Consider the following 72,089-nt stretch of genomic DNA (forward strand, 5'->3'; position numbering starts at 1 on the left):
GATCTATTACAAGCTTTTAGAGCTGACATCAGGGATTGACAATCTCCCTCCAAAATAACAAAAGAAAGTTTCAATCTTATATCCAACAAGATTGCAACTTCAGCTCCAATCATCTCAGCCTGCTCTGGATCACTTGCAGAGAATCTTCTAATGGCAGCTCCCAAAATGACTCCCTCCGCATCTCGAGCAACAGCCCCTACAGCCACACTAAAATGAGATCTGTCAAAAGCAGCATCAAAAGTTAACTTTAAACCATGGAGAGGAAGGTGGAGACCAAGAGCGAATATTAAAAGATATAGGCATATCAGAATGGGATAAAGAGAAAAAAGCAGAGCTATTTCTTTCTTTCTTCATCTCAGACAAGTTCAAAATGGATTTCAAATCTATAGGCATGCATTCCATCCTAGCCTTATTTCTAGCTAGCCAAAGCTCATATAAGAGATAAAGACAAAGATAGCCTTTTCTGCAAATATCTTCATCTTTAGAGGAGCACCAGCAGATGAACTGATTTACCCAATCTTTAACTTCCCAATCAGGGCGAACATTTGTATCTAGCATAGCATTGGAGACATACTACATCATCTTAATCCATTTACAAGAGAAAAAAAACATGAGAAGCAGTTTCAATACATCTTTGGCAGAAGGAGCAAGTTATATCTCCTTTGAACTTGAACTTGTGTAGGACATCCCCCGTAGGAAGTCCACCAATATATAATTTCCAAATAAACAGCTAAGTAGCAACATCTAAATGAAACTTCCAAAGCTTTTTCACAGATAAGGGGTTGAAAAAGGAAGAAAAAGATATATTGTCTTGCTTGGTGAGAAAGATATAAGTTGATTTAATAGTGAGTTCACCATTCTTAGTGATAGGCCAAATAATATGATCAGGGGATCCTGATGGTTTAATCTGGATTCTGTTGATGAATTGGATGATTTGAAAGGGAAACAATTCTCCCAATCGATTTTGATTCCAGGACAGGAGAAAAGGGGAAAAAAGATAGCTAACTTTGAGGTCAAGAAGAGTTGGGCCAGAATCAAGCAAATTTTTGAGGATGATAGGTTTACCCAAAAAGGTGAGCCAAGGATCATTGTAGATAGAAATGGAAGAGCCAGCTCCAATATTCCATAAAAACCCCTCTTTGATCTCTTTTAAAGTTCTGATGATGCCTCTAAAGAAATAAGAGGTGTCCCTAGGAAGACTTCTCATATCAATCATATTCTGCCATTTTGGATAAGTTTTCTTAAATAACAGTGCCCATTTGGACAGCTCATCCTTAATCATCCTCCAGCAATGCTTGCTAATCAGAGTTTGATTCATATCTCTTGCTTTCCTAAACCCTAGACCTCCATTAGATTTACTTCTACATAATTTGTCCCAGCTGATGGTATGATAGGAATGAGAAGTTTCAGAGCCATTCCACCAAAAGTTTCTATTAAGCTGATCCAACTCATCTATGATCTTACAAGGAAGAAGATAGGTACTCATAACATAAATAGGCATTGCTTGGGCTACAACTTTAATAAGGGTAGTTCTGCCAGCAAGAGATAAAACTTTGGCTTTCCAACCAGTGATTTTCCTTTGTACCTTCTGAATCAAATATTCAAAATCCTCACTTTTCTTTTTCCCCAGCAAAATAGGAACTCCCAAGTAAACTTCCTTCTCATCAAATAATCTCATCTTCCATTGTTTCAAAATACTTTTCTGGGTTTGTATAGAAACATTTCCATTAAAAAAGGCTCTTGACTTTTCAAAATTCACTGCTTACCCAGAAGCTTCACAATAGGTTTTAATAAGATTCATCATACAGTCAGATTGTTTTGAATCAGCTTTCATCTTTCTCATATTATATAGAACTTCACTTGCCAGCCCAATATTATCTTCAATAGATCTACCTTTGACAAAGGCACCTTGAAGGGGGGAGATGAATTTGCGAAGGAGTGGTTTTAACCTGGTGGCCATGATCTTGAGATAATCTTATAAGAAAAGTTGTAGAGACTAATGGGTCTAAATTTGGTGATATGCTCAGGGTTTGAAACCTTGGGAATAAGAGTGATGAAAGTCTCATTTAGACAAGGAGCTAATTTAGAGAAAGTAAAGAAAGCTTTGATTGCTTCAGAAATCTCAAGATGAATAGTATCTCAGTACTTTTGGTAGAAAATACCCTGGAAACCATCAGGCCCAGGAGCTTTAAGGGCACCCATACTTTTGATGGTAGACCAGATCTCAGCATCAGAAGGTACTGTAGTTAACAAGATGTTTTCATTAGGAGTGATACAGGGATCAAATAAAGCTAAGACATCAGGGTTGGTATTAGGTTCATAAGAAGTAAAAATGTTCTTAAAATAAGCATTGATATTGTGCCCAACCTCCATTTTTTCTGTATCCCAGCCACCACTATCATTTCTGAGCTTTTCAATACTATTTTTCCTCATTCTATAAATAGTAGATAGATGAAAAAATCTAGTATTTCTACCTGCATCCTTGACCCAGTTTGTGGTTGATTTCTGTTTCCAAAAGCTTGCTTCCTTATCAAGTAAAACCTCCAATTCTTCTTGAAGAGATAGGAACTTGGAATAGTTTACAGCTACCTCCATATCTTGAGAGAGAATATTATCCAACTCCTTTCTAACAGTCTTAATCTTAAGAGAGACGTCCCCAAAGACCTCAACATTCCATTTTCTCAGATTTTTACTAGTATTTTTCAATCTATTATGAACAGACAAAGCAGGGGTACCAGAACAGTCTCCCCTAGAAGTATCTTCCCAAGACAAAGCAATCACATCTTTACAAGAAGACTCTTTAGTCCACATCTCATAAAATCTAAAAGGTTTTTTTTTGTTTTTTGGATGGAAGTATTGAGATTTATAGACAGGGAAAAATGGTCAGAAGAGGGGATGGAAATGTTTTGAATGAGAGAATGCGGGAAAAGTTCTAGTCAATCTGTGGTGGCTAGAGCTTTATCCAATCTTTCCAGGATATGATCTCCAAATAACCTTTTATTAGACCAGGTAAACCTTGATCCTTTAAACCCCAAATCCATAAGACCAAGATCATCATTAACCACATTCATGCTTCTATACTGAGTACCATTACCACCAACTTTCTCTAAAGAAGAAGAAATAGAGTTAAAATCACCAAAGAGGACCCAAAGACCAGGAATGAGTAAGGACATCTCACATAACTCATCCCAGACCCTCTTCCTCTTATAAGATATAGGCTCACCATATATATAAGAAAAAAACCAATCATAATTGGAAAAGTAATTAGAGAGTTTACCTATAATATGATTAGGTGTAGCTCCTAAAATTTCCAGCTGAATATTATCTTTCTAAAACATAGCTAATAATTTTCGCAACGGCAAAAAAGCGTTGCTAATAATTTTCGCAACGCTTTTTAAGCGTTGCAAATATGGTGTGGATAAAGTGTTGGAAATATTTGCAAAAAGCGTTGCAAACAGAAATTTCCAATGGTTATTAACCGTTGCAAACACAACTTTCCAACGCTTATTATAACTATTTCGTGCACAAATTTAAAACCTTTGCAACGGTTTTTTATTTCACAAACGCTTTTTAAGCGTTGGTAATTTGTTAAAATTTTTACCAACGGTTTGTAACCGTTGCAAAGTTGTTAGTTAATTTAAAAAAAAATCGTTTGTAACGGTTATAAACCGTTGCTGATGGGTTGCTAATAAAAAAAAATCTCATATTTTGTAGCAATACCAGCTAAATCTACAATAAACAATGAATACAAGAATACAATAAACAATGTATCATCGTTGCCAATTGAAATAACTGAGTCCACAACCATAGATGTGAAAAATTCTTTTTCACCACTAATCAACTTTGAAAAGAGTGAGGTAGCAGCACACTTTGTAACAAAATTTACACAGCCTGCATACATACAACATTTCCATCTTCCCAACTAAGCTACGTTCTATTAAGCGAAATATGATTCACTCCCACATAGTTTGTATATACAGGTTTTCACCTCACACATGGCTGCCAAGAGGTTTGAGAATAGATGCATTGAAAGAGAATCGAAGAAACTAGAAAGATTAAAGCAAAACACCACCAAGTAATAGGGGTAAACAAGTAGGTCCCTCATCAGACGATTTACTCCATCCATAAATTAACATTTTTTTATGGTAAGGATGATCAATGATAATCATCAACTTGACACATTATGAAACAAAAAGGAATAAGGTGGTTCGCAGTATCTTCAAAACCAAATTAATATGAATGGAAAACCAGGAAAAAAAAATATCAATCATTTACTTCCTAAGTTGCACTGCAATAAAAAAAGTAATATCAGAGAAGGTGTCCTTACCAGAGAGTTGATGTAGCTTGCCCCTTGCCCAAAAGATCCCTGATAAGTGAGATGTGAAATTCAATTACCCGTATTTACAACAACTCTTTAAATCCCAAAAGACCATTGAAATGTAATAATACCTGGGAACTTTGACCCGATTGAACTCCAGCAGCCTCTTTTCTACCATGACCACTCTCCTTTGCTATCACCCTGTCGAAATTGCAATTCCTCAGATAAATTAAATATCGTGTAGAAAATTAAGCTACAATTGACAAGTCACGAGAATGGATCAAGCTACTTTGTAGTGTCCTCTCCATTTTCAAGTAGAGAGAACGAGAGAGAGAGAGAGAGAGAGAGAGAGAGAGAGAGAGGGGGGTGGTTTGTTACCAAGTCCAACATTTTTTTTTGTATTATGTAAGACAACCTTGCAAGAAACCCAAAGAAAATGACGTAGCCGGCTTTGGAATATATGTTGTTTCATTTTTTTATGTTTCAAAAGAAAAGTAATCTGAGGGATAAATAACTTCCATAGTCTCTAACAAGTAGATAGATTCAAAAGAATAAAAAACACAAAATGTAATGAGAAATATTTGATTTTTCTATTTCTCCAGGATCAAGCTTATATGTTGAGAGCAATGAACCGCTTATAGGATCAACACAGTAAATGTTAGACGAACTAAAATAAGAACCCACCTACAATATTCTTTTATTCATCCATAAATCTATCAACCTCTATCCCAAACACCATTTCCAACATAGCACAATCACAAATCCATTACACACCAAGATGCTAGTAACCGGCGTAATATTATAAAAGAAAGCAAGAATAAGATATACTCATATATATATCTATCTTAATTAACACATTTGAACTACTAAGAATTGGCAATTTCCATTGAAGAAGTTCATAAAATGCAAGATGAGAACATAACTACATAACTTTAATGGTAGATTTACATACTAATTAGCCACCAATTACAGATGAACCATACATTGGAACATAAGAATCACCACTCGTGTTCTAGTTCCACATCTATTTCCTATAAAAAAAAAACAAAAAACAAAATATTACACTACAAAAAAAAAAAACAAAAAGGCTTTTGATATTGGAAGATTAAGATCAAGTTTGAAGACTTACTCTATTACTCCTCTTTTGTTGATTGCACAAGGATAAAATCCAACTCCAACTATCACTACACCATAATAGCCATTTTGTAACAGTGCAAATTTTCAATAGGTAACGGATATAATCATTCTCGATGCAAGAATGCTTATATCCGTCCTTTACTACAACAAGTGTTACTTAAAATCTTGAATTAAAATTTAATAATGTTTTTACGGTTATTTTGGGATATGCTAACATTTATATCCGTTAGAAAAGGAAACAAATATGCATAATAAATTGAAAAATAAAAAAAAATATCACAAGCGGGCAAATTTGGTAACGCGGTCACATTTCCCCCTTATTTTTTCTTATTTTTTTCGGCTAACAATTAGAAAAGGAATTATAATCTCGCCTCTTTTTTCGTACGGCAGGAAACAAAAAAAAACCACTCTCTCTCTCTCTCTGAAGAACCCTAGTTTCTATTCGCATCTTCTACGATTTCTCATTCTCGACGAACCAAGTCAATCTCTTCATAGATTCTTGATTTAAAAAGGTTAGTTCTTTGCTGACTCTCTCTCTCTCTACTCTTGGTTGTTTGTATAACTTATGGATGTAGTCCCAATTTCCAGTGATTATAGGATTTGTCTCAGAAACACATAATGCTCCGCTTTTACATACACGAAACGGACTTCATTAGGATCTGTTTTTCGTGAGGTCGTCACGTCGCTATCTGAGAGGGCATTCTCTGTCATCGTTATTTCATTCTTGGTGATGAAAAAATAGTTGTAGAGATTAAGATTTATATAGTTCTCGCTTTGCTTGCAAATAATGCGATAGTGATCGATGATTTCCGAAAGCATCCGCAACTCCAAAGTCTTGTTTTATTGATGGTCTCCTTGTTCTCCTGTGTTTGGTTATGGTTTGCTTCCCCTTTACTTGGAGACCCGAGTTTTGAGTTAGGGCCTTAGCTGGTATCTTTGATATTGTTCAGACGATTTAAACTTAATGCAAGCTTAAGTCAGAATTTATAAAAGCAATATGTTTGTTTGCAAATTGCAAACGTGGCATACTTTATTTGGTTAAATAGGAAATCAATCATTTACTCTCTAAGGAAGCCCATATGCATCCACACTCATTACAAACTGAAGCCTTAAAATCAATTATCCACCCCCTTCTTCCTCTACCTAACAATTGGGAGATCAGATCTGTTTGCTTTTCATTGATGACTCTTTCTCTTATGAAGATTTACCACCAGTTGTGAAGGCACTATAATCTGGAAATGGCTTTGATAAATTCTTTGAAGAGTATTATTCCTTAGTTCTATAATAAACATGTCTGTATTTAGGATTGAATGGACTTATTTACTTGTTTTTATTGAGTTTTTTATTTTACGCATGTAAAGTGTATATTATTTATATTTATGATGCCGCTTCTTTCTTGTTTTTTGTTTATACATAGTTGGAAAACTAGCTAATTGGTATTTATGTTGACTATTATTTTCCCTGGTTTCTAAATATAGTATAGAATGTCAGAACCAATAGACAAAGAATGGATGAGTGAAAACGAAAGAGGCGGCGTAGTCTATTCATTGGGAGTTGAGGTTTTTCTTAAATTTGCATTGTGGAAGTTGGGCGGGAAGAAGTGTCCTTGTCCGTGCAAGAAGAAGTGTCGGAATAGGTATTGGTTGACTTATAAAGAGGTTGGATACCATTTAATCTCAAAGGTATAGAGAAGTCCTATCGTGTATGGACTTTACACGGTGAGGACTTATCTAACGCTCTTGCTCATCCTCCATTGGTTGCAAATATTGGGGAAAAAACTCGGGTTGATGATGGGTTTGAGATGGGGACACCGAGGAAGAAACCATTGGGGAAGTCGGATTGGGATGGGAAATTTTGTTGACTCTGCTTTTAGATTACACGGTGATGCGGTGACAGGTGATGGCAGTTTGGGAATTGAATTTGATGAACCTTATGTTCCTGAACCAGACTTAGGAAAGAGGTATTACGATTATAAGAAAAAAGCAACTGAAAAATTGTATCCTACATGTGAGGGTCCTGAGACAACTCTCTCAGCACTTGTAGAACTTCATAATGTAAAGAAGGAATTTGGTTGGTCCGAACCGGTATGACAAGACTTTATCCTTGTTGAGGCGATGGTTGCCTAAAGGTAACACCCTCCCCGAAAATATCCGGTAATGAAGGAGATGTTGAAAGACTTAGGGATGAAGGCTACGCGGCATTCATGCGTGTGAGAACAATTGTATCTTATATTGGAAGACGAACAAAGATTTGATAGAATGTCCCGAGTGCCAAGCACCAAGGTTTAAAGTTAAGGAGGGGAGTAAAGGGAAGAAGAATTCCAAGGAGCCTAACAAGGTACTAAGACATTTTCCTTTAATTCCAAGACTCAAGCGGTTGTATACTATACCATGGATAGCGCATGAGATGACATGGCATGCACGAGCAGAGACTTCTACGGCTTATATGCGTCATCCAATTGATTCAGGTCAGTGGAAAATTTGTAAAGAAAAGTGGCCAAACTTTGCTAATGAGCAAATGCAAGAATGTTTGGCTTGCAATTGCAACCCGATGGGTTTAATCCGCGCGGGCATTCAGTCTACTAGTTATAGTTGTTGGCCTGTTATCACTGTGCCTTACAATCTCCCCCCTTCTATGTGCATGAAAGCAGAGTTTCAGATGTTGTCTTTACTTATACCCGGTCCAAAGGCACCAAAAGGAGACATCGATGTTTTTCTTGAACCATTGTACGATGAGTTGAAAGAGTTGTGGGAAGGAGTGCCGGCTTATGACATGAACAAAAGAGAAAACTTCAATTTGAAGGCTATGCTAATGTGGGGTATCCATGATTTGCCTGCATATGGAAACTTAGCGGGCTGCGTAACACATGGTTACAAAGCTTGTCCTGTTTGTGGTGACAATACTTCTTCCATATATTTGAAGTCTAGTAGGAAAAATGTATACTTAGATTACCGTATATTCCTTAAAGGTAATCACCCGCTCGAGAACGGCAAGTACTTGGGGACTAATGGGTAGCAAGAAAGAAGAGCGTAGAACTCCTCCTCAACGATTAAATGGTGATGTACTTTTGCAAACATTGAAGTTATGTGAAGTATAAACCTGGTCGGGAAGGAAGAGAGGTGGTCAAATTGTGGTTGACGACAATGAAGGTAATGAAGTTACATCGGCATGGTATAGAAAGTCCATATTATTTTTCTTGTTTATGGATCTATCACAAAGTTCGTCATGTTATTGATGTGATGCACATTGAAAAGAATGTTGCAGAGCACATACTAGACACAATCCTTAATAAGAAAGACAAATCGAAAAGATACAAATCCGGTGCACGAGAGGATATGAGGGAACTTGGCATACACCGGGATCGCTGGATGCAAACCGACCCGCGCAAGGGGAAACAAGTTAAACCCTACACAGACCGTTCTTCCTAGATAAGGCGAGAAGATGGATTTCCTTAAAACTTTGAAAACTTTGAGGCTCCCTTCAGGTTTTTCATCTAATCTGAGTAACATTGTCAGTCTTGATCCGCCTGGTTTGCTTGTAATGAAGTCACACGACTATCATGTGATTATGCAATATCTTTTGCCTGTGCTACTTCAACATGCTTTTCCAACTCATCCTGATTTGCGGAAAGCTCTTCATCAGATAAGCTTATTTTTTAACCTTTTGTGTTCGAAAGTTGTAATTCGGAAAGAAATCCAAGATGCCAAGTACATGGTTGCAGAGGCGTTGTGCGTGCTGGAAAAGTACTTTCCACCATCATTTTTTGATATTAGCATTCACCTTGTTGTGCATCTAGCTGATGAGGCATTGATGTGTGGACCAGCTCGAGATCGTTGGATGTATCCGTTTGAGCGGTAAATAATTCTTCTTTCAATCCCAATTTTTTTCCTTTGCTTTTAAATAAAATTAATAAATGCATTCATGGGTTTATCACTTAATTAGGTCAATGAAGGAGTGCAAAGATATACCCAGTAACAAACGATTTGTTGAAGGATCGATTGCAGAGTCGTATCTTGTCTCAGAGTCTGTTAGGTATGCAATGGAGTACATTCCAAATTCACAGCCCAAGAATCACAAAACCACTGGTCAAGTGTTTCTAGATGAAAATGATGAATATAGCGATGAGGGTTCTCGTGGCTTGAAGGTAAAGATGTAATTTTGTCGAAGGAGCAATTTGTACAAACCGTAGATGGCTACTTTTCCGCTTGGAAGTCGATGGACTTGATGATCACTACAGTGTTAGTTTTTGGCATGAATGTTTACTTCCCTATTAATAAATTCACACATATATACTAACTTCTTTGAATAAATTGTAGTGAGTATCGTGAGTCTTTGCAATCTAGTTCCCGAGGTAGCGTAGAAAAGGAATAGCAAAGACGTAAGAGATACAAACAGATTTTATCGACCGGTTATATAATAAGGTCTTTGTTAATTAGGATAGTAAGTTATGCTTTTATGTTATTTTCACTTTTGAATTGTGGTATGTTCTCTCGTAGTTGTTGGAGAATGGCTTACACTTCATCTGAATTGTGGTTCTTTGCTAGAGGGCCATTGTTCAAAGCTAAAACTTTTCGAAGTATCGCATCAATGGTTATGTATTTTCTACTAAGTCTCACGATGAAACCGTTCTTACGCTAAGACTGTGGTGTTTGCATGAGTGCAATTACTACATTTACATCAAGTAGGAGGAAAGATAAAAATCCTATCGATCGTCCGCTAGGTGGTATGGAGTCATCAAACAGATACTAGAGGTGAATTACACAAATTTCAAGGAAGTGGTGTTTTATTGTGGATCGGGTTAGGGTGGAAGATAAGACCAATGGATGTAAGCTATGCCCAGACTCTAACTTGGTGGTGGTAAATTTTAATCGGCTCAAGAGTTCCGACAAAATGTTAGATGAGCTGGCCATTTGTGCTAAAGAAGCCCATCAAGTGTTCTATTCAAGGGATTTGAAATATCCTGATTGGTGGGTGGTCATACATTCACCAAGGCGAATGACTAGCGAAGTGGACAAGCTAGAAGCACCAGAACCAGAAGACTTCCAATCTACTCTTGCAGAGCAACCTCATTTGAGATCACTGTTAGAACCACGTCGTTGATTGTAGTGTGCAATAATTTTGAAAATATGTTCAAATGCATGCCTTCCTTTTTTGATGATCATCTTAAGATTTTCTAGTAGTTTGGAAAATTAATTTTGGATATTATGGTTACTTTGATAGTGCATATTCTTTTATTTCTTTTCGCTCTTTTGAATAATTGATTATGTCATATTTTAAGTGTTATGAAATCCTTAATAATTTATTTTCAAATGTTGTTGGAAATTGTTAGGCTATTTTTAAATAATGGAATCAGGTGGTACAACTGCACACCCTAGTGCATCAGATGCCTCTTCTCCCACAGGTCAATGTACTTCTCCATCCAAGAAGACACAATTAATGGGTCCCTCCGGGAAAGTGCTTGTTGAGTTATGGCCTAATGGCCAAATTGTTGGACAAAATGCAAGCAAGTTCAAAACTGCAATAGGGAACGAAGTGAGGCTTAATATCCCTATCAACACCAAGGATTGGAGACTAGTGGATGATGGCTTTAAGGATGCAATTTGGAAAGCCTTGACGGTAATTATTTTTATTTATTTATTTAATGTGTTAATTAAATAATCAACTTTACCATTTAGCTATCTTCATATATTGTTTCTTATCAACTGTACTCATGATAGGAGGAATTTGAATTTAATGTCGAAAACTTTGAAGCTCGTCCGTTGGTCGAGACAAATTATTCTCAAAAACTTAGGACACAGAAAGCGACATATAGGTCAAAGTTTTTGGAGAAAGCTGAAAACATTGAAGCAGCTAAGGCAAACTGCCCACCTGCTATTAATCCAGCTCTTTGGGTAGATTTTGTCGACTATGAGCTTCAAACTAAAGTAAAAGAAAGGAATGCGAAAAATGCGGCAAATAGGGCCATGAATACTATTGGTAGTACTAATGGTAGGAGAACCTTCTCCCAAAGGCATAATGATCTGGTACGTATCATTTTCTAAATTATTAAGCCTTTTGATTATGTATATAGATATGAATACTATTGTTGTCCTTTTGAACCACTATTACTAAGCAATGATTATTTGCCTATAGCAACAACAAAACCCTCAAGCAAAAATAACTTCGAGTTGATGATTGGCTTAAGGGCCGTGGAACGCAGATGATGGAACAGCTTTTTGGAAAGTGCTCGGGAAAAATATGTGAGTAGAAGTTTTATCGCTATCTATTTGATAACTTCAGTTTTTTGATTGCTACCGGTATATTTTGGGCTATTTGATTGCCCTTTTTCAAAAAACAAATAAATGCGGGATCAAGTGAAAGCAGTTAAAGAAAGAAGACTAGCATCTGGAGAGACTGACACGGGAGACATTGACTCCGATGCATTGGCTGAAGTACTTGGCAAGGATAAGAAGAACCGTGTTCTTGGAGTTGGTTCTAATATCAGTAGGAAGCAGCTACAACATGCTGCTGTCGCAAGCGCTTTACTCAACCAAATGGCTACTACATCAGTTGCAAAGGTTGAGGCCGATGTGGCTACATTTAAATCGAAGGTCGAGACAGACATGTCTGAGGTCAAATCAATGCTCAAGGTCAGTTTTTTCTTGGCAATTACGGTTAATGGTTAGAGTTAGTAATATGTAATCCACACTTTAAAATTATCATGTCATCATCTATACCCACACGTGTTCTCGCTCAACAACAACTAGGCAATACTACAAAGAGGTAATAATGTGATGACCAATGCCGAACCACATATGGATGTGGCTACACCTTAACTGAAATTGGTTCTAGTTCCGCTCAACGCCATTCTCCAGCAACCCCTCAGAACTTGACTCCTGCTTTTGGGTCGCTTGAACAGCCTAGAGTCACATTACTATATAAGTTTGGTACAGAAGTTGCTAAAGGGTCTATTGATGTAAGTGCAAAAATTTGTCATGGCAGAATTCTGGTTGGTGGAGAGAGAAGAGTGTATATTGATGAAGTAATGGTTCCCGATGCTGCTGTTTATGATGGTCCACAAGATGGTAATGAAACTTTGAATGCTTGGCTTGAATGAGGGTATATAGCTTGGCTTGATGGGCGATTGAAGTATGATTGATATTTGTAGGATTGATGTTTGTAGGTTTTAGACCTTTTGTGGATTTCTCTACTTTTTGCTCTTCCTGCTTTAGTTTAAGCTCAAGACATATTTTTATGTCGTTGTGGTTGCCATGACTTGGAACTTTTTGGGTGCGTTGTCATGCCTTGAAATTTTTATGTGGTTAGTCTTGGGTAGTTGTAATAATATAACAAACTCTTTTAGTCTGTCAAATCTTTTTATTGGTTTTATGTAAGTGACTTGCCTTGTTGTAAACAAACCAAGGCCTTTTGTGTATTTAAGTTTAAGTGTGCGATGGCGGATGTCGAGATACTTGGAGCAATTAGTAGTCACCGGGGATGGATCGTAAAACCCCGGTTAGTTTTGTTTATTTTCTTCTTCTTCTTTCTATTAGCTATTTTAATATGAAGTTCTTATTTTCATTTATATCACTAATAAATGTGTAATTTTTTGATGCATCAGGGTTCATAATGTTGGAGAAATGCCGTTGAGTGTAAAAAGTAGGAACCGGGTTGCTTTTTTGCTTGGACTTTGGTTGCTTTGTGTTGTGGTTCTCATGGTTCACATATTTTGCATTCTCTTGGTATTCATATTGCCCACGGTATGAATTTCTTACTTTTTATCTGTTTATAGTGTAGTACTTGAAATGAAACAATGCCTAAAAATTTAATCTAATGCACATCGAGCTCAAAATGTTAAATGTTGAAAAAGATGCATCTTGAAGAAAAAATTGTTGAAGTACTTGATATGTAATAACATCATGTTTATCACAAGTTATGGAACTAATTGGAAACAACACGACTTTTATCTTTAATTACTTCGGTTAGTTATCCAATCTTTGATATGGAAGAATTGTAGGTTTTGTAAATGTGTTCTGATGTCTGCTTATCTGATTTGTTGGTGTAGGATCATTTTTCGATATATTGCATAACTCTTATGTGAAAGGTGGTCTTGCTTTGGGAGCTCTGTTGGGCCCAGGCCGAGGTTAGTTTTGGTGTGCTAATTAATTTACTAGTTACAATTTTTCAACAAGACTGGATTTAGGTGCTGAAATTTGAAAGTAACTGTGCTTAGATTGAGTCATTGACAGTTTTTGGTGGTTTCATTTGCTGCAGACTTGCTTTTTGATGGTCTCATTAGCATTTGGCAAGGGTTCACCAAATATGAACTCTCTTGTGGGATTTGGATCTATTGTTGCATTTCTTATAAGTCGCGGTAAGGTTTGGTCAAAAAGTAGATTGTTTCTTATATAAATAGTTTTTTTTGAGTGATTTGGTTTATCCGTTCCTTATAAGTTGTCTCTCCTAGTAGGTGTCATTGCTAAACCCTGGGCTTGGATGGGATGCATCATTCTTCGATGAACCGGTGACTTTTATAATCTTAATCTTTTAAACTCCTCGACCGGTTTCTTAATGTACTCATGTACTTGTTTGCATGCCCAATCTTAGTTAATCAACAAGAGTAACCTTAGAAGTATGAAAGTATTAGAGGCATGTTTTTTTTCCTTGGTTTCCATGGTCCACTCTTTTGTGATATAAAACACCTATAGAAATCTAGATATAAGAAGCTTTCTTGATCGGCAATCGTAGATGAGACAATCGCTTTTGTTCTTCAAGATATGCTATAGGAAGAGTGCATTACTAATATGCATCATATTATTAATCGATTGAACTCGTTCATCGCTAATTTCACTACATTGTAATACGTTCTCCTTGCTAATCCTTGGCAATCGTATACTTAACTTGTAGGTCTAATCTCAATGCCTGACTTAGATTTGAAGTAGTTACACTAAAATATATTGATAGGGAAAAGGTTTTGTTGAATATCACGAACAATATCAAAATATGTTCAAAACAATGAGACCGAAAAAAACTTTTTTGCAGCTCCCAAATGGACAAATTGTCAACTACTCATGGCAATATTATGTATGAAAAAGATGAACAAATGTATCCCTTGAATATAGTTCTCAAGATAAGTCGTGGTTTTTAGTATGCAGGTCATGCTTCTTGGTTTTGTTCTTCTTGGACGCTCTCTTGAAGAAAAAAGCGAGACTTAGTGCTTCTAGTGACATGAATGAACTCTTAGTAAGTGCAACTATTTTTCAGACTTTAATTAATAGCATTCTAATAAAAATATAGATTTCTCTATGTCGAAGTTTCAGAACTAACTCTGAATTTTCTGCAGATCACTAGTATCTTCTCAATCACGATTAGTGATTACCTCGGGTGAAGGTGACCTATCTGGCGATATCGTACTTTCGGTTCCGATTCAATTTGCATAGAAGTTCCTCTCCGATGATGTAATGCCACGGAGATTCAGTCTTAGTTTTACACCGGGAAACCATTCCCGTAGATGTGAGCCATTTAAGCAAGCTTTTACATTTCCTATGAGCTACGACCATTTCTTCGTTGACGGTGACTTGCTTATGTGTACTATAACCGTCTTTTGACTACCGACTCGGGGAAAGGTTATGGCAGCAGAGGTGTTGTTGATGAGTCTATGCTTACAGGGAAATCTCTTCCCCGTAAAGAAAAAAGGGCTTTGCGCTTCAAATTTGAACAATGAAATTGGGTATGCTTGCGTAAGCTTAGAGCTATCGACTTATTTACCACTACTAGGAATAGCTTCAATTTTCATGCAAAGTAATGCTTTGAAGTGGCCTAATACCAAATCGAGACCTAGTGTGCTTATTAAGTATTAACGCATGAGAAACTACTTTTATAGACCTTATCCGGTAGTCCGTTATTAAACTTGCTTTCCGGAGGATGGATTTTGACGTTGTTTGAAAGAAATGCAATTGTTTCTTCACGGGATGGTCCTCTACGGATTGAAGCCACTACAACCGGTTCAATGTCAACAATTTCAAAATTGTACGCATGGTAAGTCGCTTCTCAATCATTGATGTCCGAAGTTTGAACTACCTGCTTACTAAGTACTAGAGCATGCTATTCCCGTTAACTCATGGTTATGGATTCGTCAAGTTCGTAATGCTTAAATGTTTATGTATCCAGATTTATAATATCATGGTAAACCACATGATATGCTATACTTTGTTTCAGCACTTTCCGACTTGAAGACGCATGGGATAATTATTAAATATTTATCTACAAAATGGAAACCTCCGAGGGGGGAAGGGGGTGGGGCAGATGATAGTGGGTCTCTCCCCTGCAGTAAAATTATTAAATTAAGGGTTTAGAGAACAACATGCTAGATCTTAGACTTTGTGAATTATGAACATAAGAGGTGTAGAGGGAATTTTAGGACGATAGCATTCAATTTGAACTTTCATGCGCATAACAAGATTGGTTTTATGCATTTGGTTTAATTTGTATTTAAGCTTGAGCACACTTGATAGTGAGCTTCCATTCCTTTGCTTTCAGGTTGAAGATGCTCAAGGTCATGAAGCACCTATACAAATCGCTGGGCCATTTGTGTACACCATAATGACTTTATCAGCAACAACTTTTGGTTTCTGGTATGCAGTACATTGGAGTTGCCTGCCTCTTTTCCTAGCTATATAACAGATGATGTAATATGAAAATGTAATGTGATTGAACTTCAATGTGTTGTATGCTTAGTAATCAAGAAATAGAAACTTATAAAACTTTAGCGGTTTGAGACTAAGTTTTGGAAAAAGTCGTTTCAATCGTTTAACACCATACAACCATTGCAAGATAGCCCGAAATAGTAAAAACATCCATGATGAGGTATTTTATTGCTCATAATTATGGTACTTCTTCAACTTCTTTTCATGGATTGAAATGGCTGTTATCAGTTGCATCACTTCATTCAGGAGCTTATTTGTAATTAGGATTTTCATTCGAACGAGGAGTGTCCTTGAGCTAGGGATGAACAACAACATTGTCATGTTTGGTGTCTCATTGTCGGTTTTCTTTTTTTCCCTTCATCTTCCTTTCCCTCTCTCAATTTGTTTCACTCTCACCATCTCGCAAATCAGATTTTGTGATTTTCTTCTCTCCAAAGCTGACTAATTTCTTCTCTTCCTTCTCTTCTCTTCCCTCCTGCAAACCCCAATCCCTATTTTCAATTCCTTATCTCCAATCCCCGACAAGATTCCTGATATTGTCACCGTCACACGGTTACTAGTAAATAAAGTATGCACATGCTACTTCTCTTCCTTACACCTTTAGTGGTTGTTGTACATGTGTTTAGGTACTACATTGGAACTCATATATTTCCGCACGTATTGCTCAATGATATCTCGGACCTGATGGAAACCCATTGCTTTTGAGTATGAAGCTTGCAGTGGATGTCTTGGTGAGTATCTAGAGACTATATGTTAGCTTAATGATTTCTGGACCTGATGAGAACCCATTGCTTTTTTGAATAGCATACTAAGTATACAAATAAATGTAGTTGGCTTTATTTTTTGATTATTTAACTGTTTATTTATTTGTTTGTTTTTCTGTTGAAGGTGTAGTTATCTTCTTTAAACGAATTACTTTGACGTGTATCTAGTTTTCTAATCGAGTTCTCTTTGGCTTACGTGATAGTGTGAAAACAATTTAAACAAATTTAAGATAAAATGCGTTAGATGAAGACGAAAGAAATGATCTTGCATCATTTCTTTCTGGAACGTCAGGGACCTCCCAAAGTATTTCTGAATTTCTGAATCTCCTTTACAATTACCCTCCAGTTGAAGCCGTTCTGTTCAGCGGGTTCCACTTGGTTATCATTTTCAACTGGTCGATTTTCATTCTCTCCCTGATTCTCATCTCCAGGTTGTCCCTCAACTTCAGCAGCGTTTTCACCATCTGGCCTAGCAGCACCAAGAGCATTCTCAGCCCTAACAGGAGGTTGTGGTTGTGGAGGTGTCGCTGCCCTATGCATGCCTTGTGAAAGCCACTATATCAAAGGAGTGAGAGCTCCAGTCTGATAGAAATAAACCAGTGCTGCGAAAACTAGAAGCAGGGCAAGTCTCTGTTTTGATCCATCTTGGTTGAACACAAAAATGACAAAGACCAACTTCAATATCGGCCAGCAAAGTCAAGTTGGAATGCGGCGAAATCTCCTTACAACAACTTGTCTTTATGGTGCATGTTGTTGCCGCCCCTCTTATCCATGCTCGTCAGTCATCGCTCCACCCTCAGCAGTAGTTCTCCTTGTTGGTACAGTGTAGTTAAGAGGAATTAGTGTGTTGGAAGGAATTCCAGACATCGGAGGCATAAATGGGAAAGTGGGCAAGCAAAAAGAAAAGACCACCAAAGGTTAGTCTTTGTTCTTGATTTTGCATAGGAATTAAACTCGCACAAATGCAGGGCACATGATTGGAAACATCATTTTGATATCACCATTAGGAGATGTCGGGAAACCAGCTGGCACCTGAGACTGCTTCATTGATTTGGGTATTGAGGACGAAGAATTTGCTTCCATCAAATTACATTATTATTATTCTTTGATTCAATTGATGCTTACCATTTTTTCTGATTCAGTACTGGAGTTTCTGGGACACATTCCGTTGCTACAGAGACTCCCTAGTTCATCTCTCAAGAAGATGTTACTTCATATGGGATGGAGAGGTAACATGTTGTTGTTTATTGATGTAACTGTTCAAGTTTATTGATGTTGCTAAATCAATGATCTTGTAGGTATTGTAACTCCCCGCTCACGAAGGCGATGTAATTGTTTTGTCTAAGGTATTTACTTTCTTCAATACCAGTGTTATTATGTCAATTTTAGCATATTTACACCCCCCACCAACACATGCACACACTGAAAAGCAAGGACGAGATAGATTAGATTCTGATGCATTGTAATTTGATGATGGCAGCTCACCTGCTTGGTGCTGCCTAATAGATACAGTTCTTTAATGAAGCCAAAATCGATATGGAATGTTGATGATACACTATGCTCAATGTTGGAACATTTACTGCAGTTGGAGCCAATAGACGTAAGTTTCATTATTCGATTCTTTTACCATCTCGGTATTAGGAGAGGATACAAAAAAAACCACAATCTAATTAATTTTGGCAGAAACAAAGAGATCCTTAAAATAGAAGAAGAATACTATACAGATCTAGTAAACTATAGTGAGCCAGTAGTAGATTTAGTGATTCTTTGCATAAGGTGCACATGGCAGCGATAATTTCTCAAATGAATTTGCCTAAGTGATCAACGCTACCAATACATTAATATCTAGTTGATGTTTTATTAATAGATAGTTTTTTTCGCAGAATTCTTAATGCACTGTATCTCTAAAATGTTCAAAATGATTTGCGTGCCTTGGCTGCAATATCAAAGACTGTTGATTGCCTTAAGTTTGTCCATAGTTTGCGAGTCGTTTTCTTCTTCTTTGGGGATCTTAAAGGTGAGTGCATTTTCTATGTCTTAGATTAAATAGTCACCGGGACGCCGCCGTCACCACCGGTGAGATAGCATCGATGAGTCTGCTTATGATGGACCGTAGTATCTTATTGCTTTCCCGAGCCACGTTTTATAAGCAAAAATGACCTCATCATCAAGTGTGGTTTTTCAAGATATTGCTTTCAAAGACTATTATTGGAGCTACCAAAGTGCACCATTCAAATCGAGTACGTGCTTTCAGTGACAATAATGAGATTATAGGTCATAATCCCAGTGCAAAAAAATTGGTCGGCATAAGTAGGTGTCTACTTGTAACCCTTGTGTGGTTCATGAATAAACCTTTATTAATTTGTATCCTTAACATAATCTTGACTTATTTCTTTCACTTGCAGTCAAAATTGGACGGCCTGGCTACCGGGTAACTAAGCAATTTGATATGGAGACAAAGCAGCAGTCTCTTCTCTTCCAGGTGTTTATCTTTGTCTAATACTATCCGTTTAGTTAACTTCTATGACATTTTTTTACCAGTATTCTATCCTAATGCCTTTGTCAAAAAACATTTTACTAGAGCTAGTAAAGTCACAAAAACCATTGTGGGTCAGCTTGAAGTGATTTGTATGGGATTAAAGTATGCCTTCGTCCATAGAAATTAGTTGTTCTTATCCATAAGCTTTATTCAAATAGCGGTCTAATAGCTGAGGAAGTGCTACTGCAAGAGCTGACATTAGCCCACCACACTAACCTACTCATAGTTTCTTCAGTTCTCACAACCCGATGAAAAGTTTCTTAAGAAATTTTGTAATGTTTCTCTCACTTTTTTCAGTTCTTGCCAGGCTTTGTCAAATAAGTGGTGATATCGTGGGAGAAGTTATGGGAATTGCAAATGTGCACCCCTGAAACTGATGGGGGAACACTTGAGAGAGCAATAACAGGCGAGCAGTGACGACCAATACAATGGGATATTCTATGACGGCATATTAGACATCCCAAAATTAGGTTAGGTGAAGTCATTTCTATATAAGTTTGATTTGGATTGGTGTCTATTTTTATACTAATTAATGTTTAATTGATTAGTGGTTTTGTTTTTTGTTATTATATGTTGATTAAGTTTGTGGAATGTGATATCTCTATAAGATGGAATATTCATATGTGCTAGAGTTAGATGTGCAGGGTGAATTTTTTTAGACATTTTGATCTGCAAAATATAATAAATATATTTTTTTTACTAACAAAACTTTAGTAACAGATATATCCGTTACAAACATCGATATAAATAGCAAGTGGCACATATATTACTAACGGATATATCCGTTACAAATATCGATATAAATAGTAAGTTGCACATCTATTACTAACGGATATATCCGTTACACTAATCGATATTAATAGCAAGTGGCACATCTATTACTAACGGATATATCCGTGACATATAAAAATTGATTTCCCGCTAAAAAAGTAACTAAAGAAGCGCCAAACGTTACTAACACTTACATCCGTTAGAAATGAATAGATTTAACAATTGGCTATCCGTTACAAAGAATTATAGTAACGGATATAAGTGTTACTAAGATTACTTTAAGTAACGGTTATATCCGTTACTAAATTTAGCCTAAGTGACTGTAACACCCCAGAGCTAACAGATATAAGCGTTAGTAAAAATATAAGTAACGGATATAGCTGTTACAAAATGGCTATTATGGTGTAGTGTATATTCCAATTAATCTCAATGCTCTTCGACTCCCGTTTCTAGCCCGGTCTTTCCTCACATTCGCAAACCTTCTTCATAGATCATACAAAATATCAAAAACCCATGTTATTAAGTAGGCTTTACAACTAAAATTAATATAATCAAGACCAAGTCTCAAAATTATATCAAACTTTTCTATCCTGAGTCATAAATTTACAATCAATGACCAAGAAACAAAAATATACATCAAACTAAACTAATTCAGTCACACCAAACAAGTATTTGCCAACAAAGCTAGACCCACTAAGTGTATACGTACCAGCACCAATAAATTTGCTAATGTCCAAGAAATTATTTATCATCAATTCCTTGTCATATATGGTGTTATTAATACAAACATGGCTCAAACTAATCTAACTCTAGCCAAAAAGATGAACTGAGAAGTTCATGTTAATTGGCATAGTGACTTACAAAAGAATCACAACTTAATTAATTCATTTGCAGCAAGCAAGCTAAATGGACATAATTCTAAGGCATCAACTTCATACATTTCCAACTTTAATAAATTGGTTAAATAACTAGTGTTAGTTTAAAAGTAAACCTGCACATGGCCAGTAGCAGCCCATGATGCACATCCATGAAGATTTTGCTCCATTACTCATATGGCATTCACACAATCACATTCCCTTAATGTACGGCCATGCATTACTGTTGCAAAAAAAAAAAAAGGCAGATAAGAACAATGTGGTAATCTGTTTGATCGTCTGGCTCGTCAATCATAACATATACCAAATCAAACCTTAATAAGATAGCAGGAGGAAGAGCCACATTGTACTGGAAAGAAGAGATGCAGGTCATTTTTATTTCCACATTTCACAGATGATACACACTGACATAATCAGTTCTCTACTATATTGGTCTTAAAATCAACATAAAGGTGCAAACATTTCTCACCTTTAGTGGTTTTGACTTGTCATGCCGGGCCGCCCGAGGGGTTGGCGCAGCTAAAATTGATGTTCGAGCATTTAATGTCGCCTGTATTCCCGCTTTTGTGATACTATGGTCTGTTGTTCCATGGCTTCATGAATGGCAACCTTTAAAGAGATCAGACAGTTAGAGAAAACTTTCAGGTCCCTCGAAAGATGAAGTCTAAATAACAGATGGTTACCTGATCTCTAACATCCATTTTATCAAATTCATCTATGCAACAAATTCCATTATCAGCAAGCATTAGAGCACCAAGAGCAGTAGAGCAAGCATATTCCCTCGAAAGCATGTTCCATTATCAACAAGCATTATCCGCAAGCATTAGAGCAACATATTCCCTCAAAAGCTGAAGTCTAAATAATAGATGGTTACCTTATGGTTTGCACATCTTTTTTGTCACTCTTTGGTAATCAGACCAGCTTTCAATTCGAAACAACCAAAGTCCTACAATCACCTTAAAACAAGTAAACCTTTGATAACTTTGTAGGAGTACCAAGAGGAGCTGTAATATTGAGCAACTCGACCCGACTTACAGAGTATTTAGGCATAGCAACAGATTTTTAGCATAAATTTAATGTGTTTGTTGAAAAAGGAAGAAGTCTATATAGCATAACATTTCTAAGTAACCAAGAGCTCACCCTGAACTGTTGGCTACCATCATCCTCCCCATCCCTCTTGCTATTTCTTATATCGCTATCTCTTCGACCATCAGATATCTGATTAAGAGCATACAAAGGAAACAATTTAAATGAAAGACTACTACAAATACAAATAAATAAAATTATGAGCTAGGAACATAAAATGGGCAAAACCTTAACAGAGTTAGCAATGAACATAAGGCGATCTGAGAGGTCTCTCACTCCTAGTGCCCGAAAGCCTCTTACACCTTCATTTCCTTGAGGAAGATTTTTTGGTATTTGAGACCTCTCTCCTACATTCTCGCTCTTTCACCTGGTGAAGCAAGTGCCATTATGTCTAGTATTACAACCAACGCATCCCATGAAAATGACCGTGGAAGAAGAGAAGAATTGCCAATTATCCAATCACAATCAAAATTCTCTCACTCCCCAATCAATTATCATATAAATTAATAACTTCAAAGCCATAATAAACAAAACAAAGATCTTAACAATACTTAATTAGTTTTGTGTGTCCCATCGGATGGTAGAAAGATCTTGGTTTACCCGGATAAGTTGGGCCTTGCCGAGACAAAGTTGGTGGAAAGTTTCTTAGCATCGGTTGGAGCAGACCTATAAAACTTCAAGCACCAATTGTTGTAGGGAATGGATAACTTCGAGCTATTTTTCTCATAATTGATAATTGATGGTATCTATGAACTAAAAATTTTACAGACTCATGTGAAAGGTTGGTGGCTACGTTATATAAATAAGTTCGAATGTCGAACGGGTATATGACTAAAAAAACTTTCCTTCGTTGGGATCTCAAGGCAATGGACCTAATGCCATACTACATGATAATATGTTTCTTGGCTCTTTTCAACATACTGAGAACACCATTGTCTACTTGACATACAAAGAAAAGGGTATTGATATCTTACCACATTTGACTAAAAGCGGTATTTCATCAGATTATATATGCACCTATCACATTCTAATTGGTATACATCATCTACACTTTGTAATTTGCGTGTTTTTTTTCTTCTTTATTATCCCAAAGGCAGATTTTTGTAAAAGCAGTCAAAACCTATACTTTTGTTAACTAAATAAACTATTAACATGATCAAAGGCCTACACGGAAGGGGAGACAAAAGTCCAAGACATTTATGGTGTCCCGAAAAGTGCGAAACGCACCGTCATGTCCTTCGACTTCTTATGAACTTACCCTGGATTTTAGACAGAAGTTAAACAACAGTAACTCATCAATCACTACGCCTACGCCAAAAGAGAACAATATAAGAGAGATTAGTTATTCTAGTTTAGTCTGGAATAAGAAATAGTTCTTCCTGTGAATTATTATGTGGTATCCTCTTGTATATTCCAATTATCCCGCCTTAGGTTCTTTTCACTCCAAAGTGATTGATGCGAATATAACACATCTAACAAGTTCACATATTCTTTTTTGGTATTTCATTTCATAAATGAATTTCTAACTCTGTTTTCCAGTTGTTATGAACTACTCTTTCTCAACACAGATTAAGAAATATATCCAGTTAATATGACTCCCAAAAATGAATATCCTCTCTCAGTCAATCCATTAAAGTTTGGGCCAATGTTTTGTTTCATTACTTGAGATCCATATCTCTAGAAAACACCGCTAAAGTAATAGTTCTACATTGACTATTTCATTAGTAGTATACTTATTTATAACAACCCATGCACTCCTATGTTATGGACAGAAAATGTGTAACACATGAATTGTATGTGCCAATCCACTAATAGTGTAATAGATCGTAAAACAGTCAAGTCAACAGAATTATATAAGCTAAAAAAAATAATGTAATCTCTAAAAACAATTCATAGACGGGAAAAATAAAGTAACAAAATAACAGAAACGGTGGTATTACATGATAAGTTAAGCAATGAATATGCTGATAAAACATAAATAAATAAAATAATAAAATAATTATCTCAGCAATAATAAATTTTACCTTCTGCGAACACCTCTACCTAACTTCGGCATCGGTGTTATTCACATGAAGTCGCGGACACCTTTCGCCGAGGCGAAGCAATGGACAACAGTGCCTGGTGTGTGAGTGAGTTCACATCCCAAAGACTAATGGCCTCTGCTTCAGCTATAACAACCTTCCCTCTATTTCTCCAGTAAAAATTTAACAGATTTGCTATAGTAATTAGGTGCCCATAAATCAAAGGGAATGAAGCAACGTGAGCAGATACACAATACAACATGAGAACATTTAAACTAACTAAAATCTATCATATAAAAATGCAACCTTTGGCCATCGTTGACAAGTTATACCAATCTATTGTTAACACACACCCTGAAAATCTTATGTCAAGACAAACCCAAAAACTAATTCCTAAATTTTTGAAAAATGGAAACAATAGAAATTGTAAATAAAAGATGATTCACTATACAAAACGCTACCTTGGACAATGAAGAAGCTTTCTTGAGCAGATTGAGCAATTGATTATGCAAATCCAACTCCTTAGCCAAAACCCTAACTGTTACAAAGAAAGAAGAAGAGAAGATTAAGAGAATTGAAGGAAAGAGAAGAGAAAGGAGAAGATGACGACTTGACTCAGTGGGCCACACTAGCGGCAGCAGTACAGTAGCAGTAGCGGTTTTCTCCGATGCTTACCTCACTTTTCTCTTTTTTATTGAAAGGGTGTGAGAGATCAATTTTTCTTTTATTTTTTTTGGCAATAGGTCACACTTCCTATCCGTCACCTAATATTGGGTAAATGTTACTAAATAAACCAAATATTTGCCTACAAAATATGTAAAGGTTGTTACCATTTCCAACGGAAAGTATGTGTGACAAACATTGTAACGGATGAATAAGTGTTAGCAATCAATTTTACTAAATGTTGCAAAATCAGTGTTATGGTGTAGTGGAGAGACCGAGAGAATAGCGGGAATCCAATTTGAATGAGTTTCGTATTGTGTATTTTTTTTTTCACGTATTTGACTATTTGGCATAAAGTCATAAACCACAGTAGAAAGTGAAAAATTTATATACCACTGTTTATGTTTAAGGTAGTGGGGATGTAGAGTACTCTCATGCTGGAAAAAAAACTAACCATGGTATATGGCCCAACTTATCCCACGGTTTTCATGTAACTGTGGCATATACTAGTAAACCAATGACCAAAGAAATTTCCGCCGTGATATATAAATATTTCCTACAGTTTTTGGAAGAACCGTGGTATAAACGTTCTTATTGACCATGGTATATGTGTTATTCTGTAGTAGCGATAGATACAAAAACTCTCCTTAAAAAATTCAATAATTTTTCAACAATTCTCACACACGCATAGATAAAAACAAAATTCCAGACCCAAATTCACAATTAAAAAAAAAAAAAAATACCTATCAAATAAAATTTTACAATAATGTACGTACCTCGTGCTTTTCTCTGGATTCCAACTAAAACCAATGAACAACAACTAGTAAATTCCCAATAATCAACAAAACCCGATCTTGTTTCTGCAGGAATCAAGACAGAATATATACTGGATTGGTCTGTAAACAAGATTGGATCGAGATGATAATTAGATCGAGATGATAATATTAAACTGGATTGGGTTGAGACGATGATTTTGTGGAAAAAAAATTTCAATTTTAGGGCTCGCGGCGTGAGAGAGAGCGAGAGGAGAGAAAGAAAGTTATGTTTTATATTTAATAGAGCGCGATTTTTTTTGTTTCTCTCTTTCGTGAAATTTTCAAGTTTTTAATTTGTAACACTTCTCCAACGATTTTTAAACGTTGGCAATTAAATCCAGAAAATTCACCTAAATAAAGCAACGCTTTACAACATTGCCAACGCTTATTTAACATTGGTAACTTGCTAACGGTAAATAACCGTTGCAAAGCAAAAAAAGTGCATGTTGCAAATATCCTATTATGGTGTAGTGTCCATTTTTTTTTTTTTGATAATTAAATTTTTTTGATAGAAGAGAAGAGATTACACAAGCATTACTATAAGTAATGGTATGATGTGGTGAGATCGAGAGAGGGTCACCAGCAGCATAGTAATGATACATACAACCTCCTGAAACTCCAAACCCATACGTTACACTATGTTATTGATAATCTCATGCTAGTAGAGAATCAAGTCTCTGAACCTATAGGTATTCCTTTTCGGTGTTATCAAAGACCAATACCAATAAGACAATAATGCTTTGACCTCCACACAAACTCTTTCCACATTGAACACCTTGTTCTTGAAGATTCTGCTATTCCTAGATTTCCATAAAACCCAAAATACTACATAAGGCGTCAGTTTCCATAGCTTAGCACAAAGTCGTTCCCTTTGAGTTTTGGCCACGATGCCAACCAATCCTCCAAGGATTCAAACCTAGCTATCATTGGAAAAGAAGTACAGACCGGTTGCATAATAGTCGTCCATACTTCAATTGTAAAGGAGCAATAGAGAAACAAGTGGATAATGTCCTCATGAAAAATACCACACACAGAGCATTTGACCCTTATATTCCATGGCACCAATTTAACCGTCATTGGATACCTCATATTCCCCGCCACATTTGTTTCCTCAACCCCATCTACTACGACATCACCATTTCTTTCCTTATTATTCGCATGTAATTCCCCAAACAATTTTTCATTTTTTCCAGACCATTTCTTCCTCCCCGAGTAGATATACCCAAAGTTTCAACAAGAGGAACCACCATGAATCTAATCCAATCACTTACCTCATTTGGATGCTGACAACTATATATGCTACTAGCAACCGTGGCCACATTCCCCATACTTGAAGCACCGTCGAGAGCAAATGATGATAGATCGGCAACATGTTCAGAGTACCAAGAAACTTGATCAATATGAGTCATCGAAGGGGAAGAGAATAAATCATTAAGACTCAAAGATGGCCCTGGATCTATTCTCACAGGTTGCTTGTTGTGTTGGGCCCGAGTAACGCTTCTACCCCTACTCTTATAAGAGTTGAGAATACCCATTCTCCAATTGAACTTGTTGGCCATGGTAATAACCCTTTTGGACCCGCAAAAAGATATATCCTGCCCTTTGAAGTATGGTCCCCTTTTGGACCAAAAGAGTGGTGTCTCCTACCCCTAGTTCTATGGTCCAACTTCCAGGGGGCCGCAGTGCTGAGCATGTGCAAGGTGTGCGACCGTACAGGGCCCCAAATCTTGAGAGCCCCAAGGAGTTTACTCCCTTGACGGAACTACACCTAAAAGAACAACGCTAAAGATGAACTCTACCCAGCAAGAAAACGGCTACGCGTTTATTAATCCGAAATTCTCACGGCGATTATTCTCTAAACTAAAAAAATTCATGTATTCTCTCCATTAAAATCAGAATGGAAATATTTATCTAACTAATTAATTAAGTTATGTTTCCAAATTAAAACTTAATTCTACAATCAATTAATGTAGAAATCGGCTTACGGCTATAAGAAAACCAAGAAGGAGGGGAAAAAACTATCCGTCTTATTCTTTGTTTTTTTTTTTCTTTCAATCTAAAAAAATAATAATAGTATGTATGTATATATCAGTTTATGATTTCTTTTTCTATAACGTGGACAAAAAAAAATGGTTATTGTTGTGGTTACTTTGCTTTTATGGTTGAGGGCCCTATTTCAATGTTATGCACAGGACACTGTTAATCTCAGAGCCACCCTTGCCAACTTCTTTCTACAAGAAATGAGCCTCAGCCCCCTCGTTCTATTATGGTTGTATAAAAACACCCTCCCATCGGCACTTACCTCTTAACCTCCCTGTTTTATAATATCTCATCAAATAACCTCCCCGTTTTTTCAGTTGAGAAAAAATCACGGTTGTTTTTTATTTTCCCAAATTTTTTTGCTTTCTTTTTTACCCTTTTAGATAAACATCACATATTCATCGCTATTTCAAAGGAAAAACACTTATTCAACTTCAATAACATGATTCAAACATTGATTCAATTCGATAACACGATTCAACTTGGAAATTAAGGGAATAAGGTTCGATAATGAGGAAATCAAGTTCGACGATGAAGAAATCAGGTTCGACAATGAAGAAATCAGGTTCAAACAATGAAGAAACAAAGTTTCATGATGAATAAATGAAATAATCACTTATTCCCTTGTTAGTCGTGTCTCTGGTATTTGTTTTATTTATTCTTCTTCTTCTCCTTCTTCGATCTATTTTGAACATTTTCCATCACTATGTAAATTGTTTTTTGTATACAAATTTTAGTATGCAAATTTTTTTTTTTACATAATGATGTTTCTTTGCAAATCCCATCAATATGTAAATATGTTTTGCATAGAAATTTCACTATGCAATTTTATTTTTACGTGAGTGATTTTCTATGAAAATTTATTTTACATATTGATTTTTCTATTTTTCTTCTTCATCTATTCTCGAACAAATTGGCTCCGTCACTATGTAAAATTGTTTTTACATTACAAATTTGAGTATGCAAATTTATTTTTACATAGTGATTTTTCCATGCAAATCCAATCACTATGTAATTTTGTTTTTGCATATAAATTTCACTATGCAAATTTATTTTTACATAATTGTTTTCTATTAAATTTTGTTTTACAAAGTGTTTTTTGAAAGTCTATTTTATCTTTTTGATATATGAATTTTTGCATTTCAAATCACGACTTGAACAAGTTTTTCAAATGATATCATCTTCAAATGGTTTTCGATCCCAAAATCGTCTCGTAAAAACCGGATCTACAACTTTCATGAGACAGCTACCACTTTTGTAATTTATTTTTGTCATGAAATGAATGATGTTAATATTTTTGCATTTTGTGTTATTTTGAAGTAATTTCTCTGCCAAACGCAAAAACTGGAATTCTCATGTTGAAAATTGAAAAGAGAGGAAAGAAGAAGACATTATAGGGGTATTTTTGTCTTTATCATGTTTTTTCTGAAAACAGGGTGGTTTCATGGGTTGGTTCGTTTTGAAGGGTGTTTTATTGAACCATTTACCTGGCAGGGAGATTTTTCTTAAAACCTGCTTCTTTCTAATATGAGCTGGACAAAGGGCCTGCTGTTCTAGTGGAATAGATGGACATGTGTCTAGATCAACCATAGTAGGTTCTGCTATCTGTTCACCGTCGTGAGACACTAGCTTTAGAACTCTTAAAAAGTTAAGTACTTCCCAACTCAACTCATTCTCTCTCGTCACTGACTCTGTTTGAAAGTGATCTATGTGTTCTTGACAGACAGCAAGTGGTTGCGTACCACCACTTTGTATGACCAAAGGCAGCTCCCCGACCTCGACTGTACATCAATTTCAAATTTTGAATTTTGAATATCTCCCACCAAAACCCTTTCAAAACCAAGAGGTCTAGACTCATATCTGACGTGGCCACCATTTGACTGACAGCTGGGCTACTTGACTGACACCTGTCACCTTGACCATGATCCACTGCTCCTTGTCCGACTTCGTTTTCCCCCACCACAGATTCACCACTCACCATCTCCGGCCAAGTAGGGATAACGTCCTCCCTTTCTCCATCAAAATTCACCTCAACCCAAACCAGGAACACATACCCTCTCTCCTCCATACTAATTATTCTAGGAACCAAACCCACATCTCCTACCTTTGATTTAACCCGAATCTTCTTACTACAACAGTTCAGAGAAGTTTCGTCTAACTCGGCAGATCTTTGGTTTTCAAGTGAAGAGGAACCCCTGAAAAAGAGAGCCATACTTACTTCAACTTCAAGCTGTTATAGTTGATACTCCCTATTTCAGGATTCCATACTTAACCTAGTATCATATCCATATCCACCTTCGCTGTTGTCTTTGACTAGTTGGCATTCAAAATAATTGTTTCTAACAATGAGAGATCACCAGCTTTGTATATTGGTAGACTGTTGTTAGAACATTCCCAATGCAAGTAATTTTGAGGGGAAATAGCAACTTGTCATCCTTGTTAAGCAAAAAACAATGGCCCAATGCAAAAGTGACAATGAGAATAGTTTTTCACTGAGTAACAATAGGGGTAGCACTTGCTACTGAGGTGTGAGTTTCAGACATAACTTTTTATTCCGTTTTGTGTGTTCTTTTTGAAATTTTGAGTGTTTTTTTTTCCAGGTTCCGTCCCACATGTTTTTTCGATTGTTGTTTTGTCCCATATGTTTTTTCGACTTTTTTCGATTGTTGTTTTTACGATATTTTTTCGTTTTTAATATTTAGACGGAATGAAGCATTCTGTCTGAAGTTTAAAATCACTTCTGCAACCCTTGATAGTTTTTCACCAGCAAAGTAGCCATGAAGAGAAATAGTCCTTTGTGGCTCCTATGTGGAGATAGCAAGCCGCTGTTAAAAGCTGCTTGCAGGAATGCTCTTAAAGCCATATCTAGACGCATTATTGCACAATAATTGCAAATGACATAGACACATAAACCATCGGTACATTTTTAAGCCATTCTCAGAATCTCAGTCACGTTTTTTATGTAGGACAAAACGTCCAAAATACGGTCCCCTCTCAACTTTACTTATGATTGTGATATTACGAAGAGTAACATTTTCCAGCTTAGCTATTCAATTGTGTCCGGGTATGGAATGCAACATTTAGACTAAAGTGGCTATACTGCAAACCTGCGCTCTTGAACCTTGAACATGATTTACCAAATTACCTTTAGCTTGAGTTATTTTTTGTAGATGAGGAGAATACATATAAACATTACATCTAACAAGGACAAACAAATCAAGTGCATTCTTACCTACTTCACTACAAAAAACCAAACAGCATATAGCCATATACTCTTAAATACGTTTAAGTGGAAATTAAACATAATACACAAAGGGTCTTCCTCGTTGTACAATGAGCTCATCCCAAGCCGACATTGTGCACAGGTCAAGCAAATGTGAGCTGCTGATCTCTGAAGTTGACCTTACAAAGAATTGAAGCAAGGGTTCCTTGCCTCATATATTTATAATTGGTATATAATCATCGAGAAATTGGAGCAGTTCTGGCCGCTTGCTCTGAAGCTGTAGCAAGGCCCTGCAACATTCGGACTATCTCCATTGTGTCTTCCAAATAATACTTCGCTTTGCTCGGTTTCTGACCAACTGTGCAAGCAAACACTTCAGCTACAGGGGAAAGAACAGGACCTGCTGCGGCAGTGGTGATGACCTCAAACATATCCTCATCTGATCGATCATCACCAACGCATAGCACAAAGTCTGGAAGCATACCCTTATCTCGCATTGTTTTTAGAAGGCGTTCAGCCACCAAGCCCTTACTGACACCCTGTCAAATACGCGCTTACAATCAGATAAAATTGGAGTTGGAAGAATGAAAGCTCAATGAGCAACGCAGAATGTTAGCAGAAGCAGTTGCAGGTCACAAAAAAAGGAGGGCCATAATGAGCATTAGGAAACCTAGGGGGCAAAAAAACAGAGGAAAGAGGAACATACCGAGCGTTAATGAAAATAAAGTTCCAAAAACAAATGTAACTAAATGGTTTCTTATCAACCCATGATAGATTGCCCATCAACTGAAACTGGAGATAAGGCTCCGGGAAGATCTCAACAAGGAAAATATATGGAGGCTTTTGTTTCACCTACAATGTACACATTTGTCTAATGGCTCATCAGAAGAACTTTCCATGATTCTTTTAAAGAATATAAGTTGTAGAACCCATAACATGATATAAATCTAGACTTCCTGTTCTTACACACATGCTTCCTGTTATGAGGAGAGCAGACCCATTTGGGAAAATTGCCTCAAGTGCCTCTAGTATTGAATTATCTACCTGAACAATTCATAAATTTCAATAGGCCTTCATCACATAAAGTATGTCAAGAAAGATTTCTTCCTTGTGTAGTATGGAATCTGCTGCATTGCTGGACTGTTGACAAGAGAGGACCCAAAAATTTGCAGTATCAACACATAGACTACTTGTGCATTCATGCATGAAAGCTTGATTATTTTTCAAATATTTATTATGAAAATTGTAAATGCTTGAATCACCATTCAAGAAATAGGTGTTCCTTATATTCGGATATATCTAAGTTGAGAACCATATAATGGTGGAGCCTGGACCACCATATACGTTCCATATACATCATATGACATTTACAGAGAAGTAATTTTTCCCACGGAGCTAATAATTCACCACATTTGGGAAGAATGTAGGTAATTGACAGTCATTATCCAATAAATTGTAGTATGGAGAAAATGAAATGTTGAAAGATAAGAATCCAAATGAAACCAGTATCAATATTTTTTGAAAAAAAGGATGTTACGTAATGGTTTTTTATTTTTTTAAGGAGTGATTGACTAACCTGAGGCTTAACTTCGACAATGTGTTGGCCACTCTTAACAGAGACCGGATCGTTGGCAAGTACACTTTCAAGGTGGTCAAGAAGTTCCTTAGCCTGGCATGAACCAAAATCTGGATCAGCATATTGGTAATGCCAAACAAGTGCACTCTCTTTTGTTTCAATGGTAGAACCATCAGTTGTTTCAGTGTACAGCTTCATCACAGGCTCCACAGTCTGCTTCCAATCAAACTCTGCTACAGGAACACAAGTTTCCCATTCCTCATCATGACTCTGCCTGAAGAGGACGGCATACATGTTTTACACCACAAGCAGAGAAACAAATTAGTCAATGTCAGAGGAAAAGAATCTAAGAGGTAAGTGTAGCATGCATAAGGTTATTATCGAAAAACAGTAAAATTCATATGTGAGAGTTTCCAACTGATGACGAGACCAACAAATTAGATTGTTAACACCAAAAAGAAGCCTATGTCCAAAATATATAACCATAAACAGATTCGAACATATTTCTCACAACACCATTTGCAAAAAGTTCGGAAGAAGAAAGAAATTGCATGACTATGATGTCTGAGTGTCTGACCTTGCCGATGCTTAGCTTAAGAAACTCATGATTGAACCCTAAGATGGTTAGTTCCATATTGTTCGTCAAACTTCTACATTTATGCCTTAAACCAAGTGGTGAAATGGGCATTTTAACATACCATTCGTATAATGTGAAAGTTGACAAATGAAAACAAACAATTCTGGAAACTGTAGGCCACATACCAACAGTCCAACACTATAGAAGACAATGAGTAGACCATAATTTATGACTTAAGTCCATATTCTCTTTCTATCACTCTCATACTTCTCTTACTCACGACTCATTCCCTTATCACGAATGTAAGTGGACACCATCAATGTTAGTATATTACTTGATATGTTGGGGCTTCAAATCATTTTAGTGCACAAGCAAGTTACTGAATGTAAGTGGACACCATCAGGTATTGGAACGGTTAAACTAAATGCAGATGGATCAATGGAGTAAGGTAGATGGGGATATGGAGGTATGATCAGAAATGCACAAGGTGATGTTTTATTAGCATACACAGGGTCAAAGAGCAGAAATCAGTGCTAGCGCAAGAACTCAAAGGGATTCAAGCAGGGTTGCAAAGTTGTATGATAATGAAGTTTTCTCAGGTGGAAGTAGAGTCTGATTCTATGAGGTCTATCATGGCTATCAAAGGGATTGAGAAACCTCCTTGGTTTTGTACCAATTTAGTAGCTAGTATCAGGTTTATGGCCTTGAGCTTTGTAAGCATTAGTTTCAAGTATGTGTATAGGGAGTCTAGTAGGTGTGCAGATCTGTTAGCATCTCTACCTTCTAGTAATGAGTCATGTAATCTCTTTATACCTCCTCTAGACAGGCGATTGCAAACATATGTTGAGGATAAAATAGGACATATCATTGAGAGGAATTAACAAGTGGGGTCTATGCCTAACCCCATTAACTTTTTTCAAAAAAGAAAAATGACATGATAATATTCTAGCAACAGCACAGGCCTTCAGCTAGTGTACCTTGAGAAAATAATTACCAATTATATCTCACCTAAACACTGAAACTATCAAAGCTTTGTCATACTGTTCATAATTAGAATCTTCTCAAGGACATTAAGTCTAGATGACCATGAGTACCAATGTGCCATTGGAAATCCTGAGGGACATAGAAAATGCAAACAAATTCAGGGGCAACTAAAATAAGTGCATACCTCATGAAGTAACCATGTTCTGCAGCAAGTCCAAGACCTTCACACGATGAAAACCACTCGGTAAGAGTCTTTTTGTCTCTCCCACTAACGAGGAAGACAACATTCTTTGGGTCCCTACACAAGCTGTTTAAGAAACCGATGACCTCAGGATTTGGTGTTTTGTCGATAACTGAAGGTGCCATCATAGTACCATCGTAATCTAAGAGAATTGCTCGATTCTTGGTTCTCTTGTAAGCAGAGACAATATGGTCCAGCAAGAGCTTCCTGAAATTAGGATCAAGGGCAATGACCCTAAAACCCAAACCAAAACCAATACCCCAGCACCTTCTCCTCATATGGTCCCTACACGCCCTTTCAAGATCCTGTAAAAAGCTATGCGCCCAGTACCCAACATCATGTGTAGTTACATACCTATAATGCTTTTCGTGCCGGAATTGTTTCTCTGACTCTGGGATTACTAAAGCAGAATCCATAGCTTCAGCTACAGCATCAATGTTCCATGGATTGACACGGATGGCTCCACTAAGTGATGGAGAGCAGCCGATGAACTCGGACACTACCAACATGCTCTTCTTAGACACAGAAGGATCAAGTTGCAGAGTCTCATCTAGCTTCTTGTTTCCTTGTCGGCATATTATGTATTCGTAAGGTATGAGATTCATCCCATCTCTCACTGCCGTAACTAGACAGCACTCCGCAATCATGTAATAGGCAATCCTCTCATAGAATTGAAGTGGGGTATCAATCAAAACCACAGGTTCATAGCCTGGCCTCCCAAAAGTTTGATTAATCCTCTTCACTGTGGAATAAGTCTCAGACTGAACCTCTTGTACATCTCTACCCCGTCCTCTTGCTGGGTTTGCAATCTGAACCAACACAACTTTTCCCCTCCAATCAGGATGCTGTATGAGCAACTGCTCCATAGCCAACAGCTTCAGGCTGATCCCTTTGAAGATGTCCATGTCGTCCACCCCAAGCAACACTGTACAACCACTAAACTGATCCCTTAGCTCTGCAACACGGGATTCAGTCTCAGGAAGATTCATGACAGACTTAAGCTGGCCCATGTGAATTCCAACAGGAAGGATCTTTATGCTGACAGTGCGACCATAATACTCAAGACCTATGTATCCCCTTTTAGACTGATAACCAAGGCCTAGCATTCTACTACAACAAGAGAGGAAGTGCCTAGCATAGTCAAATGTATGAAAACCAATGAGGTCAGAGTTGAGTAGGGCACGCAGGAGCTCGTCTCTAACAGGAAGTGTCCGATAAATCTCAGATGAAGGGAAGGGGCTGTGAAGGAAGAAGCCAAGCTTGACCCTATTAAATCGTTTTCTCAAAAAGGTCGGTAGCACCATTAAATGGTAGTCATGAACCCACACAAAGTCGTCATCAGGATTGATCACTTCCATCACCTTGTCTGCAAATATCTTGTTGACAGAAACATATGCTTGCCACAAGGAGCGATCAAACCGTCCACCAAGATCTGGTGAGAGAGGAAGCATATAGTGAAACAAAGGCCAAAGGTGCTGCTTACAGAACCCAAGGTAAAATTTGTTGAAGAGATCCGGAGGGAGGAATGCTGGGACACATTTGAAGGTCTCTAGCAATGTCTGGGCCACATCATCCTGTTCACTTGGATCAATCTCCTCCTTCAGGCAACCAATGTAAATGACTTCCACATCTTCTCCAAGACCATCTTTTAATTGCAAAAGAAGGGAATCCTCATCCCAGCTGAAGTACCACCCTCCATCACCATCAGATCTTCGGTGGGCACGTAGTGGAAGCTGATTTCCCACAATGATCATACGCTCCTGAGATACTGAAGAAGGAACATCAGAGTTGACACTATTGCTGTTCTCATCATCAAGTTCAGAGATAATTCCAGCCACGGTCATCACTCTAGGGAGTCTCTTCCCAACTCGACCGAAATTCAAAGTATCACCAGAGGCAAGATCCAACAAGTTGGAATAAGACCTTGAAACCATTGTAGAGTACAAACTGACGTCCAGGTATTCAAAAATGATAACGAGAGTCTGATGATGCCACTTTTGTCAAATTTCTACAATCAACGTACTCCTACAAAAAGAAATTATTGACAAATTGAAATCAGTAAAGGAGACATAAGAGTACTCTTGAAACCTCAAAGTTAAAAACATATTATGCAACCAAATATAGGATATGACCAGTGTGTCAGACAGTTCACGCGAGATTTGAAATTCATAACATGAGCTTCAAGTCCAAACTCAGACTCCAAAGTCCTAAACTGTCAAGTATTGTTGACAAAGGGACGGGAATACCCCAAAGTAGAAAATGAAAAAGTGCTCAAACTTTAGAAAACGTTTGGAGATACTACTGAACACTGGATTTGCTGCAAATAAGTGAAGACATTGAGTCCACCAAATAATAATTTAAGTGATTGACAACAGAAATCAAAATCTTGATCCCTCCACACAAAAAAATAAATTCATGCAGAAGCCGGAAATTAAGAAAAAAACAAAGCCTTACCACCACACAAAATCACAAATGATATTAGCTTCAAACTTATGCAGCAAACAGCAAAGCTCTCTGACAGACAAAGATCCAACCAAACACGAACACTTGTATCTCAAATTGGAACATAACCCAGAAAAAAACTAGGAAAATTAGGGGATGGCTGGGACTTCTAGTAGCTTAAAGCCCAATGATTTCATGGTGAACATCAAATCCTCATGAACACAAAACTTCATACTCTAAGGAAGCAGCTATTAACCAAGCAAAAACGAAAAAGGAAGCAGCTATTCAAAAATTAAAACGAAAAATAGTTTCACCGCGAGAAAGAAACACTCATCTATGACAGTAGTTGTGTATGATTACAACTTTCAAGAATCCCCAAAGAACCTAAATGGCTCGACTACCAAGTCTTCACAATAACGGTTCACAATGACAACCCAAGGACAGAGATTGAGCACAAAAAAAGGAGAAATGATTGCGGAGTATTTACATTCTCGACTTAAAACTCACAAGATAAATTAAGTTGACATGAAAAGATTCTAATAAATCAACTCCACCATAATAAAGATTATTCCTCACAATAAATTTATTATTCTTTTACTTTATTTTTATCTGATACAATGTTCCAAAATATAAATTAAGACAATCACAATCTAACACAGTCAAAGGTGCACATGATGAGTATCCTAGGAATAGTTGGCATTCGAAATTAAGAAAAATTTAGTTTATTATAAAATGGGCATCTAATCCTCAACTGACTGAAAAGTATGTATAAACAACAACATCCAGAAATAAAACAGAGAAACCCACTCAGATCAGTTATTTGAGCAGAACTTAGAGACATATAGTCTGAGAATTCTCTCAAGTTAAGTGAGACTTTTGAGGAATCCCCACAAGAAGAAACTGAGACAAGAACTACCTTCCTAGTTCATACTTCATACCAAAAACATAATCCTTAATTAAGAAAAAAAAAAAAACATTTTAACAAACACACCAACCCAACAAAGAAAAATCTGAAGAAATTTGGACTTATTCAGATTTCAGACTTTTAAGCAAAACCACCAAAAGCTACACTCCTTCACACAACAGATCCTTTCAGACACAGCTCAAGATCACTAAATGCTTATATGTTGACAGCCCAAAGTAGTAATGAAAACAAACACCTACCAATTCAAGTAGTAACTGAGCAGAACTAGCAGAAAGTAAGTACTTATTATACTAAAAAAGTAAAACATGGATAATAATAATAGGAAGAAGCTTAAAACAGAAGAAAGAAAGTAAGAAAGAACTGACCTTTCAAGCAGACATGAATGAAAGGAGAGAATCTTATTAGTATTTTTTCTCTCTCTCTTTTTGACAGTGGTTGCAACTTACTTACGTACTAAATATACATATATAGAGAATTAGATTCTTTGTATCTTTTTTTCTCTCCACTCACTCTCATTCTCTCATTACAAAAAACAGTCTCAGTCTCAAGTGTGCTGACGAGCTGTACAAGAAACTGAAGAAAGCACAGTGTCTTTCTCTGTTATTAATCATTCTTAACTTTTTGTGCATATTGTCTTTGTTTTGCAACCGTCAAATGTGCCACCATGTCACATACACCACTCAGTTAAATTACCTTTTTTTTATTGGGTACATTGACCAGTTTCAGTGGTAAGGTCAACTGGTTAACACTTAATTGGTTAAAAAACAAAAGTCTGATTTTGACTTCATTTGTTAAGTATAGTTTTTGAGATACACGGTACAGTCGAATGTTTCTCATCATGACTAGTGGAATTTAAGAAATGGGCCTCAGCCCCTCGTGTCCGTTCAGTTACATCTAATTATGGGTGATAATCTCGCGCTCCGGCTCTAAACAATGTGTCAAAACCCTCAAAAGTTGGCCCTCACAGCACCCTCATGCTTGTTAGGGGTAGGCTAGGGTCTAGATTCTAGAGCATGGACCCGGCCCTCATTTGGCCCTCACTCATATGGGATATTTTGTAATTTGGTCCTCTGTCAAATATAAAAAGAAAAGTGAACCCTAAATCCCTAAATGAGTGACGCCATGGATAAGAATCTGACTTCCACCATCCCACACTCTTTCTTAAAGGTGAGAACTAGACTTCCACCACATTTTGGAATTTGCTATAATATTATGTGGTTTCTTTCAAGCTTTAACTGTATTTTATTAGTTTTTTTTTTTTTTTTTGGTTGTTGTTGTTTGTTTTATTTTATATTTTATTTGTGATAGATCAGATATTGGTATTAAATACTAAATGTTCTTTCACTTCTATGGACAGAGTTTGAGACTTTGAAGTAGCATTTCAAGTTTTCAACCATTCCTCTGTTTCTGATATTTTCTACTGCTACGTTAAGGTTTGCGTATTCTGTCTTTGTCTACTGTTGTTAACTGTGATGGAAGGTATACCTTTGATGGGTTCTGATCCAGATAATGATGTGGATATGGTTGTAGGTAATCCACCGGTTGTAACCCCTAAAATTCCAAGGAAAACATCTCATGTATGGAAACAATTTGACAAAGTTACCGAAAAAAATGATGATGGAACAATTATGAAACAACCTAATGGAAAGGATGTTATGAAGGCTGTTTGTAAAATTTGTAGTGAAAAGCTTGTTTTTGGGGGTAGAAGTGGGACCAGTCACCTTAGTAGGCACGCAACAAGTTGTTTGAAGAGAACCACATCTGATGTAGGGCAAACTATCATAGGTAGAATTCCAACTGGTGGGATTTACAGTTTTACTTTTAACCAAGCAAGAGCTCGTCGAGAAACGGTTAGGTACTTTATTCGCGAAGAATTACCATTTAACAAAGTAGAAAAACCGGCTTTTCGTAGGTGGATCCAAAAGTTTTTTGGACCTCAATTCAAACCTCCTAGTCATCTCACATTAAGAGCCGACATATTTCTAATTTTGGAAGAAGAAAAAACTGTTTTGAAAGACCTTCTTAGAAATGTTCCCGTAAGATATGCCTTACGTCTGATTTGTGGACTTCAAATAAAAAATTGGGATACATGTGCATTATTGCCCATTTCATTTCCACTGATTGGAAATTGCATAAAAGAGTGATTAGCTTTCCTATGCTTCCATGTCCTCACACGGGTAAAACAATTAGTGATGCTATCTATGCAAACCTATTAGGCTGGAACATTAGTGACAAGATATATATGGACATTAACATTGGATAACTCATCCAATAATGATGTATGTGTGTCACGTTTGAAAGATCAACTCTTTGGCCATGATATGTTGAGCAGGGAACTATTCCATCTTCGTTGCAATGCTCATATAACTAATCTGTTGGTAAAAGATGGGTTGAAACATGTTGAAAGCTCACTTGAGAATATAAGAGAAAGTGTTAGACACGTCAAATATTCTCCGTCAAAGCTTCAAAAGTTTTTTGAAACTTGTCAAAGTTTGAACATGAAAGTGAAGAGGTTACCAATGGATATTCAGACTAGGTGGAATTCGACTTATCTCATGTTAGAAGCTGCTATTCCATACCAAAAAGTGTTTGATCTGTTATTTTATGATTCTGATTTTGCATATAAGCCTGATCTTGTTGATTGGCAGAATGCTATTGTTATTAAAGATTTCTTTGAAATATTTTATGTGTCTACAAAGTCGTTTTCTTGTTCTAACTCTGTCACATCTAGCACATTTTGCTTTCAGTTAAGCAAGATTGTATTGATCTTGAAAAGGGTTGAAAATGTGCCTAGTTTTAAGCCTTTGTATGATAGCATCAAATGGAAGTATGATAAATATTGGAAAGATGTTCCAATGCTTCTTGGATTAGCTTCTTGCATGGATTCTCGTTTCAAGTTCACTGTCTTAGAGTTGTGTTTGGACTTCAATTATGATTATAACTCTCAATCCCAACCTGAATCTCAGTCTCCATCTATTTCTAGTGAGAACCCATGGTTGTTACCCTATAAAACCAAATTAAATTAACTTTTTGAGGTGTACTTGCAAAAGATGAGTAGTGGTGTTACTGGTATGAATGGGACAAGTTCAAATACTCCTCAAGAAGAGGACATGGTGCTTGCAATGCTATCAAAGCGTAGAGAAGTAGCAATTAAGAAATGCAAATCTGAGTTGCAACGCTACCTGGATCAGCCAACAATCATTACTTCCAACAAGACATTTGATGTTTTGGACTGGTAGAGGACCCAAGCAAGTACATATCCTATTCTCTCTGCAATGGCACGTGATTTGCTGACTATACTGGTTTCAACAGTTCTTTCTGAATTTGCCTTCAGCGGAAGTGAAAGAGTAGTTAGCAAATGCCGAAGTTGTTTGCTTCCGGAGACTGTGGAGGCTTTAATGTGCTTGAAAGACTGGTTCCAAGCTGAGGAAGGGCTTCAAGATGAAGATCTGACGGAGCTAGAGGAAATTATGGGAGAAATGGAACTATAATCTTGGTACTTTTTTTTGGGGGAGAACCTAGCATCTTGATGCTGACTTTTGGTATATATTATTAGGTATATATTAGCGTAAGGGACGTGACTTGATATATATTGCTAACTTAGAAGATCTAGCTTCCTTGCTCTATTTTGAGATCGACATCTTGTTGATTAAACGCGATCTAATTGGTAAGTGCATGTCAAAATTTGCTTAGTATACATGTTATATATGTTTATTGACATTGTGATGCTAGTGCTATTATTTATTCACTCTTGGTGATGTGTAACAGATCATCTTTTGGATATTTTTGCTAATCACTTTTGGACAGTCTTGCCTTTGTTACATGTCGCTCCGGTTTGTACTGATAGTCTTTGTTATAATATCTTTTCCATGACAAAGACTGCATGCTTAACTAGTCTGAATTTTTGTTGCTTAATGTGTAATAGGGTGTGGTGTTTGAATTTTAGTTCATGGACACATCGACATCCTCTCATCTTGTGTCCTGGTCGAGTATGTACATGTTGATTGGTAAGGCAAGTACTTCATTTTTTTAATAGCTTTTTTTCCCCCCTACACATGCATGGTAAGAATGGAAAGCCTTTTATAAATACGTTGTAATTGTTAAGGCAAGGAATTGTATTTGTGTTTCACAAGTTATGCATATGATTGGGGAGCTTTAATCACTGGGAAAATGGATGTCATTAGCTGACTTGTCAAATAAAGTTCTCTGCAATACCATTCTCATTTCCAAAAGAGATGAAAAAACAAATGCTCTTGACTCTTGTACTTCAATAGTTCAATATATAGTTATATTGTAAATTATGAGGATCCCAGATTGTATGCCTTTTGTATTTAATTTTATGAGATCATCAAGTTACTTAACTTGTAGTATGACACTATGACTATTTTATGTTGATCAGATTATCAGAATGATTGTAGAAATATATGAACCAGTACTGTACAGTATATCAAAATCAAAATTTGACAAAAAGAACTTACTACTACCAAAATGAAGTCAAAGTCTGATTGGGCCCGACTCGACCCTTTAACTTGTCCCGCAAAAGGAGGGCTGAAGGGCGGGTTAGGGTGTTATATTATATGGTCTGACCCGATATGGCCCGGCTCTCAACACAATTAAGGGCCGGGCTAGCCCGACCCTCAAACCATAAGGGCTTTATAGTTTGAGGGTCGAGTTAGCCCGACCCGGCCCATTTATCACCCCTATCATGTAAACCCCTGTGTACACAGACGTATCCATAAAACCTCCCTATTATTCACGTCCAACCAATTAACCTCCTTGCTTTCTATAATGGACGCAAATCTCGCTCTAATTTTTATCTCCACACTTATCTGTTTCCTTTTTTGCCCTTCTTAATAAATAACCACCGTATATTTTTTCTTTGTTGAGTTCGCTCTAACGAAGAAGCCAACAAAAACACTTATTTTAACTTCGTTTCTTTTCCATTGAAAAGAGCCACTGGTATTTGATTCTTATGTGAAAATACTCTTTACCACATACATTTTCATGATGATATTTATAAGCCAATGAGACATTTTAGGGACTTTGAACCAGGGCGTTATTATCACTCGATGATTGATGAGAGATCAGTAGATTGAGTGGAATTTGTTTGATAAAATGTTTGTTGGATTTACGTGATTTGAAGAAGTTAGTCAAACAGGAGATCTTGTATGGGAGAGAATGATCACTTTAATCTACTCAAAAGTAATGGGTAAGGAGAAACCAAAACAAATGCAAAGACAAAATTGAAGAGTTGAAATTGTCTGATACCTTGACAAAATATATGTAAATATATATTTACATAGTAACTTGACATATGTAAATACAAATTCATATATGTAAATGCAAATTCACATATGCAAATACAAATTTACATAGTTTATTTAATTTATATGCAAATACAAACTTGACATATGCAAATTTGAATTTAGATATGAAAATTTAAGTTTACTTAATAGTTTGATATAAGCAAATTGGAATTTACATATGAAAATTTAAGTTTACATATTAAATTTGTGAAACAAAACAAGCCTGATGAAAAAATGTATGGAAATTTTATATTTTCATAGTTGTTTAACCTATGCAAATTTGTATTTACATATGAAAATTTAGATTTTCGTAATAGATTACTAAAATAAAACAATTCTAATATCGGACGTATGTTATGAAAATTTTAATTACACAGAAGATTAACCTATGAAAATTTTAACCCGCATAAGATGTAGAAGTTCTTTTTGTTCATGATTAACATGAATTTTCACAAACGTTTTTTTTTTTGTCATTTGATAGGTGACACAGTCTATACAAATCGGAATTTACATGTGCAAATATGAATTCTCATAAACTTTTTTCTAACATGGCTATAGAAATCTGACAAACTGACAAACGCATCAAACTCATTTTTTGCATTACATCCAGAATTCAAAGATCAAGAATTCAAACAAAATTAGTATCCAAAAGTTACATTCAGAATTCCAAAACAAACTGACATTACATAAAAGATCAAAGATTTACATCCATAATTCAAACAAAATTAGTATCCCAAAGTGATGTTTTATGTATCCTCTTTCTTTCTTTTAAGTTGTACATCGAATTAGGCTTTCCCACTCCATTGTCCTCTTCCTCTCCATTCAACTAAGTCTCTCCAATGTTCTTCAACAAAAACCATAAAAAATTTCCAAAAAGAGTTTATTTCGCCAAGGGCGATAAGACCGCTCTAGTAGGTCTTCCAAGATATGAACAAAGGCACAAAGCAGTAGAGCGGAACACCTTAGTACAGCTAGTAGGTTTTACCTTGGAAGAAAGGAGGCGGCGAGAAGAAAGAGAGAAGAGAGAAATTTGAGATCTAGGTTTCACGAGTCAATTATGTGTGGGGGTATTTTAGTCAGTTCGGATGTTTTAGAAAAAGATGGGGTTTTTATGGGTTAGTCCGTAGTGAGGGAGTTTTTATGTAGGTTGTTCATGAACTAGGGAGATTAAACCCAAAACCTGTAGTGGAATTAAGGGTCTCACATTAATTCAATCGTTGAACAAACCTAATTACCCTCGCCCTCATCGGCCTCAAGGGTAAACGAGCTTTTTCAGTATATGAAATGTTGGGTCACTTGTTTTTGTTATGGGCCTTTTAAATATCCAGGTCAGATTCGTTGGATGTGTTCACACCAGTGTTCTAAAAATCGGTCCAGGTGGCCGTCTAGATAGTCTTTAGGCGCTAGGCGGTGTTCAACCGACTCACCTAAGCCCAAGTCGTTTAAAAAATTGGTGGACCGATTATGTGGCTAGAAGACTAATCGGCCTCTAGGCAATCCAGTCAATTTTTTATTTTTTATTTTTTTTGAATGATTAAATATTAAAAATTAAATACCCATGTAGGCTTAAGATTTGAATGAATTTAAAAAACTAAAATCCAATGTTTTTATATGAAATCGATCTTCTTCAACTATTAAGCATTTTTGTAATAAGTATCTTACTTTGTGTTTATTTTTTGAGTTATGGTAAATGATTTTCTTTATTTTTTATAGTATAGATGTGTATTACTATATATATTAGTAAAAAAAAAACCCCTAGCGCCTAGCCCATTTAGTCGCTGCCTAGAAGGCCTAGGCGCTGTCCCACCGCCCGACTACCGCCTAACATTTTTTAGAATATTGGTTCTCCCACATTAACTTGGCTTTCTGCTCGTATACTACAGCAAAAGGCCTTCTACTTGGTAGTGTGTCAGTGTGTGTTGTTACGAGGGGTGGAAAGTTTGTGAATCGGTTTTCTGATGACAATAGGCACTCTTTTTAAAGTACGCTAGAAGGTGGTGCCTGTTACGTAAACGAATGCGGAAGCGTGACAATTGAACAAAGAAGATTGAATGTGGTGATAGAAATCGACAAAAACAAATCAATTAAAATACTTACCAATGCAAAGTGAATAACCAATAGAAGTGAAGACGAGATTTACGTGGTTTGGCATTAGCCTAATCCACCAAGCAAAAGAGGAGAATTTTACTAATCAAGAGATAAACAAATAGAGTACAATCACTCACAAACGAATTCCGAAGAATTCACAAACTCTCTCTCACAAACTTGAGCATTTCAAATCTTACAAACCGGTCTTGTATTTATAGAGGTTGTGGGTATCAAATTAGAATCCTATTTAGAATAGGAAACCAAAACCTTAACCGTGTGGTTTATCCAAATCTGACTCGTATACCAACCATTCTCCACCTCGGTGAAGATTTATCCAAATCTGAGCCAATCAACCGAATAGCAAATCCCCTCTTCAATGCACAAATGTCCGAAGGACCAAACAAATAACAAATGTCCCGAAGGACCAAACACGACTGTACCACATAGTGGCTGCCTACGTACCCTTGTTAAAGGATCAAGCCGACCGTAGTTCACCAATGCCCTTAAGAGCCAAATCATCTCAAATGAAGGATATGAATCAAATTCAAACAATGTTGAAACTTGATTCCAGAAACCACTTTGGTTAACATATCAGTTGGGTTCTCCTTGGTGTCTATCTTAGTGAGTAAGATATCACCCTCCTCTAAAATTTCTTTGACAAAGATATCTTAGTGAGTAAGATATCACCCTCCTCTAAAATTTCTCTGACAAAGTGAAAACGCACATCAATGTGCTTCGTATGGGCATGATGAACTTGGTTCTTGGCCAAATATATAACACTCATGGTATCACAATGAATCTCGAGCTGATCCTGCATAATACCCAAGTCATCTAACAAAACCCTGTAACCAAATAGCCTCTTTCATAGCCTCAGTCACCGCCATATATTCTGCCTATGTCGTAGACAATGCAACTGTAGACTGCAAAATAGACCTCCAACTTACCGGAGCACCAGCTAAAATAAATACATACCCAGTAGTGGGCCGACGCTTATCCAAATCACCTGCATAGTCAGAGTCCACATAACCCACACAAAGCTTACTAGTATCCCTCTCAAACATCAAACCAACATCTACAGTACCAAGAATGTACCGTAGAATCCATTTCACAACTTGCCAGTGTTTCTTCCCGGGGTTATGCATATATCTACTAACAACACTAACAACTTATGAAATGTCTGGCCTAGTACACACCATCGCATACATCAAACTACCAACAACACTTGCATATGGAACATGAGTCATGCACTCACGTTCCTCATTGGAACTCGGAGACATAGTAACACTAAGTTTAAAATGAGGGGCAAGAGGTGTACTCACAGACTTAGTGTTCCCATCAATACCAAACTTCTGTAGTACCTTCTTCAAATATGTCTTTTGAGACAAACAAACCCTGTCTTTTGCTCTATCTCTCTAAATCTCCATGCCAAGAATCTTCTTAGCTTCACCCAAGTCCTTCATCTCAAATTCTGAGGACAAAAGTTGTTTAAGCTTATCAATCTCAGTCTTGCTTATTGAGGCTATAAGCATATCATCAACATACAAGAGCAAATAGATGAAAGAACCATCATATAGTTTGCAAAAATAGACACAATGATCGTAGTGACTTCTTGTGTACTTGAGCCCTAGCATAAACCGATCAAACCGTTTGTACCACTGCCTGGGAGACTGTTTCAAACCATATAGCGATTTTTTCAGTTTACACACCAAATCCTTTTTTCCTATAACTTTAAACCCACTTAGCTGAGTCATATAGATCTCCTCTTCTAAATCACCATGTAAAAAAGTAGTTTTTACATCGAGCTGGGCTATCTCCAAATCATACTGAGCTACCAAGGCCAAAAGGATGTGTATGGAAGAGTGTTTCACAACCGGAGAAAACACCTCATTATAGTCAATCCCCTCCCTCTGAGCGTAGCCTTTAGCTACCCATCTTGCCTTGTAACGTAACTCATTACTTAGAGATCTTTCTTTCAATGCAAACACCCATTTCCCGCCAATCTCCTTCTTACCCTTAGGTAACTTTACAAGCACCCATGTATCATTCTTATGAAGAGATTGCATCTCCTCATCCATAACTGTCTTCCACTTTTCTGACTTGGAGCACTGGATTGCTCCATAATATGAGGAAGGAAAATCTTCATCAAGACTTTCAATAACAGGAAGTGCATAGGTAACGTAATCGTTTAGCCAATACAATGGGGGAACATTCCTCTTAGATTTACCAGTTGCAATAGGCTCCTGAACCGGAGCCAAAGGACCAAAATTCATCTACTCCTCTAATGGAGCCATATCCTCTGCATCATCATTTGTTCCATCACCTGTATTCACTATTTCTGTGTCTTCAACTGGAACATCAACTGACTGACTACCTATGGTTGCCAATCTACTAGATACAGAACCATCTGGACTAGGTGAAGACGCATCAATCTCCACCTGCTGCAATACCTCTTTGGCCATACTCTCCACCGGCTGAGAGTCAGTAAACTTTAACATAAAAGCCTCATCAAATGTCACATCTCTGCTCAAAACAAATTTCTTATCTTTTGGATCCCATAGCTTATAACCTTTAACTCCACTTTTCAGACCCACAAAGATAGCTTTCTTTGCTCTAGGATCCAACTTACCATCTTTGACATGAAAGTAACCAGGACACCCAAACACACAAAGGGAATCATAATCCTGAGCAGATTTACCAAACCAAACCTCCATAGGAGTTTTACCTCCAATTGCAGCCGAAGGCAACCTGTTAACAAGGTAGCATGTATAACTCACAGCCTCAGCCCAAAACACTTTGCCCAATCCAGCATTGGACACCATACACCGCACTTTATCCATTAGAGTACGGTTTATGCGCTCAGCTACCCCATTCTGTTGCGGTGTACCTTTCACTGTGAAGTACCTCTCTATTCCCTCATTCTGACATACTTGCAAGAACGGATCAGTCGTATATTCACCACCATTATCAGTTCGGAGTCTTTTGATCTTTCAACCAATATGAGTTTCAATCAACTTCTTCCACTTCACAAAGATATCTAGGACTTCATCCTTGTTTCTCATGGTATATACCCACAAACGGCTAGAGTAATCATCAACAAAGGTCACATAATAATGTTTGGTCCCTCCAAGAGATGCATTCCTGGAAGGATTCCAAACATTTGAATGAACATAATCAAGGGTTCCACGCATACGGTGGATAGCGGTGCCAAACTTTACCCTTGTCTGCTTTCCCAGAACACAATGCTCACAAAAATCCAACTTACAGGTCTTAGCACCTTTCAACAGTCCTTGCTTTATTAATGTTTGCATGGACTTCTCACCTACATATGCAAGATGCATATGCCATAATCTGGTGGCCTCCTTAGCAACTGCCTCTGAATGCTCAGTAATAGCTACTTCTCCACTAACTGTACCACCCTTCAAATAGGACAAGTTATTCTGACGTATGCCTTTCATGTTAACCATTGCTCCAGAAACTATCTTTAGAACACTACTGTCAATGACTACCTTGTAGCCCTTAGCTTCTAAAGTACCAACAGAGATAAGATTCTTCTTCAAAGCGGGAACATATCGAACATCCTTTATTTCCTTAACCATTTCATCATACATCTTGGGACGAATATTACCCATCCCCATAATGCGACAGGGTTGATCATTCCCCATCAACACATCACCACTTTCAAGCTCCTTGAAACTTGTAAACCACTCCCTTATGGGACAAACATGATAGGTAGCACCCATATCCAAAATTCAATGACTGGAATCAATGAAACAAATACTTGATGTAATAGGAAAAGAGAAATTTGAACTATCAGAATCATTACCTCCTTGAGCAATGTTGACATTAGACTGTTTCTGCTCAGTATCTTTCTGCTTGTGTTTCAACTTTTTGCAGTCCTTCTTCCAATGTCCAACCTCATGACAAAAAACACACTCATCACGGGCTAGATTTCGCCTTCTCGACTTGGAACGAGATTTACTTCTTCCACCACCAGAGTTTGGGCAGTCATTAGGCCTCCCTCTTACCACAAAAGCAGTGCTCGTCGACTCTCTTAATTCCTTTTTATTGTTGTTCATCATATCCCAACTTGTCAACGCAGACTGCACCTCAAAATAGTTCAAAGCTTTCTTCCCGAATATAATGGTGGTTTTTATATGCCCATACTCTTCCTTGGGAAGAGATCTCAACAAATGGAAAACTTTGTCTTCATCCTTCGTTTCTTCTTCAATGTTCAACAAGTCGGTAAGTAACTTGTTAAACTCGTTCATATGCTGGGACAATGAAATACCTTCTTTCTTTCTCATATCATACAACTTTGATTTCATAAAGACACGACCTTCTATTGTCTTATCGAAGTACTTCTCTTCAAGGATTCTCCAAATTTCCTTGGCCGAAGTCTCATTGAGAACAAGGTACTTCACATCCCTAGCCAAACATGATCTTATGATACCACAAGCTCGCCTATTTTTCTTAACCTAAACACTCTCCTCTATATCCGATGGTTTTTCGTCTAACACATTATCTAAGTCTTGTTGGCATAGTGCATCTATAACTTCACAACGCCACATACTAAAATTGTTAGATCCATCGAATTTCTCCACATCAATCCTTGCATGGTTAATATTCAAAGTCGTGGGAGGTGATTTCTCCTTAGACGTCGTAGAAGTAGTACCCGATGGAGGATCCGTCGCCATACTTTCTCAAACTTTCATACACCACAAAACAATCAATAAACCAACAAAAGAAGCCCTAGGTAGAACCTTGGCTCCAATACCAATTTGTTACGTAAACGAATGCGGAAGCGTGACAATTGAACAAAGAAGATTGAATGTGGTGATAGAAATCGACAAAAACAAATCAATTAAAATACTTACCAATACAAAGCGAATAACCAATAGAAATGGAGACGAGATTTACGTGGTTTGGCGTTAGCCTAATCCACCAAGCAAAAGAGGAGAATTTTACTAATCAAGAGATAAACAAATAGAGTACAATCACTCACAAACGAATTCCGAAGAATTCACAAACTCTCTCAAACTTGAGCATTTCAAATCCCACAAACCGGTCTCGTATTTATAGAGGTCGTGGGTATCAAATTAGAATCCTATTTAGAATTGGAAACCAAAACCTTAACCGTGTGGTTTATCCAAATCTGACTCGTATACCAACAGTGCCCGTCAAATGCCCCAATGTCATTTTCTGGAATTTTAGAAGGAAGTTGATCTAACATCCAAGCCAAGTGTGACAAGTGACCAACTTCAGTTGTGATAAAAGGTTCGAAAGCTGGAAGATAAAGTGACACTTGAAGTTCTAGTGTTCATCATTCATCAGGGTAAGGTCTTGAATTGCGCGTGTTCTGACAAGTGAGGGTCAACAAACTTCGGTATTTGCTACTGATTTTGTTATCCAAAGACGTGCAAAAAAGAAAAATAATAAGAAAACCAAGATTTATCCATTGTTTCATCCACCAAGACCACAATCAGAGTATTAAGCATTTCAGCGTCAAGGCTAGCTAGCATTTACACAATACAACAATTAGATCATCTAGTGGTAATTGGATGTCATTCAGTCATTCTAGGGGGTCTACTTTTAAAACTTAGCTTTCACATAAAATCTTAAAACTCATCAATCAGATCGACCTTATCCTTCAGGTATACATGTTAGTACCTTATGTTGCTTTTGACCTCTGCCATACACTCATAATGTTTTTTTTTTTTTCCCCTGCTACAAATCACACATTTATATATTATAGAATTAAAGGAGTACACTGAAAGTCTCAGCAACATTTTGGTAAAGTACTCGTATCAGAAGAACTATAAGCCCATTTAGCTAGATCATGAGCCTCACCATTAAAACATCTTCTTAACCATCTAAAACATGAAAACTTAAATTTATTAGCAGTTCTAATAATTGCTTTCGTAATGTTTTGTAAAGACCAAGCAATACTAGACTCCTGGGAGCTCAAACTATTGATAACGTTGATGTTGTCCCCCTCAAAAAGAAATTTTCCTCCTCCTAAATGTTGCGCCAGCTTCACTGCTACCTCGGCTGCAAGAAGTTCACTCTCCTCTGCTGACTTTGCTGTGAATCTCCTCACTGCAGCAGTAAGTAAAGATCCTTTTTGATTCCAAGCCATAGCAGCAGCAGATCCTAACAGAGATCTCTTATTGAAAGCAACGTCAAACCTAATATTTACAGAATCAGGCATGTGAGCAGTGTTACTTGTATGATAATGCAAAGTAGATATATTATTATTGTTACTAGTAGATGTTGAAGCATGTGGGCTATGGTTGAATTTATATTCCTAAGTGTAGTATTAACATAAGAAGTAAGGTTTGGATTCTCCCTATCAAAAGCTTTGAGTCTTCTTTCTCATTGAATCATAGTAGCTATTAGTATAGACCCCATATCCGCTGCTCCTTTATCAAACTTCTCTAGATTCCTATTATCCCACATAGTTTGCATTATGGTACATGCATACACACCCAAATTTGCTATGTCAGGGACCTTGTTTTCACACCATTCCATGATCTCATCCACCCATCTTATAATGGACCATCCTCTGTTGATCTCTGTTCGTAAACCCAGTGGCGAAGCAAACCACAAAGCTTTAGCCCAATCACATTCAAAAAGGATGCATTCCACCGTTTCTTTTTGCCTGAAGCAAAAGCAACACATAGTATCATTGTTCCTAATCCTCTTGTGTATCTTCTCTCCAGTTGGCAATATGTCCATGTATAATTTCCACATGAAAACTTATTCCTTAGCTACCAGATGAGCTCTCCCAATTCTTCTGATAGTTTTTGCTTGAAAAGTAGAGTCACTTCCCTCCCAATCCTTTGCTTTGAGCATATGAAAAGTAGATTTGACATAAAATTTTCCTTTAGTAGCGGGCCACCAGGTTAGCTCATCCTCCCCACCATCATGTGGTCTGATGTGTGTGCCCTTGATAAGCCTTGCTACTATAGGATCAAAAACTTCATCAATAAGTTGATCATTCCATGCTGATCCTTCCTTATTCATGAGATTTTTTACTTTCCAGTATTTCTGAATCCCCACTGGTGGGTGCAAATCCTTTATTAGTATAGGGTGATCATGGAGCATAAGCCAAGGATCATTGAACACAGAGGTGCGAGCACCATCCCCGATGGTCCAGATAGACCATTTATGCACCATATCAAAACTTTTATTGACCCCTCTCCAGAAGTAAGAGGCATTAGGTGGTAACTTTTGTTCTGTCCCCATACCTTTTTTACCATAAGCCGCATGAAAAGTTTTAAACCAAATGGAATTCTCATCCTTTAAAGCTCTCCAACTTTGTTTGGTTAACAGAGCTTTGTTCATATCAGAAAATTTCCTGAAACCTAGTCCTCCAAAGGACTTAGGTTTGCAAAGTTTATCTGTGGATACTCTTAGATTCATCATGCCCATGCCACCAAAATTCCCTACACACTTTATCCATATTGTCACAAACAGATATAGGGAGGGAATACGAGGTCATGATATAAAGGGGTGTAGCTTGAGCTACAACTTGGATCAAAACTGTTCTACCAGCTTAGGATAAAAGCCTGGCTCTCCAACCTTTTATCTTATTATGTACAATATCCACCAAGTAATCAAAATTAGCTTTCTTACTGCCCGTGAGTAAAATAGGTACCCCTAAGTACTTATCTTTATTTGAAAATTCTCTCATGTGCCAGTATTTTCTCAAAAATTTTCTATGTTTAGCATGCACATTCCTACTAAAATAGATACTAGATTTATCAAAATTGATCTTTTGGCCAGAGGCCATACAATACTCATGCAAAAATATCTTTAAGAACACCTGCTTCACTTAAAGAAGCTTTAGTGAAAAGCAGTAAATCATCACCATATAGTAAATGAGCAATGGGAGGAGCATACTTCCTAATTTTAATACCATGTATAGCATGATCATTTTCAGTTTTATTAATCATGCGAGAGAGAGCTTCAGAAATAAGAATAAAGAGATAAGGAGATAAAGGATCCCCTTGTCTCAATCCTTTTGAGGGAAGAACTGCTCCAAGGGAGAGCCATTAAGGAGCATTTTAAAAGAAACAGAAGATAAACATTGATTAATAAAAGTTCTTCATTTTTCACAGAAACCAAGCTTTTCAAAAATATTATTTAGAAAAGATCACTCTACGCTATCATAAGCCTTAGCTATATCAAGTTTTAAAGCTACCTAGCCTTCCTTCTTCTTATACATGTTCTTCATGTTGTGAAACACTTCACTAGCAAGGCCTATGTTATCCCCTATATTCCTACCCTTAACAAAAGCTCCTTGGAAAGGGGACACTATCTTATGAATATGACACTTTAATTTATTAGCTAAAAGTTTTGAAATAATTTTATAAACAAAATTGCAAAGGCTGATAGGTCTAAATTTTGAAATATGTTCAAGAGAGGAAATTTTAGGAATTAAAGAAATAAAAGTTTTATTGAACTTAGGGTTTAAGACACCATTACAGAAAAAATCCTGGACACAGTCAATAATTGCTGGTCCAACCACATCCCAAGCAGTTTGGAAGAAAACTCCCTGGAAACCATCAAGTCCAGGGGATTTAAGAGAGCCCATTTTTTTAACCACCAACAAGATATCCTCACCAGAGGGAATTTTAACAAGCATATCACTTTCAATATTAGTAATACATGGAACAAAAAGAGAGTCTATATCAACATTATTCACAAGCATATCAGATTTAAATAAGTCTTGAAAGAAAGAGTTTATGTTCTTACCAATCATGTCACTACCTTCCAGCTAGTTGTCATTATCATCTTTCAACTTATCGATACAGTTTTTTCTTCTTCTATAAATAATAGAAGTATGAAAAAACTTGGTGTTCCTACCCTGTTCTTTCAGCCAAAGAGCCCCTGATTTTTGGCGCCAAAGGTCTTCTTCCATATCAAGCCAGTCATTAAGTTGATTTTTAAGAGCTCTAATCTCTTCACATATGACCTCAGATAGAGTATTTTTCATAAGCTCCTTAAGCCGATTTTGAATCTTTCTTATATTGGAAAACACATTCCCAAAAACATCTTTATTCTATTTTTTAAGTTTTATTCTAGTTTTTGTAAGTTTAGTTAAAACATTGCAGTTCAGTTTATTATGATTAGCAGCATTCCATGCTTCCTCAATGGTAGGAATACAAGAAGAATCTTTAAGCCACATATTAAAAAATCTAAAGGGTCTATACACTTTACCATTTTTACCTTTCAGGTTGATGTTCAAACCTAAATGATCAGATGTAGCACAAACAACAGATTTCACAACAACATGTGGAAAAAATTCAAGCCAAGTTAGGGTAACCAGAACTATATACAATCTTTCTATAACATGATCCTTAAATCTACGATTGTTAGACCAAGTAAATTTAGGCCCAGAGAAATCCAAATCATTAATAAAGGCATTGAAATCTAGCATGCATTTCGTAAAAATAGATCTACCACAAATTTTTCCATGCAAAGATGTTATGGCATTGAAATCCCCCAGAAGTATCCAAGGCCCAGGGATCACGGGTGCCAAATCCCTTAGCTCATTCCAAACTCTAAGTCTATTACTCGAAACAGGTATACCATACACTAAAGTAAAACACCAAGAATGCGAATCAAGGTAGTTTGTGATATTACCTGTCACATGATTTTGTGTTGCTCCCAAGATATCCAGTTGTACGCCATCCTTCTAGAAGATTGTGCTAAGCCACCACTAGCCCCAACAGCTGGTAAACAGAACCTACCTTTATAATTAATCACACTACCTACTTTTTCTATCCTCTTCTCCTTAGCCTTAGTTTCCAAAAGACATATAATATTCGGTTGATGCTGTCGGATTAGGTCTTTAAGATTGTGAACCACCGTGGAGGTTCCTATGCCATGACAATTCCATGTTATCATTGGGAGTGAGGCGACTGTTTAGGGACAGCCACCGCAAACCCAAAAGGAGAGGACAAAATCCCCACCGCCAAACAAATATCCAGCCAAGAACAATGTAGTTAGCAAAAAAAAAAACATTTAAGCCAACACAAAGGGTGGAGTTGAAAGCCCAGGACAACATGACTACCGCAAGTGGTGCTTAAAAAAGAGTAGTCAAAACCCGGTCTTGGTCAATCATTCACAACAAACACTCTTGGACAAATTAGTATTCCAGATTATGTCAATAAGATTGTCTCACAACGAAATGGGAATTTCCAAGCCTTCCCACTAGATTACGGTGTTAATATTATGATGATTACACAGGGGAGTAACGAACAGGCGCCGTTGCAAGGTGGTGGTACTAGACTGGTGCCCCGTCAGAGATAAGCGCAAAGGAGTTACTGGTAATGGTGGCAAAGAGCCATTTCTTGTAGTGGCAACAGAGCCGATAGTTTCCTCACCAGAGAGATTTAACCACGTCTGTCGATATGTCAATACGATCATCTCACAACAAAATGGGAATCCCAAGCCTTCCCACTAGATCAAGGCGTTAATATTCTCATTATTATACATGGTAGTAAAGAACAGGCGCCGAGGTGGTTGTACTGGAATAAGATCCCATCGAGAAATAAGCTCGAAGGAGCTACTCGATGGTGGCAAAGAGCCAATCCTTGTTGTGGCAAACTGCCGATAGATTCCTCGCTAGAGAGAGATGGAACCAAGAATGGAGGTTAACTAAAGAAGGTGAGGAGTAGCAAAGAATCTGATTGAGTGATAAAAGATTGGATTTTTTTTTTATATATATAGAAGAGAAGAGATTTTGGGGAATCAATTGATGCTCAGAGAATCCTCACGTGGAGATGAATCTCCTGTGATGCGTATTGTGGAGTTAAACTCCGATGAAAGTCCGACTAGCTGCATGTGGCTAAAAAAGAGTCGTTGGATGCTCAAAAGAGTTGTTGGATGTTGGAAACTAGAAGTCACCGAAAAAATCGCCCCTGTCGTCACTTTATGAACTTTTGTTCTCCTATTTCCTATTTGAATTCATACTCGAGTTATGAACACTAATCGGGAAAAAAAAAGACTAATCGAGTTATGCTTTTGGTTATCTTCCATACACTCATAATGTTGAGAACTCCATAATTCATATATGATGTTTTTCACCTTGTCAAAGAAACAATGAATTGAGAAGCAACTGCTTGGTCGAGCAACATTGTATTCAACTATTAAAGTCTCAGTATTTGCAACATATTCGTAGGAATAACTTATAGTTGAATGTGACTTTAGTAGATCCATTGCTTAGTTATATTCTTCAGAGAGTGACTCTCAAGGACAAAGCAAGTGAAATAATCACTCCCAAACCCAAGCTTTTTTCATATCACTCTCAAGGACCGGGTAGATGAAAGGTCAAGTATACCCTTGACGCGAAATAAAAAATGGGTCGGGTAGATGAAAGGTCAAGTATACCCCTGACCTAGTGTATATAGTACGAACAATCATTGTTCATATACAAAACATTCGAGCTCATTGTTCATACCTATTGAAGTATGAACACTCATTGTTCATATCTCATTGTTCATACCAGCCTATTGTAGAGTATGAACAAAGCGTGTTCATCCCTATTGAAGCTATGAACACTCATTGTTCATAGCTCATGACTATGAACAATTATGGTATGAACAAAGAATATTCAGACTCATGACTATGAACATTGATTGTTCATAGTACAGTATGGACTATGAACACTCATTGTTCATAGCTCATAGTTATGAACAATGAGTGTTCATAGCTATCGAACTATGAACAATCAATGTTCATAATACACTTGTGATATGAACAAAGAATGTTCATAGCTCATGACTATGAACAATCATTAGTCATAGTCCAATTGTGGTATGAACAAAGATTATTCATAGCTCATGACTATGAACATTAATTGTTCATAGTATAGTATGGACTATGAACACTCATTGGTCATAGTTCATAGCTATGAACAATGATTGTTCATGCCTATTGTAGAGTATGAACAAAGCGTGTTCATCCCTATTGGAGCTATGAACAAAGAATATTCATAGCTCATGACTATGAACATTGATTGTTCATAGTACAATATGGACTATGAACACTTATTGTTCATAGTACAATATGGACTATGAACACTTATTGTTCATAGCTCATAGTTATGAGCAATGAGTGTTCATGGCTACCGAACTATGAACAATCACTGGTCATAGCCCAATTGTGATATGAACAAAGAATGTTCATAGCTCATGACTATGAATAATCATTGTTCATAGTCTAATTGTGGTATAAACAAAGAATATTCATAGCTCATGACTATGAACATTGATTGTTCATAGTACAGTATGGACTATGAACACTCATTGTTCATAGCTTATAGTTATGAACAATGAGTGTTCATAGCTACCGAACTATGAACAATCATTGTTCATAGTCCAATTGTGATATGAACAAAGATTGTTTATAGCTCATGACTATGAACAATCATTGTTCATAGTCCAATTGTGGTATGAACAAAGAATATTCATAGTTCATGACTATGATTGTTCATAGTACAGTATAGACTATGAACACTCATTGTTCATAGCTCATAGTTATGAACAATGAGTGCTCATAGCTACCGAACTATGAACAATCATTGTTCATAGTCCAATTGTGATATGAACAAAGAATGTTCATAGCTCATGTAGTCCAATTGTGGTATGAACAAAGAATATTCATAGCTCATGACTATGAGCATTGATTGTTCATAGTATAGTATAGACTATGAACACTCATTGTTCATAACTCATAGTTATGAACAATGAGTGTTTATAGCTACCGAACTATGAACAATCATTGTTCATAGTCCAATTGTGATATGAACAAAGAATGTTCATAGCTCATGACTATGAACAATCATTGTTCATAATCCAATTGTGGTATGAACAAAGAATATTCATAGCTCATGACTATGAACATTGATTGTTCATAGTACAGTATTGTCTATGAACACTTATTGTTCATAGCTCATAGTTATGAACAATGATTGTTCATAGTTCGCCCATTGTTCATAGCTCATAGTTATGAACAATGATTGTTCATAGCTACCGAACTATGAACAATCACTGTTCATAGTCCAATTGTGATATGAACAAAGAATGTTCATAGCTCATGACTATGAACAATCATTGTTCATAGTCCAATTGTGGTATGAACAAATAATATTCATATGTGCTATTCCAATTGCTCATGACTTGAATCCATTCATGTGTGCTATTCCACGTTCATAGGACCACATCTATGTCTGTTTGGCACCAATTAACCAAAGAAAATAATACACGCTTAGTACTGTCAGAGTAAAATAATGACTAATTCTTTGAGGAGTAGAATAATGACTAGTTCGAATCACGGCTTTCAATTTGTGATTCTATTCGTTCTCTCTTTTTAGTGATTCTATTAAAATAATTCTTTTTTATCATCAAGATGCAGAGCCACCTGATCCTCATAAAGTCAGAGAATTCTTTGCATTGAGATTGGTAGACATGATTGATAGTGATCAGCAAGAAGCACAGGTAACAAACACCTTCTCACAAGGCAACACCAATTACGTCGCCGGTTCCCTCTCTCTCACTCATTCTGAAGAAAAGAAGACGAAGGGTCATTTTAAAAACTTTTGATTGCCTTATAAAGCAAACCGAAGGGTGAAAGTGACATTTTTTTAAAAAAAATACGTGGTCAACTTATTTTGTCCTTAAGAGTTATTAAAATTTTAAAATTGGATTTGTGAGCTATTTAAACGTGGAAATTGGTTTTGTGAGTGATTATAAAAAAAACAATGTCCTCTAAAGTTGTTTTGAAACGAAATTGGGCCTTGGGGCTAATTTCTTGTATATTCTTTTGGTTTTGACAGTTATTTTTAGAATAGTTGTTGACACTTGCAATACATACATTGCTATGGCTTGATATCTTTTTGTCAAATATTGTGTCTATGAAAAATTCTACTATCGGTGGGGCCATTTAAAGAATCGATACAAGGCTCAAAAGCTTTATAAAATAGCATTGACTGTGGGCTTCAAAACTATGTTGTTGCCTACGTTACGTACTTACACATTTTATGTAAACTAAGCTTGTTTTTACTGGTTTCTTGAGTTCCTTGAGTTACGAACATACATTTTTTTTTTGTTGATGCACCCAATATTTAGCATATTTCAATCCTAATTTTCACGAGTATACTAAGATAGGCATACATAGCACAATGCAGCATGCATTTACTGGCTCACACTTTTAGGATATCTTGTTTAGTTAACATAAAATTCATGTTATTAACAAGGTTAATCTAACTTTCAATTTGTATGTGTAACTACTTGTTGTTTTGTAGCTGCCATGAGGATCAAAGTTTGAAGTTTTCAATTATGTTTGTGTTGATGAATAGTTTCCATGTGAACTTTGATTTTTCTGGATTGTTGTTAATCTGTTACTTTTCTTCTTTTCAGTTTTTCTCTTCATATTAAATTCATAGACCAAGACTTCGGGAGCAATTGTGCGCTCAAAATGCTGAGAATATTGAGGTATCTTTTTTTACTCATAGCACACCTTCTCCTGTTCTTCTGTACTTTTGTTAGCATCTACAGTCTAAAAAGTAACAAACTGATTATGAGTTGTTATTTTTTATATTATTTATCTTATTCCTTATATTGTTTGTTTAAATCAATTTTTGTCACTTTTTGGATGAATGTATTACTATTAGCATTCAGCAGGGAAAATAAATAACAACATAAACTATTACAATGTTTCTCAGAATTCAACTTCTTCAGCTCTTTCTCAACATTCCATCTCACAAGGATTAGTACAGCAAATGGAAGTAGAAATTCATAGAGCAAGACTTCAGGAGCAATTCCACGTTCAAAATGCTGAGAATATTGAGGTATTCTTTTTATTCATACCACTTCTCCACTGCTTCTGTACTTTTGTTAGCCTCTACATTCGAAAAAGTAAAAAAATTGATATCTTGGTGAACTAACCTATAAAATACCTGTTTCTTTCTACCGTAGTATGAATACTTTTTCTTCTAATTCATGGAATATTAACCATCATGTATTAATAATTGAGAGGTAATTGCAACTGGACATGTCATGCTATCAATTTTTTAATACTACGAAGATGCATTGTGAATTCTTATTCTATATATTGTGAAGCAAATATTTGATATACTATGTTTGTTTTTGTAGTTATCTCATTTGTAAGTTGTTGGTTAACTATTAATTATGTTTAAAGCAGTTTTTGACAATTTTCATATGCATGTATTAATATTAGCATTCATGTTTTTCTTTTTCTTTTTTCTAAAAGAAATATTCTTCATCGATCTTATTCCTTATATTGTAAAGTATATGTTTGTTTAAATCAATTTTTAACACTTAATTTCTCTATTAGCATTTAGGAAGGAAAAGAAATAACAACATAAACATTTACAATGTTTCTCACAATTCAACTTCTTCAACTCTTTCTCAACATACTATCTCACGAGGGTTAGTACCTACTAGGCGACAATTGGCTCAACGCACTCGCCAAGAAAAGAATTGCATGCAACGAGTATTCACCTCTCCAATGGATGTAGATGTACCTACTCCACATAAAGGACAACATTATCTTGGTCGAATGGATGTGCAATGCGGATTCTGCTCTGCCCTACATTGGAAAGATGAACAACTATCAAAGTCAACCAAAAATAGACCTATATTTGGGATGTCCTATTTACAAAGAAAGATCAAATTGCCTTTGCTTTATGAACTACCCCTACCTTTAAATCATTGTATGAAAGATCTGATGCCAATGTGAGGTCATTTCGTGAGCACATTCGGTCATACAATGCGTGTAATGCTTTTGCAAGCCTTGGTGTTAATTCGGACATGCGTGTATTGCATGGGCGTGGTCCAATGTCATTTGTTATACACGGAGGACTCTACCATAGAGTCGGATCACTTCTGGCAGATCCAGGAAGGGATCCTGTCTATTCACAGCTTTACTTTTATGATGGAAAGGAGGCTTTGAATCACCGCCTTCGTCGAAATCCTCATTTGTCACGGGACGTCTTAAAAATCATTCAAGACACTCTTATTCAGTACAACAACTTCTACAAGTTCTATAAGAATGCTTTTGAGATTTTAAATTTAAATGGTTTTGCAAACAACAGTATTTTTGTCTGTCTTCATTACAGCTCTAGTAGTGACCGACGACAATATAACCTTCCGTCTACAGAGGAAATTGCTGTGGTATTACCAGGTAATGGGAATGAGGTTGATAGCTTGCAAGATATTCGGCTTTTTGCCCTAAAATAAGGTAAGGAATGGCAAATATGAAAATAAGGGCCTCCGTTCGTAAAATTTGTGAAAAATGTCGATTGATCCGTAGGCGGGGACGAATTATAGTAATTTGTTCCAACCCGAGGCATAAACAGAGACAAGGATAGTCTTTTTTTCTTAAAAGGGACTCTCCAAAGGACCCAATATACACAAATAAAGGATTTGTTTTGACATTAAATGGATATATCCGTATATCTTTGACTCATATTTATGAGATGATAAAAATGACAAAACCATATCAAAAATTGGCTCGCGTAGGAATGAACGCATTGGCTCAATGAAGAATGGACGTCGAATACCAAAAGGAGTTATTCATGTTCAAGCAAGTTTCAACAATACCATTGTAACGGTTCTGATATATCACGGGTCGGGTGGTTTCGTGGGTCCTCACCGGGTACTTGTGGCTTCAGGGGCACAAGAAGAGGGACCCCATTTGTGGCTCAAACCGCGGCCGCAAATGCTATTAAATCTGATAGTAGATCGGGTATGCAACGGCGAAAGTCATGATAAAGGGTCCCGGTCTCGAAGAGATGCGAAATTACGAGCCATTCGTAGAAGTGGTATACTATTAAGTTTTGTCGAGACGTAACCCCTATGCCACATAATGGATGTAGACCTCCTAAAAAAAGACGTGTATAGAAATAAGAATTTAACGGGTTTCAAGAGAAATAAATAATTCAATGGTCTGATCAAATAATATTACTATGCTTCGAGAGGAAGTAGCAATATCTACTCGGACACTACAAATGGAAGTGTGTTGAATCAAGAGCGACAAAAGCGCCTTTGTTATGGTCGTTTTGTTCTCGTCGCCGCTTATGAAAGGTCAAGCCGATACAATAGGCATCGCGATCACTAAGGGCGTTGCTTGGAGAAATAGAAGGAACATGTATCACACGTGCAAAATCTGAAAAGATACCACATGAATATTCTACAATAGTAGGGATTGAAGAATCGGTACATGAAATTTTAATGAATTTGAAAGAAATTGTATTGAGAAGTAATCAGTATGGAACTCGCGACGCATCTATTTTTAAGTCAAGGGTCCCGGATATGTAACTGCCAAGACATCATCCCACCACCTTCGTGGGAAATCGTTGATACTACACAGATATAGCTAGCCTTACGAACCAATTGATTTGTGTATTGGATTACAAATCGAAAAGGAATCGCGGATATTGTATGAAAACACCAAATAACGCTCAAAAAGGAAGTTATCCTATAGATGTTGTATTCATGCCTGCTCGAAATGCAAATCATAGTATTCATTCTTATGGGAATGGGAATGAAAACAAGAGATACTTTTTCTCGAAATATGGATCTAACGGAAGTTTAACTCCTAAAGACGACTTTACTGAAGCCTCCCGTAATTTGATTGATTTATTTATTCCTTTTCTACATGCAGAAGAACAAGACACAAATTTAGAGGACAATCAAAACGGGTTATTTTACCCTTTTACTTTTCATGATGAATTGGATAAACTAAGAAAAACAAAAAGAAATGGAATTGAAATGTATTTTTATTGACCAATCGAATTGCCTTCGAGGACCTATAATTGCCTCAAAAGGTCCAATATACATACATTAGTAGACCTTTTGAATAAGAGTCAAGAAGATCTTATGAAAATTGAACATTTTCGCATAGAAGATGTAAGACGATATTGGGCATTCTACAAAAACATTTTGTAATTGATTTACCTAAGAATAACTAGAATAACTTTTAAATCCATTGGAATGGTTTCATCTTTTTATAAAGAAAAATTTAGTTTTTAATCTTCAAAGACGATCCGTATATCGTATATTCAGAATAGATCCATAATTAAAGGGAATAGATGTATCTAGGGAAGATTCACTTCAAAGTGAATCTTCCCTAGATACATCTATTCCCTAGATAACATACGTTGTGGTATTTTCTTTCGGTGAATCAATTTGAAAAAGACCTAAAGTTAGAGATTTATCAATAGGTAATGTTGCTCCAATACCCAACCAAAGGGCTACTTGCGGTACCAATCAAAAAGACAGTTGTAGCTACCGATCGGCGGAACGGGTTTTGGAATTTATTAACATTCTCCAAAAAGGGTACCGTTAATAATCCTGCTGGTATCTGAAACCATTAAAAGAACCCCAATAACTTATTGGGTACTGCACGAAGGCATTTGAAATACGGGGGAAGAAGTACCATTCGGGTAATATTTCCAAAGGAGTAGCAAATGGATCTGCCGGTTCACCAATCATTGACGGCTCTAGAACCGCTAAACCTACGTTACATGCAATAGTACCTAAAATTACTACTTGGAAAAATATATAAAAGATCGTTGGGCCATCATGGGGTTCGCCGTAATAATTATGACCCATCCCTTTTGCCAATTTAGCTCTTAATACTGGATCGCTCAAGTCAGGTTTCTTTGTTATTGGGATAGGTGAATTCTTATAGATCCATCCCCGAAGGAACCGGACATGATAATTTTTCATCATCCGCTCGAGCAAGAATCAAAGGAATCAAAGAGATGCAATATATAAAAAATTGATATGTCATGCATATCAACACATATATGACTCTATGTAAGAAAAGATTTACCGGATTCAATTTTACGGAGTTGCAACTACCCATCGCAAAGAATTCCATTTTACAATTACAGGGAAATGCTCAATACCCACGTAGGCTTACAAATTTGATCATGATCAAGTGCTTTTTGGTCGCCTCGGTGCCTTACAATTTGTGTTTATCCCAAACATATCTCGAGTCATCTTACATACAAAGGATTTACTTGTTACTAATATAGTCTAGCCTCTGTTCTTCTTTAGATCCTTTGTTTCACTCCGATAGTATCATAGGTCGAGAATCGATGCAAAGGAAATGAATGCATTTCCATACTATTAAGTAAGTAGAATAGATAGAATAGAATCTGGATCATCCCACATCCCTTATTTTACTTGGATCTTACGAAGCCTGTTCATGCACGACATGATTCGGTCCGATCATAGAAAAAATTCTCCTCAAGCGAACCAGCCTATCCTCCTCGTAAGGGGCTTACGTGGTGGTTGGAAAGACACATTTGGTTGTAAAAATTCCAATGTGGCGGATAAAATTATATATCTACACGGGCCAATAAATAGTTCAAGTCACACACTCCCATAATCCATCTTCTCTTCGAGAATCCACTTCAACTATTCAGTATTAAATAAATAATAAAATATTTAAGTAGTTGAAGGGAAATATCCAAACACATGTCTTATTCTTTGCAATAATCCATATTTATAGCAATGAAATACTATTGTTCTTTCCCAAAATTATATATGATTGATTACAAATATCTATGATATGCCTTCTCTATTCTATAAAGGACCGAAATACCTTGCTTGCGAATCATTGGGAAGTGCATTAACATAAATACGGCAGTAAGAAGAGGTAATACAAACGTGTGTAAACTATAAAAACGAGTCAAGGTTGATTGACCCACACTAGCACTTCCGCGTAATAACTTCGACTAAGGGTGATCCTATTACAGAATAGCATCGAATGCGCTGTCACAATTTTTTTATGCCCAATAACCAATTTGGTCCCGAGGTAAGGAATAACCAGTTACACCAAAAGATGCAATCAATACAGCCCGAACCACACCCGTAACCCAAGTCAATTCGCGAGGTTTTTAAACCCGCCGGTGAGATACACACCTAAATACGTGTAAGATCATCATTAGGACCATCATACTCGCCCGATCATCGATGAACCGATCGGATTAACCAACCAAAGTTAGCTTCCGTCATTATGTATTGAACAGAGGCAAAAGCGTCGGTAACGGTCGGACGATAGTAAAAAGTCATGGCAAACCCCGTAGCTACTTGTACTAAAAACAAGTAAGAGTAATCCCCTAGACAATAAAATATGTTGACATGAGGAGGAACATATTTACTAGTTATATCATCTGCAATCGCTTTGAATCTCGAGCTCTTGAACCAATCATATACTTTATTGAGATAGGTAAACCAAGGGAACTCCCCTCCTAGAACTGTATATGAGAATTTCATCTCATACTGACTCAAGCGTAAAACACCCCAATACTGGTTTGCAACGGATATGTAATAGAAAGTTTTAAACTTCTTCTTATTCTTAGTCCCCTGATTAAATTAAATCTTCTCACAAGATACGAAGGGAAAAAACCCTCAAGCTTTTTTGTGATGATAATGCCAAAATATCAAGTCGGCTCATTCGTCTTTATGTTGATATTTACAGGCCTCTTGAATCTTCTTTGTCCCTATTTTTATTTATTTTATTTATTGATAGGAATTCTCTTGTTGAGACCCTATAAATCGACTGAAACCTCAGATTCATACTAGAACCACGATGATTGAATAAAGCCCCCAAGCTAAGCCCAAAGGTTCTCTGAGTAAGAACCCTTTTATTATCACTTATAATAGATGAAATAACTAAAAATTCGGAGAAACTTTTGTCCGTTGGTCAAAATAAACAAATTTTGAAGGAAGAAACCCCTTCGATTTATAATTTTATTATTATAAATCTTTGAAATTTTATTATCAAGAGGTAATACCTTGTTCTTCGTTTGAGAGGGGGAGGGTTAGAGATGATAAGTGAGTGTAATCCCACTTACTTGCCACTGCATTATGTTTTTCTATTTCCTCGAGGTTTCCTGATCTACGCCAATGGGACGTCATAAATAATCGTCCAACGGATGTGCGTTTGACCCAGACGCAGTACTATGCTTATCGTTTGTTTGATCGCTCGATAGAGTATTCAACGCTCTTGCAGGTAGGGCCTCTATGCAAGAATTTGTTGTTGACGGTTGGGCTTCAACCGAACAGAACAAGTTGCGCTACTTCAAAGATCATCAAGCTGAGATTCGTGCAGAGTTGTATTAAGGATTGACAGATGTTGCAGCACAGGGACTGAATCCAGATCAAGTGGGCTAGCGTTTTATTCTACCATCGTCTCATACAGGGAGTCCAAGGCATATGTATGAGATTTACCAAGATGCAATGGTGATCACACGATACAATAAATATTCGAATGTCTTTGTTACGGTCACTGCAAATCCGAATTGGCCAGAAATTAAAAATGAGCTTAAGAGTCACCAAACAGCATATGATAAACCTGTGTTGGTCGCCCGACTATTTGAGATGAAGCGAAAAGTGATAATGAATGAAATCTTAAAAAATGACGTGTTTGGTCGTGCAGTGGCACATGTTTACACCATTGAATTTCAAAAACAGGGCCTCCCACACATGTACGCTCTCATATTCCTTCAACATGAAGATAAGATTCGCACCACTAAACAAGTGGATCGAATAGTTTCTGTTGAGATTCCAGACCCAGACACTTAACCTGCACTCTTTCAGATCGTTATGAAGTGCATGATTCATGGTCCGTGTGGTGCAGAAAACCCAGAAGCACCGTGTATGCAAGATGGCAAGTGCAGGTTCCATTATCCACGAGAATTTGTTGAAAAGACAACAATGGATCGAGAAGGGTACCCTCTTTATATACGTCACAACACAGGAAAAATGTACAAGGTCAAAAACAAGATAAGAGGTAAGCATACCGATGACAACCGAAATGTCGCTCCGTACAATCTGTATCTATCTGAAATGTTCAACTGCCACAATAACGTTGAAGTATGTGCATCAGTTCTGGCGGTCAAATATATCACTAAGTATATTTACAAGGGATTTGACAAAACAACTATGGTGCTAACTGGAGCGAATGACGAGATCCAATAGTACATCGATGGGAGGTATATCGAACCACAAGAATCTATGTGGCGTCTATTAGAGTTTAGAATGCACGAGGAGGTACCAAATGTTGTTCGCTTGGTAGTCCACTTGTGTGGAATGCATCGGGTTATTTATAAAGCAACAGAACCGATAGAAGAAATTATTGCTCGAGCTAAGAGTCAGAAATCAACTCTAAATGCATTCTTCGAATGTTGTGCTAAATATCCACATGCTAGAAAGTACACTTATCAAGAATTTCCTCAACACTTTGTTTACGACAAGTCTGAGAAAATTTGGACACCCAGGAGCAAAAGTTGTTATGCTATTGGTCGGATGTATTTTGCAAGTCCAAATGCAGGTGAACGTTTCTATCTTCGCTTGTTGTTAAATATTGTAAAGGGCTCGCAGTCATTTGAATCATTGAAATTTGTAGATAGTGTTCCATATAGTACATTTAGAGTCGCATGTACAACACGAGGACTGTTAAAAGATGATGAGGAGTGGAAATAGTGTTTAGAGGAGGCAGCTGTGATGCAAACTGGGTATCAACTACGAAGACTTTTCAGTGTTATCCTTCTAGAGTGCACTCTAACACGTCCAGAACTATTGTGGGATAGATTTGCATTACAAATATGTGATGATCTTGCACCGAAGATGAAAACATTGTTTCTCATTTCAAATCCATCTGACGACCAACTAAAAGACTACGACTTATTTTTATTGGACCAAATCCTTTTTTAGAGTGGTAAGAAGCTTTCAGGTTTCCCAAACATGCCATTACCAAGAGAAAATTGGAATAAGGTAGTTGGCAATAGACTTATTTTAGAGCAACAACAACTTCAGTATGAGGGACTACAACAGGTGGCAAATGAGAATGTCAGTCGTCTCAATGAAGAGCAACGCCAAGCTTTCAATGCAGTGACGGATTCTGTGCACAATGCTAAAGGAAAATTATTTTTCTTAAATGGAGCTGCGGGTACTGGAAAAACATTTCTATACAATACAATTGCAGCATCATGTCGTAGTATCGGTAATATCGTGATTATGGTGGCTTCTTCTGGAATTGCGTCTTTATTATTGTCCGGAGGCCGAACTGCCCACTCAACATTTAGGTTACCACTAGATGTGTTAGAAGACACAATATGTTGATTTGGTAAAGAATCATTGCAAGCCAGACTTTTCAAAGAGACGAAACTTATTATTTGGGATGAAGTCCCCATGAAACATAGACACTGTGTCGAAGTTGTTGATCGATCGCTCCAGGATATATGTTGCAATAAGCAGCCATTTGGTGGAATCACTGTGATTCTTGGAGGGGATTTTAGGCAAACTTTGCCTGTTATATCGAAAGGTGTCCGTGAAGAATTTGTTGCCGCATCATTGAGACGATCTCTGCTTTGGAGACATGTGGAAGTTTTGCATCTGGTTCAAAACATGCGGCTTGATATGACAGAGCCAGATAACATCGACTTTGCAAACTATTTGAAAAAGGTAAAATATCTACTTTAACCTTTTATTTTGAACTGTATTTTTGCAAATACTCTTACATAGTAGCTCATCGTCTAAGTTTAATTGATTTGTTTAGATTGGAAAGAATCCGAAAGATACGGTAGAGCTTCCATCTGGGATACGACATTGTAGAAATCTCGAAGAACTCATTTACTCTGTGTACCTAAATTTGAACGTGGAGGGCACAACTTCAGCTGATTTTCTAAGAGAGCGTACTATTCTAGCTGCACGTAATGATGATGTCAAGGAAATCAATGACACTGCCTTAAAATTGTTTCCTAGAGATGTTATTGAATATTTAGCAGCAAATAAATCAGTTGAAAAAGATGGCAACTCTCCCGCGAATGGAGGTGATTATCCAAGTGAGTTTTTGAATTCATTTGATCCCTCAAGTTTACCTCCTTTCCAACTAAAGCTAAAATGTCGGAGCCCGATTATGTTGCTCAGAAATATAGCACCGAGAAATGGACTTTTAAATGGAACACGACTAATAGTTCTTCAATGTTCTCCTAAAGTGATTCAGGCTAGGATTTTAATTGGAGACAAAGCGGGTGAGCCGGTACTTCTCCCGAGAATTTCTTTGACGCCTTCATCTAATGACATGGCAGTTCTAATGACACGACGTCAATTCCCTGTAAGACTCGCGTATGGAATGACGATAAATAAATCACAAGGACAATAAGTCAAGTACGTTGGGATAGATCTATGGACACCTGTTTTCAGTCATGGACAATTGTATGTGGCCCTCTCAAGATGCACATCATCAAAAAGAATTAGTGTCATCCTTCCACCAAATGCTTCTAATTGCACTACAAATATCGTGTATCAAGAAGTTTTGTTGGAATAAACCTATATGTCATCTTTATTTGCGGAAGTTGTGGTCTTTTGGTTACTTTACTTCATAATTTTGCAACTTAAATAATTCATTTTCTTGGTGATTCTGCAAAATATGTTGCAAGTTTTTTTCCCTTTTTTTTTTTGTATAAAGATATTAGTGTGGTGGAAATTTAACTTTATGTGCCTATATCACATGAGAAAGCTTTATCAGTATTTTGATGTGGTGCATTGAGATTTGAGGTGAAATTAGTGTGTGGTCCAAGTAGTGGCCTGCTATGGCTGGTGAATGGACAAACACGGCCTATTGATTTTTACACTTGATTTCACAAAGTTTATTAGGACATACACATAGAAGTCTAATAATTCTATTGACCATGATTATCTGAAGTGATAACATAAGACAATTTCTCACTTGCAGGTGATTTCTTAATACACTGACGTAAAGCAGGTGTTGCCGATCCATCTTGGGGATCACGGTGATGGCAAACTTAGATTCAGCATGCATATATATAGAAAACTGTTTTATAATTTTTGATTTGTAATTTAGTTTGTTGTTCACAATATTCAATTGCTATGTTGAAAACATCAGCGTCCATGGAGTGGCTTCCTGATGGCCTGTTATAGTTGTTGAATGGTTTGTCACGACCTATTGGTGGCCTCTATATGACCTTTAATTGCTTGCAGGTGGCCTGGTATAGAAAAAAAAAGTTGGAAATTAACTCTTTGATTGCCTAATTCTATTGACCGTGGTTAGTTGAGCATCAATGTTTGGGTAAAATAAAATAAAGATGTATACTTATCCAAAAAAAAAATGTTCCTCATCTATAATCTCATATACCGTAACAATTAAGTGCAAATGTTAAATCTATCTAACAAAACAGAAGGGCCCCATCCGGCGGCTACAAATCTTCTTCACAAAATATGACTTGGCAAATCCAAGTGTTTTAAGAGTTTGTGCAATTTTGTTAAACTAAATCAGTACCATGGGATCTATCCAAAAATCATCCAAAAGTCAACAATTGCCGCTGGACTTATAAACTGTTGGGCCTCCAAATTTGACATGGTACTGCACAATTGGCTGGCCCAATTGATGTTATTGGGCTTATGGATAATGGGCAATTGGGCTGGCCTTGATTGGGTTTTGGCACCTTGCGTCGAAGGCGCGACAAGTTGTCGGGGTAATGCCGTAGGCGCGTTGAGGTCTCGCGGACCGTAGGCACGGGCATACCCTAGTGTACAAACAAGAAACAATTAGGAGAACAATTATTTTTAAAAGCTTCATGACAAAGTCATGAGCAATTTCTAGTCAATATAACATAATAGGACTGGTTTTGGGAAAAGCTATGTAGCGGTTGAGATTTAATCTCATGCCCCTCGAGATTAGTATTCTCAAAAAAGAAATTCTATATTGACCGGGGCCCCCAATAAGTAAACTAAGAGTTTCACTCCAGTTTCTTCTCCCAAGTGCCCATGGAGATTAGTATTCTCAAAAAAGAAATTCTATCATCTTATATATATATTGAATCAAACACTTACTGGGTTCCCAAGTTCCTTCGTCACTTCACCCCTATTTTTCTTTTCACGCATATGCAAAAGAGAGGCACTCCCACAAAAGCACTCCAAGTTCAACTCTTCTTCCCCCTATTTTTCTTTTCACGCATACGCAAAAGAGAGGCACTCCCACAAAAGCACTCCAAGTTCAACTCTTCTTCCCCCTATTTTTCTTTTCACGCATACGCAAAAGAGAGGCACTCCCACAAAAGCACTCCAAGCTCAACACTTCTTCAGTAACCGTCTTCAAACAATGGAGAAAACAGGTACCCTCTTTGTTCTCGATTGATTATAGTGGTTCTTTAATCATAGTTAATTAGACAGTAACTCAGCCACATTGTGACTGAGCAGAGGAAGTAATTTTGAAGCAATAGGTGAATAACAATAGTTTTCTAAGTATCTTAAGTGGGCATTATTTTTCCTTTTCTTTACCATTTTTTCTCAACTGGAATGATATCGTGTTAGCAAAGGGGAAAATGAATGATAGATACATTACTTTTCTTTCAGTTTGCCTTTGGTGGGTCATCTTGCCGTATTATGTTTTCATTTATTTTGCTTTACTACTTAAAAGTATAAGCATATCCGTAATATTGATTTCCTTTGTTCTGCAAACTAGATAAGTGGCCAGTTTGGTTTGGTTCCTTTATGCAGATTGGAGAATATATGAAAATTTTATTCTTCTGTAGTACTACTCACAAATGATATCAGCTACTAATAGGTCTAAACTTAGACCTGTGATCAGGATTAGAGATTTTAGGTATTAAAGCAATAAAAGTTTCATTAAATCTAGGATTCATGCAACCTTGAATAAAAAAATTTCTAACACAATCAATAATAGAGGAACCAATGACATCCCAACACTGCTGATAGAAGGTGCCTTGAAAACCATCATATCCTAGTGCTTTTAGGGCCCCCATATTTTTTACCACATGCCAGATATCATCCCTAGTGGGGCAAGTAGTGAAAATCTCATTCTCTCTATCAGTAATGCAAGGAGAGAACAAATTAAGGATATTATCATTATAAGCAGGATTATCAGAAACATAGATATCATCAAAATACTCTTTAACAGCTAGACCCACCTCCTGTCTACCCTC

The 72,089-nt window shown here is 36.8% G+C and overlaps 5 protein-coding genes, 3 long non-coding RNA genes and 1 pseudogene across 12 annotated transcripts in view; 3 read left to right on the forward strand and 6 right to left on the reverse strand.

Annotated features, from left to right (window-relative positions):
- Positions 1 to 2,139: 2,139 nt before the first annotated feature.
- On the reverse strand, positions 2,140 to 2,811 carry LOC147514777 (uncharacterized). Its single transcript, XM_086592683.1, has one exon. The coding sequence runs from the start codon at positions 2,809 to 2,811 to the stop codon at positions 2,140 to 2,142; it is 672 nt and encodes a 223-aa protein (XP_086448809.1).
- A 10,245-nt stretch (positions 2,812 to 13,056) lies between these two features.
- On the forward strand, positions 13,057 to 13,780 carry LOC147514778 (uncharacterized). Its single transcript, XR_015213283.1, has 3 exons — positions 13,057 to 13,194; positions 13,500 to 13,577; positions 13,709 to 13,780. It is a non-coding gene; the product is annotated as an uncharacterized LOC147514778 (long non-coding RNA).
- Positions 13,781 to 17,192: 3,412 nt separating this feature from the next.
- On the reverse strand, positions 17,193 to 17,987 carry LOC147514779 (uncharacterized; annotated as a pseudogene).
- A 920-nt stretch (positions 17,988 to 18,907) lies between these two features.
- On the forward strand, positions 18,908 to 19,977 carry LOC147514780 (uncharacterized). 3 transcript variants are annotated; one of them, XR_015213286.1, is made up of 3 exons: positions 18,908 to 18,921; positions 19,310 to 19,386; positions 19,751 to 19,977. It is a non-coding gene; the product is annotated as an uncharacterized LOC147514780 (long non-coding RNA). The 3 variants fall into 3 exon arrangements; XR_015213284.1 differs by lacking the exon at positions 18,908 to 18,921 and adding an exon at positions 19,143 to 19,218; XR_015213285.1 differs by lacking the exon at positions 18,908 to 18,921 and adding an exon at positions 19,143 to 19,214.
- A 1,627-nt stretch (positions 19,978 to 21,604) lies between these two features.
- LOC147514781 (uncharacterized) lies at positions 21,605 to 22,487 on the reverse strand. Of its 2 annotated transcripts, none has more exons than XR_015213288.1 (4): positions 22,404 to 22,487; positions 22,230 to 22,307; positions 21,773 to 22,035; positions 21,605 to 21,698 (listed from the first exon to the last, which is right to left on the reverse strand). It is a non-coding gene; the product is annotated as an uncharacterized LOC147514781 (long non-coding RNA). The 2 variants fall into 2 exon arrangements; XR_015213287.1 differs by having other exon boundaries at positions 21,773 to 22,045.
- Positions 22,488 to 30,829: 8,342 nt separating this feature from the next.
- LOC147514782 (alpha,alpha-trehalose-phosphate synthase [UDP-forming] 5-like) lies at positions 30,830 to 38,237 on the reverse strand. 2 transcript variants are annotated; one of them, XM_086585157.1, is made up of 4 exons: positions 38,048 to 38,237; positions 34,259 to 36,340; positions 32,514 to 32,787; positions 30,830 to 31,476 (listed from the first exon to the last, which is right to left on the reverse strand). In XM_086585157.1, exons 2-4 carry the CDS (start codon positions 36,247 to 36,249, stop codon positions 31,174 to 31,176), a joined length of 2,568 nt encoding a protein of 855 aa, XP_086441283.1. In that variant the 5' UTR covers positions 36,250 to 36,340; positions 38,048 to 38,237; the 3' UTR covers positions 30,830 to 31,173. The 2 variants fall into 2 exon arrangements, with proteins under 2 accessions (XP_086441283.1, XP_086441285.1); XM_086585159.1 differs by lacking the exon at positions 38,048 to 38,237 and adding an exon at positions 36,770 to 37,860.
- A 13,595-nt stretch (positions 38,238 to 51,832) lies between these two features.
- On the reverse strand, positions 51,833 to 53,789 carry LOC147514783 (uncharacterized). The gene is made up of 3 exons (XM_086592685.1): positions 53,564 to 53,789; positions 52,902 to 53,111; positions 51,833 to 52,521 (listed from the first exon to the last, which is right to left on the reverse strand). The coding sequence occupies exons 1-3, from the start codon at positions 53,787 to 53,789 to the stop codon at positions 51,833 to 51,835; spliced, it is 1,125 nt and encodes a 374-aa protein (XP_086448811.1).
- A 14,077-nt stretch (positions 53,790 to 67,866) lies between these two features.
- Positions 67,867 to 69,286, forward strand: LOC147514784 (uncharacterized). The gene is made up of 3 exons (XM_086592686.1): positions 67,867 to 68,125; positions 68,255 to 68,586; positions 68,681 to 69,286. The coding sequence occupies exons 1-3, from the start codon at positions 67,867 to 67,869 to the stop codon at positions 69,284 to 69,286; spliced, it is 1,197 nt and encodes a 398-aa protein (XP_086448812.1).
- A 2,410-nt stretch (positions 69,287 to 71,696) lies between these two features.
- The window catches only part of LOC147514785 (uncharacterized), a 1,661-nt gene continuing 1,268 nt past the window's right edge, over positions 71,697 to 72,089 (reverse strand). The window contains exon 3 of the mRNA XM_086592687.1: positions 71,697 to 72,089. This exon is cut by the window's right edge and continues 123 nt beyond it. Within this exon, the coding sequence (XP_086448813.1) occupies positions 71,697 to 72,089 (393 nt within the window).

This window comes from Coptis chinensis, chromosome 2 (genome assembly GCF_015680905.1).
Source record: "Coptis chinensis isolate HL-2020 chromosome 2, ASM1568090v1, whole genome shotgun sequence".
In the NCBI taxonomy this organism is placed as follows: Eukaryota; Viridiplantae; Streptophyta; class Magnoliopsida; order Ranunculales; family Ranunculaceae; genus Coptis; species Coptis chinensis.

Coding starts and splice junctions, on each gene's coding strand:
- LOC147514784 (XM_086592686.1), top strand. CDS start 67,867: ATGCCATTACCAAGAGAAAATTGGAATAAGGTAGTTGGCAATAGACTT. Junction 68,126..68,254: donor AGCATCATGTCGTAGTATCG/GTAATATCGTGA, acceptor GATTTGGTAAAG/AATCATTGCAAGCCAGACTT. Junction 68,587..68,680: donor TTGCAAACTATTTGAAAAAG/GTAAAATATCTA, acceptor TGATTTGTTTAG/ATTGGAAAGAATCCGAAAGA.
- LOC147514782 (XM_086585157.1), bottom strand. CDS start 36,249: ATGGTTTCAAGGTCTTATTCCAACTTGTTGGATCTTGCCTCTGGTGAT. Junction 32,788..34,258: donor GAACATGGTTACTTCATGAG/GTATGCACTTAT, acceptor CGTCCTCTTCAG/GCAGAGTCATGATGAGGAAT. Junction 31,477..32,513: donor TTGTCGAAGTTAAGCCTCAG/GTTAGTCAATCA, acceptor CGTATTTGACAG/GGTGTCAGTAAGGGCTTGGT.
- LOC147514783 (XM_086592685.1), bottom strand. CDS start 53,789: ATGCTTGTGAATAATGTTGATATAGACTCTCTTTTTGTTCCATGTATT. Junction 53,112..53,563: donor CTGTGTCCAGGATTTTTTCT/GTAATGGTGTCT, acceptor CCCTTGGAGCAG/TTCTTCCCTCAAAAGGATTG. Junction 52,522..52,901: donor AGCTTCTTTAAGTGAAGCAG/GTGTTCTTAAAG, acceptor TAAAGTGTGTAG/GGAATTTTGGTGGCATGGGC.
- LOC147514777 (XM_086592683.1), bottom strand. CDS start 2,811: ATGTGGACTAAAGAGTCTTCTTGTAAAGATGTGATTGCTTTGTCTTGG.